Here is a 72,089-nt window from a genome sequence, read left to right as displayed (position 1 = left end):
TCAGACTACATGCATCACAAGAGAATTCTGGCATTACTCATTGTGGAAGTGAAAAAAAATCAACTTAGTCTTATTAAATTTCAGAGCTGCCTTAATGTACATTATCATTCAATGTTCTGGGTAAGAACTTTTTTCTCCTACTGAGCAAGGATGCATTATTAAATTGATCGAGAGTGAAATTGTGCTCTTTTTAACTTTCAGCAAATATTATATATATATATATATATATATATATATATATATATATATATATATATATATATATAATATATATATATATATATATATATATATATATATAAAATATGACACTAAAGACTGGTGTAATGGCTGCTGAAAATTCTGATTTGCCATCACAAATTATATTATAGTTATTTTAAATAGTAATAATATTTCACAATATTAACGTTTTACTAAATTTTTTGCTTAAATACATGTAGCCTTGTTGAGCATGAGACTTCTTTCAAAAATATTCCAACTAAATCTTACCGACCCTTTTTTATCTTTTGTGTGTATCTAATAAATAAATAAATAAAATCTGTATTGGAAATGAGGCACAAAAAAATGATGTTTATAAGTGGTATTAATCTTGATTTTATTTTAATTTCTTTACATACCACATCTCATTATTCATCTTATATCTGCTACACTGCTGTTACATCAGCACTAACATTAGTAGAAATTGTCAAGTGTACAAATTCTTCTCCTAAGTACTGTGTAAAAAAAAAAATACAATTTAAATGTCATATATTTCAAATATTATGAATTAATATGATCACCAATTGTGATGTGTTACAGTAACAGAAGGGAAGCAACAAAGGAAAGATGTATAAATGATTTAAATTTGAGTTTGCTCCTCACACAAAGCTATCATATGACTTCAGAAGAGCTGGAGTATTGCTCACGAGTTGCATGGTATGTTTTTTATGGAGCTTTTGCTCCTTTTTTAGTTTATTTTAATTACATGTGGAATAAAGCACAAATACAAGCACAGTGTTCAGAATCTATCCCTTATTGTTCAACAGAAGTCTAAATCGATAAGTAAATCATGACAGCGTATTCAGTTTGGTGTGAAGTATTCCTTTAAGGAGTATTGTCTGCAGCAGAGATGTGATGAAATGCAGACAGTCTGAGGAAAAATAGGCAAGACTGCTAATTCAGCAACACCATGATGACTCATAGAAAACCAGGCTTCAATAATTGATGTTCCTCTCCTCTATAATCAGCGAACTGTAGGGAATCAGATGCCTGAGAGTGGGAAACTAAATAAAAGTCTGTGTGTGTGTGTGTGTGTGTGTGTGTGTGTGTGTGTGTGTGTGTGTGTGTGTGTGTGTGTGTGTGTGTGTGTGTGTGTGTTGCATTAATGCAGAGAAGAAGAGAGAGACACTGCTGGTGTTAGTGTACCAACACTAACCAATAGTCTGACAAATGTCTACTACAAAGTGCTTAGAGGAAGATATATCCCTTTGATATCTCCACATCTAATAAAAGTTCAGCAAACTCCTACGACTCATACATCACGGGTCAAAATCGAAAGCGTGTCAGGATTTTTTGTGTCTGTGAAGCATGATACTTCATGACACCTTTGTAAAAGCATAAAAAAAGCATCAACCAAACATAGAGAATCAAGTTCAGAGCTTTTGTCTCTGAGATGTAAAACTCAGATTACAAAGGTTTTGCTTCCGTTCAGGGCCAAGCGTGCACTGAGGCATTAGATCCCTTAGTTAGAGGTTTAAAATTCAGGTGCAAGGGTAATGCCAACATAAGCCACTACCGCTGAGCGCCTGTCCATCAGCTTGCCAGGCAGCTGGCATCAGTATTCCGGGCAGAGGCCTGCCTGTCAAGCTTTATTAGGGAGCTTAACTGGGGCATCGCCACTCCAGCAATCTTACAGGTCTGTCACCTAGCAAACACGCGTGAACCACAAGCTACATTATCTCTGACCAAAAGTCTCAGGTCTTGCTGAGCAAAGCCACTGGAAAGCAAAGCAAGAACTGACGGATAGTGATGACAAAGATGCTCTTTAGTTTCGCCACAGACGCTGCATATCTTAATGGGGAAGAAACAATGTCTGCAAATTGCCCATTAACTTTGTCATAACCTTGGGATTTTCAGGAAGAGTCATCGTTTCCTGCTAATCATGCTACAAATGTTTCGCCTTGCACATAACACATTATCCACAAAAAGTTGCCATCTTGAGAGGAGGAATAGGGAATAGATATTTCACTGTTGCCAAGCAACTGCAATTCAGACTAACTGGGTGGCGGCAGAGCAGCAGTTCTATTAATGAGAACTCAAAGTGTAAACTTCATACAACACAAGGGTTCAGCAAAAAGGACACGGTCCTGTAATAACGTGGTTGGCATTTCCATCCGCCGTTTGTATCCCCAAAGGGAAAAAAAAAAATAAGTAGGAAAACAAATAACTGTAGGTTGTATTGTTTGTACAGCTTTGGTGTGTATGAGGTAGAGGGATGATGTTAGTGGGTGTTTGCATCCCCTCCTCCCGTTAGGGTATAGTCAAATACAAGGACTTTGCATTGTGACAATGTTTATGCATCGTTTACCCCATTTCTCTCTTCCATCTATATCTTTAGATTAAGGTCTCCACCTAGTGACAGTCCCTCAATGCAGCCGAGGCTTTTCAGCTCCTGTGATAGTGCAACGTGTTAATTATTCAGAGGAAAGCGGAAGCATGGGGAGAGAATATAACGGTGCTATATATTTAGGGGGAATACTAAAAGGTGCTTGTGTTATTATTAAAGGTGAAGTACATAATTTCTGTGCCACTTGTATCACCAAATAAATAAATAAGGGGATAATGGCATGCAGTGTCAGAGTGCGCACAATAAATACAAAAAAAAAAATGTATTGCAAAATTTGTGAAAATATATTTTTGCATTTTCTATACACACTACCATTAGACACACTACTGTTCACATATTTGGGGTCAGTCAATTTTTTTATGTTTTGGAAAATCTCACCAAGTCTGCATTTCTTTGATCAAAAATACAGTAAAACAGTAATCATGTGAAATATTATTACAAATTAAAATGTTAATGTTTCAAACTTTTCTTCCATTTTCAAGAAAAAAAAAATAAAATAAAATCTGCAGTATTAAATGTGTGTGTGTGTGTAGTGAATTCAAGTATTTTTTTTTTAAATACAGCTTTGCCAAAAAATACACAAACACAGTCCCACCCCAAACTGGAGCCATTGGTTAAGTCAATGTTGCTATGTTGGGCAGGTTAGAAAGCCTTGAGATGCTCAAACAAACAGTGTTCTGAAATCGGCACAAAGCCACAATATTAAAATTTTTCAGAGAAATCAATCTACAAATGGCTTACTCATAATTGTCTTTGTATATTAAGTAGGTAAAGTATTCTGACATGAAAAAATGATACACATCACCATTCAGATTGGATGAAAAGATAAGCTGAGCTAACAACTGGATGGAGGCCAGCCCCATTGATTTATTTGTTTTCAAGCATGGATGTTCGTTCCCTATGTGTGCCGTGTTTCTCTCTGCCTTGTCAAAACATCAATATGAAGGCACTTCATTATATTTCCTACTTGGGCAAGCTGTCTCTAAGACACCAACAGAGTGCTGTGCTGAATGCAAATTTGTGTTTTATCCTCAGAAGCTCATACGAGCCCTCTGTAGTCCTCTTGATCTCTAATGAAATTTAGAATATGCTATCTCTCCGTCACTCCTCCAAATCTTTTCCTTCATTGCAGGTGTTCCTGTTAACCAGCAGGTTTAATTACAAATTCACCCTGGCAGTCGTGGCTGAGCGTGCATCTGAAGTTTGTTAAAGTTGACTAGCATGTGGGAATTGCCCCTTCACTGACAGACAGCATGCTTCTGAAGGTAAATGCGATGAGGTGCTGAGAGTTTGTGAAAATAAATTTTGACATAGCCTCTAAAATTCCCTGTAAATATTGTTCTTGAAAGATACTTGTTTTCTTGCAAACAGATTTTTTCTCAGAAAGCCACAGATTCTAATTATTTTTGTTCACTATATGAACCTCATTCATAAAACATGAGCACAAGGCCCTATGATCTGAATATATTAAATGGCTTATCGTACGACACGGCGAAAACTGTACCCGAAATACCATATATTTAAGTAGGCCACATTTTATTCAAATTGATCAAAAGTAAAGACTTCTACATTGTTACAAAAAAAATCAACTTCAAATTCATGCTGTTTTATCAAAATTATCAAAATTCAGCTTTGCATCACAGAAATACATTATATTTTAAAGTATATTAAAAAAAAAACCATTATTTTAAATTGTAATACTGGTAATACTACACAATATTACTGTTTTGTTCTGTATTTTTGATCAAATAAATTAAGGCTTGATAAGCAGAAGATATGCAATGTGCAAAAAAAATAAAAAAATAGTAATGTGTCCAAACTTTTCAATAGTACTCAACTTCTGTATGATAACAGAAAACTGTCTAGCAGAAAGAGCATCACAGCTCAAGCTATATAAACACATACCTCATAGATTTTCAATTAAATAGTGCTAACTCGCTTAGATTTTTCATATCTTGATTTACTGGCTAGCTAGCTACTGTATAAACACTTTTACATATTTACTAAACTTGAATCCTAAAGATCAAATATGTTTAGAATATCAAAACTTAGATGTAGTCTTTGGGCTCAAATGCAGCAAATGTGGCTTCAGAGAAAATGGAGGGGAATCCCCCTAGGTAACTAGAGGGGATTGTGTGTGGGGTACATTTTTTGACTTTTTTATTATTATTTCACCTACATGTTTGTTCAGTCAGTGTGTTTGTTTTACTTATGGTAAAGCCTTATTTGGTTGTACAGTATATTACACACAGCACAAGGAATTTTTAAACGTTTTTTTTTGTTGTTGTTGTTGTAATATTCATGCAATTTACATAAATACTTACCAAGATGGACATTTTGATATTTTGTGTGCATGATTTAAGAAATGATGTTTATGTTATGGAGGAAAGCACAGTGCATGTAGGGGGTGTGGCCTCAATAACCCTGCAGTAAGCAGTGTGCTGTGTGCATGTGATTGAGCAATGTACAGAGTAGAAATTCAACTGAAATTGTATTAAATCTGGTTGTTTTAACCAAGATTATGCTGCAAGGTGTTTTTGTCAACTACATTTAAGTCCCCAGTTCCTGCAATTTAGCAAACTTCCACTTTATTCCCATTAATTCCCATGGAAGTTTTCAGTCTTGACAATTTTACGGAATTTTGCAACCCTAAAGCAGACAATGATCTTCTTCTGCGGAGACAGTGCTTAACCACACTATTCCATCATAAAGTGGCAACATATCTAACCTTTACAAAGGAGCCTTTTTTTAGACTAGCGAAAAAGTTTTGAGTTCTGAAACTTACAGGACATTTTTATAGTACGATGACCTCTTGTATGTAAAAAGATCAAGGGCATTATGATTTCTCAGTTCATGACAAACTGTGCAGGCCATTGAGTCACACGCAGCATAACATACAGTATGAGAACGTCTCCAAAATTCCATCAGTGAGAGTCTGACTATACATTAACAATTTGATTTAACTCATGTACTATTCTGATTTTTCTTAATAGAGCCACATACCTAATGGCGAGAAACCCGAAAACCTTCTCACATTTAGCACTTGCTGAGTGTTAAATTTGGACCCTGCAGTGGGCTGATGATTTCAGAATTTGTCAAAATGACCTTTACAAAGGAGGCAATAATAATCAAACTTACATTTTCACATATGACATCCGGCACAATGATAGATGCCTCTTGTGTCTTTAAGTCCTGTCCTATTAGTATGAGCAGTACATTGTAAAGTGATATGTGAATATGAGATGCCAGTTCTACTCGAGAGGCATGGGGTGATCATTTTAACAGAGGCGAGGCATAGAAGGGGTAATTTATTCTGCCGAGGAACTGCGTGGTGAGGCATTTTGGTGAGCTCTCTCCTTTAAGGTTCCTCTATTAGTATATATCAGGGTCATCTGTCTTTATCTGTAGGCTTCATTGAGAAAGAATCAAGGCTGGTGACCTTGAGAACACAGGAAATGTCATGTGCCTGATCTCCCCATAGGATTTACTTCTGCATGACTGCTCACACGAGCGTGTGAGAATATCGATTTAACACAGCGGGCTAGGTGTATGATGTAGAATTACAATGGCAACAAATGCAATTTTCATCCATCTCAGCATGCCATCCTTTTTATTTTACTGTTCAGGGATACAAAGCAAACAACCATAATGATAAACACATGCCCCAAACAATGTGGCTCAGTTGCATTATGGGTATTGATAACCCCTGTGCTGTAAAGACCCCTCTGAAGTTCAGCAGATCAGATATCAGCAGACAGCTAAAAAAGGATAACTGGTGTGCACCTGCTCAACCTTCAGGACTTGTACAACTTCAGAGTGAAGAAAGGGCCAGGTAACATTATCACAGACCCCTCTCACCCCGGCCACAACCTATTTGCACTTCTCCCCTCTGGCAGACGTTACAGATATCTGTGCACTAGTAAATCTAAGCATAAAAACCCCATGCCATCTCCAGTTTAAACAGCTAACACAGAAACTGCCACCTGCCTTCTGTAATTCATTCATATATAGAGAGCTTTATATACAGTAAATAATGCACAAATCTGTATATAAATATACTGTTCCAGATGCATACCACATTATTATTATTAGTATTATTATTTAAATTTTTTTCCCTTTAGTTTTACTTATTTAAATATTCTTTCTGTTCTCAGTGTACTATATGTATGATTGTACCAAGAGCTACTAAAAAACCCACAACAAATTCCTTGTGTTTGCACACATTTGGCGAATTTCTGATATGCTAAAATAACAGTCATAAATCTCATAAAACTTAAGAAGTTTATTCCACTGGATGTACTAAAGGCAACAGCTGTCATGTGTGTCTCATCTTCTTTGTCAATGCTGTACCAGGTGAGCTACTGAGCAAGTTTACTATGTCCGAGAAACCATACATAAGGAGCTGGTTGTGTGATTTAAACAACAAAATTTGTGGTTTAAGGTAAAAGGTCATTTTGAGGTTATAAGTACTGTGCAAGGAAGTTTGCAAAAATAAGTCTTTATCTGTCCCTATAATCAGCATTTATTTAAAATTGAAATCTTTTTGTAACATTATACAAGACTTTACTGTAACTTTTGATCAAATTATTAAATCTTTGATGAATAAAAGAATTGAAAGAAAGAAAGAAAGATTGATTGACCCAAAAATCCTATAATGCACCTGGTTATATGCTACTGACATTAGATTGCTATGTCTCTCAGAGGGCATTTAAACGGCACCTAAATTATTTTCATGATCAAATTGCTATCAGAAACAAAAACATGCACAAAGTGACCAAATGTAAAAGCCCCTCAATGTCTGGTCTTGTTTGCTTGTTTTAGTGATTTGTGAACTGGTCAGGCAAAGAGAGCATCTACCATCTTGATGAATGTCAATGAATGTCCTCCTACATGAGGAAGGAGGAACAGTTTAGTATTGACCCTTCAATTATACAACAACACTCTCAGCAAATAGATCACAATCTGTATTACAGAGAGAACAACAAAAACAATAACAAAAAGAAGATTCTTATTTAGAGAGAAGGAGAGATATGCGCGTGGGTACTGGTCAATCTGAATGCCATTTGCTTTCATATATGCACCTCTGGGTTCAATTAATGAACTGATCATCTATATTTATTGTTAGTTATATTGAACAACATTAAAGGAAAGAAGTAGTAGTGAAAGAAGGCTTCTAGCAAGAAGCAACAAGCATATATTATTTCTCGTTCTTTCATAATAATTTCAGAATTTCATTCTAATACAGTAAATGATTCAGTACTTGAAAGGATACAGAACGTCTACCCTGAAAAACTAAGAGACTAGTTCAGAAATGTGGATGCTGTTAACGATTATATTAAAAATGAGAATCTTGCAAAATGCACTGGATAAAATCCCACTCTACATTTTTTCTCACTAAATCTCCTGTTTCACTGAGAAATGCACCAGATTACAGAAGTAAAATCAGCTGTTTTTATGTTTATTATTAATCAGACTGTTTTGTACGACACATGCATAGCCTCAAAGAGACATGGCTAAAGAACTTTACCATTATACATTATTTTACTTTTTTAAATAAATAAATAAATAAATAAAATATAATATTCACAGATGGTGATCATATATTAAAATAAATTTATTGTCTGTGCAGATTTAAATTATATAAAATGTTTTGTCATCTGTGCAAATTTAATAAAATATTGAATTGTTATAAAATGTAAATACATTTGCACAGATAATAATAAATGTATTTTATTTGTTTCTTTATTTAAATTTGCACAGATGACAATAAATACAGTAAAATTTTTGCTATTGGTGCAAGTGTATTTATTTAATTATTGTAATCTGTGCAAATTTAAATAAAATGTAATGTCATGTGGGTAAATGTGTTTAAATATTTACATATTAATATATTTTAATATTATTATAAATTTGCCCAGGTGGCAAAAATGCTTTGATTGATTGATTGATTGATTGATTAATTGATTGAAAGAAATACATTTGCACAGATGACAATACATTTTGTATTTGTTTACTTATTTACTAAATGACTTCTATTGTAATGTATTTAGGCATTAAATGTATCTTTTTGTTTGGTTATTTAAAATAATTACATTTGTCATTGCAATTGAAATAATTAAATAAATATTGTCATTAGGGCTGCACGATTAATCGCATGCATTTGTCATGCGTGTCTCTTCAGTAAAGCCGGTGCCGTGATTAGCGGTAAATGTCTGTCACCTGTTTTCAAACGGGAGCGGCAGTTAATACACAGAGCCGTAGTTCACTGACAAGCTACGCAATATTCTGTCCATAATTGAGATTAATCGCATTCGATTATGAACACGATATTGCTTAGCTTGTCAGTGAACTACGGCTCTGTGTATTAACTGCCGCTCCCGTTTGAAAACAGGTGACAGACATTTACCGCTAATCACGGCACCGGCTTTACTGATGAGACACGCATGACAAATGCATGCGATTAATCGTGCAGCCCTTATTGTCATATGTGCAAATTCAACACAGCACCATTCACTACCAATTATTATCAAAGAATAGGCTTCATTGGGAAACAAAATACTATCAAATTTCCAACTGATCTACATTCACATGACCTTCCAAACCACAGAAATGTTTTAAATGTCAAATAACACTTACAATCAAGACCACCTTTGTTCCTTGAGCATTATGCAGATGTTAACGTAACCTCAGGAAGCATTTAAAATCTCCACAGCAATAAGCAGTCGACAGCAATAGCGAGATATGTTTCAGAGGGAAAATAAATGCTGCTGTTATGCAAGGAGAAATAGCAGACCAATGCAGTAATTGCAGGCGAAATAAGACTGAAATTAAATTCAGAGACATATTCATCTTTTGCAAGGGTGATGAGGTGTAGAACTGTTACCAGTTTATAACTTTTAAAGAAAGCGGGAGTGCTATTTAAACAGCCTTAATTTGCAGATATTTACATATTTACAAAAACACGTGAAAAGGAATAAGCCCCTCACCACAGGAATAATTTAAGCTCCCCTGTTTTTAGTCGTTTAGAGCTGAAAACAATTGTTGTTCTTTTTTTTCTTTTTTTTTGGTGCCTTCCAGATGGTACTTAGAAATATCAATTACAAGCTAGTTCAACAGTTTGCAAATGAATGCATGCATTAGGAGCGCTGCAGTTCATATTAAAGCAGTGTTTTGGGAAATCACATCTGTCATTTAGAGAGCATGCAACAATCTAAATCAATTAAACAACGAGACACAAAATAGCTATGTTTAGAAGCATCAAACAGCAGAATCACAAACCTACACTGGCCGGTGTGGCTAACAGGAAGTGGCAGAGGGGAGGAGTGGGTCAACAACCCAATCAATCACAGCAGAGAGAGCCATGCCAAGTGTGCCACATTTCTCACTAGTGTTTAATGACTCCAATACACCTTTGTCACTCTGTGGGTTTCTTTTTTTTTATCAAGCAAACAAAGAAAGGAACAACCAGTAGTTTGGGCCTAGATGGTTTTTAGCTTGGTCTCCGACCTCGTACATACATTTGTGGCACCTATTTTCTGTAAGACTAAACAGAAAGTGTGCATCTTCCATTGTGTGTTAACTTGAATCAAGCCCACAAATGTCTGTGGATGAGTAATTCACTCCTCGATTTGCTTAATAAAAGTCTTCGAGATCGTTTTGACAGACACTTTCATTTATTGTGCATTTTCAACGCGTTTATTGCTAAGTTTAGTGCTGCAAAATAGAAGCGCAGCTGTAATTCGCGTTCAATGTATGTGGTTGTATGTGTGTGTGAATTTGTAAATTTACTATAGCAAACCTAAAATGTGTTTAAAGGTATGACTGACCTAATCCACCGGCTCTGTTTGCCCGGTTTTTGCTAATTTTTATGAAATTCTGTGCAAAATGTTAGGTGCAGAGAGTGAAAAGAGAGTGGTATGTGATAAAAATTAATGTATATGAATAATCATGTATAATACTCATGTAGAACAAATCAAATGTCTCCTCTTTATATATTTATATATTTATTATAAGAAGAAAAGCTATACATACCTGTATATATTTTATGAAATAACATTTAGTGAATTTAATCAAATGTTTATATTTTATCCTGCAATGAAAAATATGAGTAATTGGTGCACAGTTTGCAGTTTTGCATATATATTCAAATAGGCACCTGAAAATATGACACTTTTAAATATGTAAGTAGGACAATAACATTAGACATCAGAATGAATTTAAACATTACAGCTTTAAAATATAGTTAAACTTACAAATACTACTAAATGTAGTCAGTCTGAATATACACTACCCTTCAAAAGTTTCCAAAAACAAAGCAGCACAACAACTTAAAACTGAAGACTGGAGTAATGGCTGTTTAATATCCAGCTTTGACATCACCGGTATAAATTACATTTTTAAATATATTAAAATGCAAACCATTCTTTTAAAATTCAATAATAGTAATAAATAAAAAAAAAAACAGTAATATAATTCACAATATTACTGTTTTTACTGTATTTTTGATCAAATAATAAAGACTTTTATTGACTCCCAACATTTGAACGGTCTATAGTTAACGTAAACTAGATTTGGTAAATATTATATTCCATATTAACTAATAAAACAAAACATTTTGCATAGAAAAAGGCACACTGTACTATACGTACAGTATACCTCTTTCTTTAAAGAGTTAATTCACTTGTGTGATTATTTAAAAAATTCAACATGTCACAAAGATCCATTATTTCATCCCCCTCACAAAAGACACAGAGTTAGGGCTTGGCTTTCGAGAACAGTGAAAGAAACTTCTGCAAACAGTTCTAGAGGTACATAAATGCATGCTTCCTCTTTTTTTTTGTTCGCAGATTTTTGCTTTGCATAGATTAAAACACTGTTTGAGCCAGACTTACGGTCTAAATTACTTCTGGTGTTGTAAATAAAATTTGTAAACCAAATCGCAAGCAGTGTTTGGTCTAGGTTATCACTGGAGAGAGTGTTCATATTTTGCACCCTTGGCCTAATTGGGTCTGTGATGCAAATGTTTTGATATTCAATGCAAATCTAACTTAAAAACCCTTGGCCCACATGACGTTTTTCTTACAAAAAAAGAAATTGATTTTTAAACAAAGAACACATAATATAGCCTTGACAGGACAGTGCTTGAGAAAATCTATTCTACAGACACTAGGGAAATCCAAGATGATGTATATTTATTCAGCAAATTTGTATTTAATTTAGGCTGTATTTAGCCTAATGCTATGATAATGCATTCATGATAAAAGCTGAAAAGTACAAAAAGAATAACAATTTCTGGTTGTCTAGAAAAAAAAGAAAATCATTTTGTGATGTACTTTGTAACTGGAATACACATAAACCCCTACTGGGCACAAATGGCAGGGCCTTTTCCATGTTTAAATTCAGCAAGTGAAAGTGAGGAGGACTATAGGGTAGGGGGTTATGCGACAAGTCGATTAGTTCAGCCGCTGGATCACTGTCAAGCCGAAATTCTCAGAAACTATTCTGAAACAAGTTTTGCTGACAGAAACCAACAAATGGAGTGTGACTGTTTTTTGCATTATTTATGACAATGCAAGCTGCATGATTCCAGGACTGGAGATATGCATTTCTTCATTCTCACCACAACATCTCAGCTGTGCAGACATTTTGTACACTCACACTCTGTAACATTGCAATGAACTTGTTAGGAACAGCAAAAACCCTGATGCTGCACACATATGTTGAGTAATTTACATAAGGTATAACAGCCCTCTACGAACGCCTTGGCGATAGAATCACCACTTTTACATTTTTTAGTTTACTCACCAGACTCACACACACACACACACACACATATACAGTATCTCACAAAAGTGAGTACACCCCTCATATTTCAGCAACCATTTTAGTATATTTTCTCAAGGGACAATACTATAGAAATGCAACTTGGATATATTTTAGAGTAGTCAATGTGCTGTATAGCAGTATAGATTTACTGTTCTCCGAAAATAACTTAACATACAGCCATTATTGTCAAAAGAGCTGGCAACAAAAGTGAGTACACCCTAAGTGACAACAAAGCCACATGTCCTATTCATCATGTTCATGTTTTTGTCTGCTTGACAGCACCATACAAATTTGTGTATCCTGTATTAGAGCAGTTAAAAGCAGTACAATTCTCTTATACTGACCACTAGATGTTTAACATGGCACTTAATAGCAAAAAACTCTCTGAGGATTTGAGAATTTAAATTATTGCTATCCACAAAGATGGTCTAGGCTATAAGAAGATCGATAACACCCTAAAACTGAGTTGCAGTACAGGTTTTCCAAGATGGGTTCCACTTGGAACAGGCCTTGCAAGGGTCGATCAAAGAAGTTGAGTCCTCGTGCTGTGCATCAGGTGCAGAAGCTGGCTTCAAAAAACAGACGCATGAGTGCTGCCGGCATTGCTTTAGAGGTTGGGGAAGAGGAAGGTCAGCTTGTCAGTGCTCAGACCATAGGCCACACACTGCAACAAGTCAGTCTGCATGGCCGTCGTCCCAGAAGGAAGCCTCTTCTGAAGCTGGCTCACAAGAAACACACAAACGGTTTGCAGAAGACAACCTGTCCAAGAGCAAGAATTACTGGAACCATGTCCTGTGGTCTGATGAGACTAAGATAAACTTGTTTGGCTCAGATGGTGTCCAGCATGTGTGGCGACACCCTGGTGAGGAGTACCAAGACAATTGTCAAACAGTCAAACATGCAGTGGCGATTTCTTTAAGACTGCAAGGGAAGCTCGGCTTCCCTTATAATGTCACAAAATTAATGGTCAAATATGTACTATTGTATTAACATTTTATTGACTAAAAATGCGTTAGAAAACGTTCATCTCAAGGACGAGTTCGTTCAGAATCAGTTACATATAGCAGGTCGGCTGACTCGATTTCCTTCTCATACATTCCCGCAGCGTCACAGTGCATTTCCCTATTGAAGCCCAGCGTCCATTGACTTCAATGGGGCTGCTTTGAACGGTTTTTTTCAGCGCTTCGAAACTAGATGGTCATTGGATAAACGCTACGATTATGTCCCGCCCACGGACGCTCAGCGTCTCTGGGGGTGAATGGGGAGTGGGCTGGCCCGGACTCCGAGCTTCTGCGTGATGATTTGAGGGTCTGTCGAAAGACTGCATCTCCTTTTGACTGACAGCGATTCTGTACTATAAGGAATCACTGAAGCTATTCGCACTCAGTCCCATCGCGGATTTCTCAAGTTCAGTTGAAATAAAAACTGCTGCAACCTATTTCTTTGATATTTGCTTGGCGAAATTGCTTGATTTTCATCATACATTTCACACAATTATACACCACATTCCTTGTTTCAGTTTTACAGAGTTTAATGCATTTTGCATTTGTCAAAGAGAAGAGGTCAGAGGGGGCTTTCCAAGCCATTTATGCCAAAACAGCAGATCTCATCAGACCCACGAGATGAGCCCATGAGAAAGCGCCGTCTGACCCAATTGCAGGATCCCCAAGTGCGATACAGAAATCTGTACATGGCCATCCTTGATAACATCTTGGAGCAGATTCCTCGACGTTTTTTCAAATTTGGAAAGCATGCTCTTCTTAGAATTAGTCAATCCAGGGAAATTTGATGACATGAGACAGGTATTTCCAGAGGAGGCCTTCCAAAGTGTCCTGAAAAGTTATGGCCATCACTTTGATTCAGGAAGACTGAGGTCAGAACTTCAAGTCCTGTATTCAGATCAGGACTTGCAGGGTAACAGGGGAAAGCTGTGTGATTACTTGGTGTTCCTTAAAGACATGGAGTTGGACAGTGCAATGCCTCAGCTTCACAAACTGTTCTCATTAGTGGCAACAATTGGAGCTACATCTGCAGGTGTAGAAAGGAGCTTCTCCTGTTTAAAGCGACTCAAGTCCTACACCGGGGAAACACAATTGGCCAAGGCCGTTTAAGCAGCCTAGCTCTGCTGGCCATTGAGAGGACACTGGTCAAGTCACTTGAAAAGACTCCTAGTTGGTACGACAGGGTCACAGACCATTTTCTTGAAAAGGAACGTAGGGCAGAATTTACTTTTAAATAAATAGACAATTTTATGATGTAGGCCGAAAATGAGCTTCCCCTCTCTGACAGACCAGAAGCCGCCACTGCAAACATGGTGGTGGTAGCATCATAGTCTGGTGCTGCATGAGTGCAGTTGGTGCCGGGGAGCTGCGCTTCATTGAGGGAAAAATGGATTCCAACATGCACTATACAGTGACATTCTGAAGCTGAACATGATGCCCTCCCTTCAGAAACTGGGAAGAATGGCAGTTTTGATGACCCCAAACACCGCCAAGATGACAACTGCCTTGGTGAGGAAGCTGAAGGTGAAGGTGATGGCGTGGCCAAGTATGTCTCCAGACCTGAACCCTATTGAGCGGAAGGTGGAGAAGCGCCATGTGTCTAACATCCAGCAGCTCTGTGATGTAATTATGGTGGTGTTGGAGTGGTTGTCTGGGGCAGCATGTGTGGATTTGGTGATTTGGATTCTTGGGAGGATTAAGGCACTGCTAGATAACAATGGTGCTCACACAAAATATTGACACTTTGGACACAGTTTTGACACGTTCACTTAGGGTGTACTCACTTTTGTTGCCAGCTATATTGACAATAATGGCTCTATGTTATTTTCAGAGGACAGTAAATCTATACTGCTATACAAGCAGCACATTGAATACTCTAAAATATATCCAAGTTTAATTTCTATAGTATTGTTCCTTGAGAAGATATACTAAATGGTTGCTGAAATGTTAGGGGTGTATTCACTTTTGTGAGATACTGTACATCTTATCTTATGTTTGTAAACTGGCACAAATATCTGAAAGTACACTCTTAACATCATTCAGTCAAGCATTAAAATATTATATTATGATAATGAAGCATTTAATGATAGAACTTTAGTAATTAGAATTAAAACTTGGTAACCATGTATGAATGCATATTTGTCATTTTTACTGAAATTTTTGTGGACTGGTGGTGGAGCTTAAGATATTGTTAGTCATTCAGTGTTTCTGTAATGTAAAAAAAAAAAAAAAACTGATAAAATAATAATAATACTAAAATTCTACTACTAATAACAATTTGAAAACGATCTAAACAATTTATATTGCAAATTGTTTAGATAAAACATTACTTAATTTTAAAACCAGCCATTTTCCATTTTATCACCCATAACATGAAAATAATGATCAGCCTGAACTGTTTAATTCATTTTCAGATTTCAATTATATATATATATATATATATATATATATATATATACGGTCTGATTATTTTTACTCTTAAAAATTATCATTAGCAAATTGTCAATATGCCTAATAGTAATGTTTGCTAATAATTTTTTATTCAAATTCATGATTCCTCAATAAAAAAAAAAAAAAAAATACAAATAATAATCATGGCAAAACATTACAATCGAATTGATCAATAAAATTGGGAAAATCACCCTGCCCTAATATAAGTTATACAATTTATCATTTATCATCTATATTCAATATAGCAGATATTGTACAGAACAACAAATAGTTGCAGGGAAGATTTGAAATGTTATGTGAAAATACACCTAGTAAAGACACTTCAAATGTATGTTTGCAGAAAAGAACCTTCAAAAACCTTTATCAAAAGGCCCACAATAATATTGGGGACACAAAAAAAAGGCCAGAGATAAATTGACCAAGTCCATGGGACTTTTCCATTTTACTTTGGCTTAAGCATTGCACTGGTGATTTATGAGATGGTCTCGGTTCAATACGGACAGAACCCTATAATACAAGGTCTTAAAATGCACTTCTCTCCTGCTTGCTCTTTTTCACTCTCTCTCTCTCTCTCAGTCTCTGTTTTACATCGCTACAGGCCCTGCATACTTTTAACCTTCGGTTCTTCTCCAGATGGCCACTCAGTGCCGGAGATATCCAGAAGTGTGACCTCTTACTGAGGGTCAGATTCGCTCGCTCAGTTGCTCTGTTGATAGAGCTCCAGCTTTAAATAACCTATAGCTGCAAAAATCATCTGGCTGGACTAGTGGAGACAGAGGTGTAGCTTTTGCGAATATTCCTAATGGCTGGTTTTATGGGAAGAGATTTGTGCCTTTCTTTCCAGCATTTTGTTTAATAGCAATAGGTTTTGAGAGATTGAGATGATAATGCCCAGGGATATAAATGGGAGCATTGAGAAATCTCATTTAAAAAGCAAGGGGAAGCGCAGCCTTGTAAACAAAATTCTATTTCACATTGTTAAAAGGTAATTTGTCTCCTTCATGGCAGGCAGGGCCTTTATAAATAAAACAGTGAGCATTTCAGGTGCTCCCCTCGTCTTCCATTTCTCCCGCACACTTCTCTTACCTAAACTTTTTGCTTTGCTTTTTCTTTTATCATCTCTGCACACAGAGAGGAAGTTGAGGGGATGAGAAAAGGTACGGGAACATGAGACGTGCTGAATGGATTTAAAGACTTCCAGGCAATACTTAAAGGAGAAACTTTTAACCCGATGACACGACTATCTGTTTGTAAAACCTGTTGGAGAGAGTGTGTTATTCTGTCCGTGTCGCACAGGGACTGCACTCCTGGAATGTGCTCAGGGTTAATGTGTGTATCCAGAGGAAAGTATAAACAAATGTGTTGAATTTAAATTCGGCATGATGCTCTCAGTACCTGAGGTGTCTTTTCTTGTTAATATACATTGGTAGTTATTAAAGAAAAGTCCAAGGTCGGTGCATGTATAGGAGCTTCATCATGAAGGAAACAGTTGAGAAGACACGTGCCATCAGCACAGAGATATCAAATATTATAATAAGGTCAATGACAAATAAGAGTATCCATGATAAGCAGGAAAAATGTTGTAGGATTCACTACATTGAAACTATTTTTTACTCAAGAATTGGTAGTAAATTTCATGAATATCATGAAAAAAAACTGTGAATCATGAAGTAGAAAGACTGTAATATTTTCTTGTAAATCTCCAATAATCTTTATTCGAAAAATAATATATATTTTTACAGTGCACATCCTGTTTCACAAAAATATCAGCTCCTATCAGACACTGCAGTTAAATTTTAGCTGCAGCTGTAGCAAGCTCCACAACACAACAGTAGTGATTTAACATCAGTAGAATTCCTAAAGAAGACAAAACAGGAACAGCAATGTTTTGAATGAAAGAAGGCTAGTGGCGAGAACACAGAAACTTGAGCAGACTGGAACTTTTTTTGGTATCTATGAGAAGGAGATGTATGGAGTAGACACGGCACAATGTAAAACATCTCCAACTCCCAGAGCGGCTGAATCATTAACTACTTTGCACAAGGTTACCCAAAAGGCCCAATGTATTTTACATGCCCTTCTGTACTGACATGGCAACCACTGTCTGTCTGCAGTGTGCTGATTTAAAGCACCGGGAGTTAATGTTGCATTCACAGCTGAATCTATTCCAATTTGCCCACCCCCAAAACAGGGCTCTAAATCAAGCTAGGCACCTACATGCAAATTCAATTAGTGAGATTTATGTCACTAACGTGCTCGTTATGGTCTTAGTGACAGAAGGGGATAGAAGACATCGCCAACCAACTTTCAAGCACAAGTTAAGATTCTCTAAGCACAAAGTTTTAGCTTACATAGTTTATTTGTTCTTTGTGTAAATATCTATTCAAAACAAAAATTAGCATGTGTTAGTTCAAACAAAAATGAAAATATGCTGAGAATGTACCATAAGTTTGCAGATAAATGCAGATAAGTTTGTTTTTTCATTGAAACAAATTTGGGGAAATGTAGCATTACATCACTTGCTCACCATTGGATCCTCTGCAGTGAATGGGTGCCGTCAGAATGAGAGTCCAAACAGCTGATCAAAACATCACAATAATCCACAAGTAATTAACACAACTCCAGTCCATTAATTTACATCTTGTAAAGTGAAATGTTGCAGCGTTTTAATAAATAAATCCATAATTTTACTTTAAAACATCTCTTCTGACCAAAATAAGAGTCCTTAAGTGATAATATTGTTTCCTCCAATAAAAATGCCTATCCCCAGTTGTGGTTTCAAATCAAAATCCACTCACATATTGATTATAATGGTTTTGCACTGTTTTCACTTACAAATGGTGCTTGATCTGTGCATATTCCTCTCCTGATTCAGATGGGACAACTATTTTACTGGAGAAAGCAATACAGATAGAGGACTTGTGTTTAGCCAGAAGCAAACATTTAAAAAAAGAGTCTTGATGAATTTGTTTGTTATAAACACGCAGCTTTCCACTTTACAAGATGTTAATTGATGGACAGGAGTCATGTAGATTACTTGTGGATTACTGTGATGTTTTTATCAGTTGTTTGGACTCTCATTCTGACGGCACCCATTCACTGCAGAGGACCCACTGATGAGCAAGTGATGTAATGCTAAATTTCTCTAAATTTGTTCTAATAAAGAAACAAACTGATCTTCTTCTTTGTTGTGTTGATGTTGGGTGAATTTTGGGAGAGTTTTTTTTTTTGGTTGAAAATTCCTCTGAGAATATTATTTGTGATCTTTACATTTTACTATACAATTAGAACATTAAGATTAATCTTTATATTACCATCTAGCGTTGTACATTTGTTGTCTAGTAAAACCAAAAAAGAAATTCAACACATAACCATCTTACATAATTAAGAATTTAATTTTGTTTTATACTGTAGTAGCTATACTTTAGATCCTTAAAGAAGATTAGTATTTATTGAGATTTCTAATCTACAACCAGTTTGAAGTGCTGAAGGTTGTTCCTACATCCTCAGAGTATAAGTACACATAACAGATTCATAACAGAGTAGAAATTGATACATTGAACAGTTTGAACACTAAGAAAGAACTGAGTGGAAACGGTTACCAGGCAACTTGTCAACTCAACAGGCCATGTCAACTCAATCTGTTTTTCAAATCCAACATACAGGACTGACTGTAAGCTCTGCAATTTGCAAATGATGAAGTCTCAGTGTGGAGTCATTTTCTGGCATATCTTCATTGCTTGGAATAGTTAAGAAAACAGACATCAGCATGGTGCCAACAAACTTTCTTCTTCAAAAATTGGCTGCAGGAAACTGGCAGTTATGAAGAGAAATCACAAATCAAAACTCAAATTCAGTGTATTCAACATAACATAACATAACATTTACACTTACAATCAAAAGGTTTGGTATTTTAAAATAAGTTTTTGAAAGAGGCCTGTTCACCAATGCTGCATTTAGACAAAGTACAGAAATTATAGCTTTATCATAAGTTCTACCAGGAAGACTCTAATCCCACGTCATCCATTCAAAACTATTTGCTCTGGCCAATCATTGCTTAACACCTGGAGTATATAAATGCTGAATTTTCTCTTTTGTGTTTGCAATTGATGACCACCATCACCACCAGGATTGTCCCTGTCCATCCAGGTGTGTCCCACCCTTCATCCTCAGGCAGGACCAGCCGAATCTGCATCCCCGGGATTTTAACAAAGGATGGGGCCTATGCCAAAGAACTTTTCCATACAACTAGACATGAATCATTGTAGCTTGCAGCCATCTGTTAATCCTTTATGGAATAAATACCATGTAAACGTTCACCTGCCTTCTGAGTATTTCTGGAAGAAATATTTTTGTATTTATAAGTATTGTAAGAAATTCTTCTTACAATATTCCAGCAGGTAAAGTTACAGCGGGAGTCCGTGTCATACTTAAATAAAATACACACAGGCATCCGATTATCGCTGTAACTAAGCTGAATAAAAAGCTGAAACATTTTGAATGAAATGTGATGACAATAAACACACCATTGCAACAATATATGGTTTATATGTGTTTTTCCACATCATCTCCAGGTAATAAATAAAATATATGAATAATGCAGTGTTAACTGACATTACAGTAGCCTTTAGAAGCTATAAAATATATTTTCTGCTTTATTCTGATAAATATGGCAAAAGTGCTTGTAGTCTATAAATCAATCATAAAATTGTCATTAGAAAAATATAGTAAAAACAATTATAGAATACACATTATTGCATATTGTCCAGCAGCAATTAAAAGTAAAAAGATAAGCAAAAAATTCTAATAATAATAAAATAAAACCTGTCAATCATTCTGATTTGGTGCTCAGAAAAAGAAAAAGAACAAAAATCAATGTTGCAAGTTGCTTGAAATTTTTGTGGATGATATTTTTTCACGATTTTATCGATGAATAGAAAGTTCAAAAGAACAGCATTTATTTGAAATTTACCCCAACTGACCCCCCTTTAAACCATAGTGCAGGGATAGGCAACTTCGGTCCTGGAGGGCCACTGTCCTGCAGAGTTTAGCTCCAACCCTAATTAAAAACACACCTGAACAACAAGGCAATCAGTGTTTTCAGGATTACTAGATAGATACAGGCAAGTGAGTTTTTATGAGGGCTGAAGCTAAACTCTGCAGGATAGTGGCCCTCCAGGACCGGAGTTGCCTATCCCTGCCATAGTGTTTGTTGTTTTCAGGATTGTTTGTTTGTGTGTGTGTGTGTGTGTGTGTGTGTGTGTGTGTGTGTGTGTGTGTGTGTGTGTGTGTGTGTGTGTGTGTGTGTGTGTGTGTGTGTGTGTGTGTGTGTGTGTGTGTGTGTGTGTGTGTGTGTGTGTGTGTGTGTGTGTGTGTGTGTGTGTGTGAGAGAGACACACAAGAAGGTCAAATGTTCCCCAGTTTAATAAGCAATTTAATAAAAAGTTCAGAACAACAGTCTTTATTAACTCACTTGATGTTGAGAAGGTAAAGTGTTTCTACTGAAATGATTTTCTAAGTCTAAGTTGTTAGAGAAGTAGTTCAGTGCAGCGGAAATATTTTATAGATCATATGAGATTTAAACCTTTGAGTGATAAGAACATATTTTATATGCTTGGGAATACAGTCATGTGTTCCTTATGTGCCATATAAATCTAGGGAACATAAGACCCGGGAAACACAGGAATGACCCCCATCTAGTGCCATGCTCACTATTATGTGCTTTTTAAATATGCAACAAACTTCAGTTACATTTACTGCTATTTTTAAGTCCATCATTCTTGTAGGCAATGTCAAGAAAAAGATAGATTTTGCAATCTCCAGACTGATTAAGCCAGAAGCAATTCCCTTTACGTTTTGTGGCCAACGCCTTTTCTTCTCTTTAGAAAAATGAATTTCCCACAAACCTACAAAACCTTGTTGAGTCACAGAATCAGAGTGCCATACCTGAGTGACAATCCTGCTTATACACTGCATTCGATTAGATCTTTCCAGACGTCAATCACAGAATGAACTGGAAGCACACCAGTATTCTCTGCAGGATTAAGCCTGTGTTAAATTGGCTGCTCTACGAATAAATGAGCCATGAAGCCGGTGAATAAAGCAAGTCCATAGAAAGGCAGGGATGTTTGAGAGGCAGAGAGAAAGGGATTGCAGGGGGTGAGGAAAAAAGTGAGGCAGCCCTGTGTTTAAATTAGAGAATTTCTTCTCTGGCTCTACAAAATGGTGGCAAACTTTAGGGAATTATTCACTGAAGAATAATTAAATGCTCTGTGAAACTTTAAATAAGCTAAATAAATTGCTTTTCTCAATTATGCTTCCTACCACCTTAATTTTTCCCCGAGTCCTCATGTGGGCCAGTGTATATGATGGCCTGGGAACGCAACACAATAGGAACAGAGAAAGAAGTGAAAGTGGCACCATAACAAAATGATGAATCCAAAAAAAAGTTGCATGTATACATACTGCAACATTAAAGAGGTAGTCCACCCAAAAATAAAAATACTGCCATAAGTTTCTAATCATTCCAATCCTGATTATTCAGCATAAAACAAAACATGATACTTTAAACAATGCTTCAAATGCTTTTGTCCAGACAATGAAAGTCTATTGAGTCCAACATTAATAAAAGACATTTAGAAAAACTGCATTTAAAGTTGTTTTAAAATTAATTGGACTAAAAGGGATTTCAACACTTCCAAAAGAAATAGAAATACACCTTTCTGACACTTTTTGCCCACAGCTGAATCCACATGGGGAATCTTCACCTGGTTTGCTTTGCCAACACAACTGTTCAATAAAACCATTCCAAAGTTATGGAGAACTTCTATCCCACGTTTTCAGCATTTTAAAGCATATACATTTTCCCCATTCTCATCTGGTTTGCTGAAGTAAATTCTTTCCCCAAATTAAAAATACAAAGGCCCAATACCCCGAGCTCTATGAAGGCTCTGGTTACTTTTCAGTCATACAGCAGTTCATATTCAGCAGTTCATTTAGACTTGCAAATCGGATCTGCAGAGACACTTAAGTTGGTTATTAACCCTTGGCCCTTCTATGAATTATACAACTTGCAGTTTAATATAAAAAAAGAGAGAGAAAAAGAAAAAGAAAAAAAGAAGATTGAATTATAAAACTCTCCAGCAAACCAAGGGACAGTCAAAAGGATAACTTTTGCATAATTTTACCATTCCCACCCCGTTCTTTCCCCTTAGTCTGAGATCTAATGGACATTTCCCTCTATTTCTCTCTGCTTTGTTTAATATGGAATATGCATATCTCATAACTGAACTTTCTGCCGTACTTACTAATCCTGCTTCCACACTCAGGTTAACAAAGTTGTGATTGCTATGCAACTCTTTCCTAAGGCAAATGTCAATGTCAGTATGAGCGGCTCAAGTCTTAATATATGGAGATCAGTGTGGTATGATGTCAGCTTGTGTAATATTGTGGGTATCATGTGCAAATAGTCTTTTTTTATTTTAATGTATTGGGTCAGTGATCCTGCATAAAAGTTAACTGAAAGAAACAGAATTGGAAAATGTGCATTAATTTATTTAGTGCAATTAATTATTTAAAAAAACAAGTGTTAAAAAATGCATTTAGCCAATGCTTCCTCAACCCACTGACAGTCAATGCACCTTGTGAAAATTATACAGATTTATGCTATAAAAATAGAGCTATATAAACACTGATCTAACAAATTAAATTAAATTAAATTAAATTAAATTAAATTAAATTAAATTAAATTAAATTAAATTAAATTAAATTAAATTAAATTAAATTAAATTGTAGTATTTGTTTTTATTTTATTTCTTAAACATCTCTGTTTGTGTTCCTCTGAAGAAAAGAAGTCATATGCATCTAGAACAGCATGAGGGAGAGTAAACAATGAGAAAATTTGGGGTTGAGTATCAGGATTGGATATCATGCCACCATAACTAGTGTATCTGACCAACTGCTAATAATCAAAAGCAGGACTTTCTTTGAGCCATTCAAGCCACAGTAAGGGAAGTGTCATCACAGACCACTAGAGCAATCGAGTGACATTCTGCACATTTTATAAACTAAACCCATGGTGACTGGTTTCTCTCCACCCCCATGTTTTGTGTCAGTCAGTGGCTAGTAATAACAGAGAAACATCTCAGCCTTTCTTCCCAACTCATTTTCTTCCTCAGCTAACACATCCAGTGATCTGAAGTTGGTGTGAAACAGTTCCCCTTCTCCTAGCCCTCATATGTTTTCCCGTCTTTCTTTCCTTCTCTGTACACCCACCACCCCTTCCCTCATTATTTTTTAAGAAGACGATTCAGCATCAAAACCGTCTCCAGCGGAAGAAGTTGTCACTTCAAAGTGCAGTACCTCCAATCCCTCAACCTGAACACTCATTCTAAACAAACAGTATCAAATAAAGTGTTAAAGATTACCCAAAAATGAAAAACAATGTCATCATGTACTCATGTTGTTAAAAATGTGTTACTTTCATTCCTCCAGAGACCACAGGAAGTTCATTCTGAAAGGGGTACTTCTCCCAAAAAGCCAAAAATGAAAATTTGACATCATTTACTCACCTTGACATTGTTTCAAACCTGTATGAGTTTCTTTCTTCTGTTAAACCCAAAAAGATATTTTGAAAAATGTGGGTAACCTTACCCGTTTCTGTTCCCATTGACTCCCCCTAGGTAAACTATCCCTGAGTAGACAATCTTTTCTTTCTGCTATAACTCTCTAATTTGTGTGATTGAATATGTGCATATGCAAATGTGCCATATTGTGAAAGGTTATAAGACATATGAGAACCAATGACATTTGGCATCATTGATGTTAAACCTGCTGTGACACAATTTGCTGTGCCATATCTGAATATTGTAACAACATGAGCAATTGATGACAGAACATTCCTTTAAGAATAGGAGGAGTAGGCAAGAAATAATAGCCATTAATACTCATTTCTTTCACACTAAAAGATATACATTTGTCAGGTTGTTAAATGTAATTTGCCTGTGGAAATGTAATTTCCCTTGAGAGACTTCAATGCTGTATATTGGTGCGGGCTCTTATCATGAGCAAATTATGGTCTTCAATCAGGTTGTGTGTGCCATATGGCTCAATACAATATCACATCTCTTTTATAGTGGCAATTTTTTTAGGGTAATGTGATAAAAATGTCATGTTAACATTCATCTGAAGACTTTGGTCTTTGGTACAAATATAAAATATATGGATATTATCACATGCTGTCCACACATAGCTGCACAAAAAATATCACTTCTAATCCAAGCTGAGAAAGATACAACACTTGATTTAATCTTAAATGTTTTCTTGTTTAAAGTATACAGTGCTACGAGTATGTTGTGGTTTGTGGCTTCTAATCCTGTAAGTGAAACTCATTAGTGAGGTTTAAAACTGAGTGAATAAATATCATTTGATTAAAATTATATATATATATATATATATATATATATATATATATATATATATATTATATATATATAATATATATATATATATATATATATATATATATATATTAATGTTTAATATGTTGTATTTCTAATATGTTTACCATGTTTCTCACACAACATAAATGTGTATTTATACATGAAAAATAGGGGTCCCTGGTAAGCAGATCATCACTACAATAAAAGTTTGAAAGCCTGCTGTTATTAATTTGATTGTGTGTTGCAACTTATATAAATGCAACCGAAAAACAAACAAGGACAATTTATGAGTCAGAAAACTAAAACCATTAAAGTTTGAAGACAATTATTATGTCCTGTTTTTATTTTCATTTAGCTCATGCTCTTTCTTGTCATTATTTTATGTTCATATGCCAACATGAGAGTCAGTCTACTGTAAAATGATTTATGATGTTGTGTGCCAAGTTGCTGTTTGCATGGGGGGACAAATTAATGATGTGAAGATACATTTTTTGATAAGCTCCTCCATTTGAAGCTTTAATGAGTGGCATGAGGACTCTAACGGTGCATTCTTCTTCTGAGATTACCAAAACATGTAGAACACATTTTAACTATATGCAAATAACATTTTAATTTAAAATATGCACACATTCACTGTTATTGTAAATGTAATATTCTAAAAATGGCTATGTAATGTTTTTTGCTGTCACATTTAGTTATGAATTACAGGAATCAAAATGATCGCCTACCTTCAATTCAATTCAACAGGTGTCAAATAAAAATGTCTTTCATACATATTTCCTGAAGCGTAGCACTGGAATTCATGTTTGTTTCAGTGAAGAGTAAAGTTTGCCTTCTTTGATTTGACTGGCCATCTCGATCATTTTGACATTTGCAAGCACTGTTAGAACAATGAGGTAGATCCGCTTAAAAATGCAACTTTTAAAACATTTTGTCACTCTAACAATAAACTAAACAGTAATGTTTAACAAAATTGCAATTAGTATAATAAGTATTAGAAAGTTTATATATGAAGTTATAGCTGGAATATTAAAGGGATAAATAATGTTATTAAAAGAAAGAAAATCTTAAATATATTAAAGAGGGATAAGATTCAAATTGCTTTGTTACAAGAGACTCCTCTTAATAAGTAGTATTACTTATTTATAATAGTTTTTTGCAGGGACTGGGTTGGCAGATCTAATATTCTTTTTTCTCTACAAAAAGTTGTGGTGTTTGTATACCGTTACATAAAAACCTTCTGTTTACATTAATAACACAAGATTCTGATGAAGAAGTTCAAATTATCCTAATAAAGGGTTTACTTTGTGGTAAGGAAATTGTTATTGGATGTATATATGCCCCTAATAATCTTAATGAGAATTCTTTTGCACAGGTATTCAGTATAGCTTATATTAGATAATTTATTATGCAAGCAAAAAGAATAAGGATAATTCACAAATGGAAGATATACTTACCCAAATAAAAAATAAAGCATTCTAAGATGTTATTAAATGACTTAATGACATCACAGGCTGAGAGAGACGTTCTTTTTGCCAGACAATGCTTTTTTGAGATGGGAAATAAATTAAAACGTTTATTGGCAAAACTTATAATGAACAGACCAGGTACAAATTTTATTTCAGTGGTGAGAGATAGAGAGGGGAGAAGATGTACTGATGATAAAGAATCAACAATGTCTTTAGACAGTTTTATGTTGCACTCTATTCATCTGAAGGTAATTCATATAGGCCTAGTCTTTTTTTAATGTAGTGGTAACAAGTATAACCACTAGACAGCACATTTTATTAAAAGCCCCTCTCTCTTTGCTAGAAGTTAAATCTGCCATTTCTTCTTTACAACTGGGGAAATCTCCAGGCCCTGACGGTTTTCCAGTTGAATTGTTTCAGATATTGCATGACAAGCTTGGAAAAGCATTTTGACAAGCATTTTGAAGGCCCTTTCTAAAGCATTTGAACAATCCTTTGTTTCTGATTATATGAATACAGCAGTAATTTCACTTATCTTAAAAAATAAGGAAAGACCCTGAACAACATGGCTCGTACAGGCCCATAAGATTACTAAATGTTAATATAAACATATTGGCTAAAATTATTGTTATTGCCAGTTTAATTAATGCTGATCAGACAGGCTTTATTAAAGGCCGCCAATCTTACTATAATACTCAACGTTTATTTCATATTATGAACTACCTTGAAAAAACTTCAGATTCAAGCCTTCTAGTGTCAATCCATGCAGAGAAAGCATCCGATAGGGTAATGTTGTTTCTGCCTAATTTGATTTTCACAATGGAACACGTCAAGGTTGCCCAATGTCACTCTTATTGTTTGCTATTGCTATAGAGCCTTTAGCATTGTATACAACAGAATGAGAAAATTCATGGTGTCTATTTGGGGAGAAACCAACAAAAATAATGCTTTATGCAGATGATGTCATTCTTACACTTAACCGGCCTGACAATTATTTGCCGGAAATTATTAAATGTATTGAAAAATGTGGGTCTGTTTCTGGCTATAAAGTTAATTTTCATAAATCTGAAATCATGCCAATTGGGATGCATAGTAAATCTAAATCTTTTAGATGGGTACCCCAAGGCTTAACATACCTGGGCATACATATACCACCAAAACTTTTAGCATTATATTCATCAAATATAAAACCATTGATAGCACATGTTAAGAATGATTTGATACGTTGGTCTACTCTTCCGGTCTCCTTTTTAGGAAGGATAATTTTAATTAAAACGATTACTCTACCTAGAATCCTATACCTTCTTTCTATGTCTTTTCTTTGTCTTCAAGGTATCTTAAAGTAATAAATTAATAGATATCTACAATTATATGGGCAGGCAGGAAGCCTAAGATTAAGCTGCATGTTCTACAACAACCAACAGGTAAAGGTGGCCTAATCTAAAGTTTTATGCTTGGGCAACACAAGCCAGAATAATTATGGGCTGGAGTCCCAAACCTCCTGATGCTTCTTGGGTTGAAACAGAAATGGATTTATGTGGTACCTCTGAATTAGTAAATCTCTTAGATGAAAAGATTCCAGTTCCTTCTGAATTGAAGAATTTACCTCTTTTATTTTCAAGCTTGGTCTGCTATTAAAAGATTTTATCATTATAAACAATCCTTATCTATTCTCTCCTTGCTGGTAGAAAATCCTGTCTGTGTCCTAAAATAGGACCATATTTTTCTCATGGAAACAAGCTCATATCTCTTCTATAAAGGTGAATTCATGACATTAAATCATGAATTCAATCATGTCCTTTTTTCATATTGCACATAAAGATTTCTATAAATATTTACATTATGTTAGTACTTGGAATGGTGGAGAAAATTTTCCTTTGTAGTGCAGACACTCAAACGTTTATATCTAAATTTTATTCAATGTTATATGAGCACTGGCAGAATAAGTTTACTGATCTACAGAGATCTTGGAGTAAAAACACTGGGGTTAATATTGATACTGTTTCATGGAAAAACATTATTAACCTCCCAGTTACCATTTCTGTCTGCAACAGATTTAGAGAAATGCAGTTTTACTGTATGAAGTGTAAAAATTATCTTGGTACACTTTTCCATTGTCCATGGAAATGTAATAAGGTGGAACATTTTTGGCTTTTAATTTGTAAGGTTTATTTGTAAGGTTTTGATCCTGGTTTGTAATATGGCTTGTGTGCTACTCACTGATTGATGTGTACATTAAAAAAAAAAAAAAAAAAAAAAAAAACTATAAACAAAGCTGTGGGAAATCAAGTGCAGCTGAACACCATTAAGAATATCAAAGGCTGTGGGGAGGACAATTTAACCATATCTAATTACTGCAGGGCACCTGTCCCAATCAAAGTCTGTGGTGGTTACAGCCCTGGATTATAGCATGAATATAAATGAGAGAACTATGCCATTACGAAACTGGCAAAAAGTTTGAGCTTTCACTGCCCAGTGTCTGTGTGTTTTTTTTTTTGTTTTTTTTTGAAAACCAGACTGATCTGCCGTGTAGTAGTCAGGGTCAGTTTCACATAAATAAAAAAAATATATATATAAATTATACAGCACATTACATAAATACAAATAACCTCGCAATGAATTCAAGAAACAAAACTAATGCAATTCTAACTCAATGTCAGTGACTTAACTAGATTGCTTTGTCATTCAACACAATATTCTTGTTTTTTATGTTATTCTAAGTGAGTTTCTTTGGTAAGAGTCCATCTGCAATGACATTAAATTCAGCTGATGCAGCAGAAGAACAAACAAAGACAAACATAAAAACTTGCACATCCATACACAGGCTTCTATTTTACCTTACTGAATACATTTTTGTATCAGTTATATAGTATATATTATTAGAATAATTTGAGAACAGCTGAATTTATTTATTTTAAAAGACTGAATCAAAGAGCATCTTGTGCTTATTTGATTGGTGACCTAAATATAGTGCAGTATCTATGCATTTTAGACCATAAAATCAAAATGATAAAACATTCTCTATCTTTCTAGGTTAAAAAATATATATATTTTCAATGTGGTCTCAAATGTTTGGACCCCTCTGTACATGCAGAGCTACTTTTAGAATCTATTCAGAGACATGAATGAGAAGAGAAAAAAAGAGATGAAGAGAGATACAGCAAGAGAGAGATAGAGAGAGAAAGAGTGAGAGAAAGAGAGAGAGGGAGAGAGAGAATGAATAAAAAGGACCACGGGGGACAGTCTGGCTGAGAAAAGAAAGGATCATCATGTTGATCACCAGCACATAGAGGGGGGACGCAAGAAGTGTGGCAAAGATGACACGCATGAGTACAGGGTCCACAGTGTGGGCTTTCACCATATATGAAAAAAATCACCTCAGGATCTTAGAAGAAAAAGAAAGAGAGAGGAGAAAGAGAAATCAAGAGAGAGAAGAACAGAGGGCCCTATCGATTTCAGATAGCACCCTGCGCCAGAGCGAGCAGCTTAGATCCAGATAGCCGCCATCATTAATGTCAGCCCAAAGTTCACGCAGATCAATTTTGGGACTAAATAAAAACTGGAGGTAATCTCCCTCAGTGCCCCACTGAACACAATCAACCTCTAGCTAGAAGGGCTGTATCAAGGTAACCTTTCATAAACTGTGCCCACAAGCATAAGCTGAAAATATAAAGAATTCATTTGACACCTCAGAAGGATCATGGTGTTAGGACTCTTTTGCGCATTTATTTTGGCATCTGTGATACTGATGTTAAGATAAATGCACAAAAGAGGCCTAATATCACATGATCACACAGAGGTTATTTTATTCAGGCTATTTTGTTGCACCTTGCACATTGAACTCAATACAAATGTATTGAAAATACACAGTAAACATTTTTTTGCAATATACTGTAGGCTAATATGAAGTAACACAAATACTGGCGTGAACTACTCCATCGTTTACACTGACAGACACGCAAACAGTAGGCCCTAGTTTCTATTCAGTAAACCTGAATAAATCCAGATGATTTAAAGGGATATTTCACAAAAAGATGAAAATTCTGTCCTTATTTCGTCACCACCGTTCAGCCAGCCACACAATTGTAGTCTTAGTTCCATTAATTATGAGCCATTCTGTCTAGTTTTTAGATGTAATGGATTTTATTCTATTTTTTTTTTTTTTTTTGCTTCCTGAACTTTTGTGTATTCCAGCATGAGTTGCATGCATACACTTCAGCCATAAAGTTTTATTTAATACAAGGGGTCATCTGAACTTACAGGTAACCCTCAGGACTCAGCCTTCAGAGAAACATAAGCAAGACTTTTAATAGCCTTAAAAAGAAATCAAAAACTTCAGGAAAACTTTTTACCTTATGTTATAAAGCACAGTTCCAAGTCTTCATATTTTATGGGTAAAATGTTTAAAACATGAAATTATATTATTTTCTTTCATAACAATTTCACAATTAAACAAACATAAGGGTAAATTAATTTAATTAAATCTAAATTATTTCACTACTTCGTTTTAAGTGGGTATTGTTATTTTTGCCATATAAAAGCCCTTTACATCTAAAAAGTTTTTTTTTTTGAAAATATTGTTTTAATTGATAATAATTAAGATCCCAATATCATCTTGTTAGTTGTAAATTAACAAAAAAACAGTATGATATTATTAATTTTTGATAACAAAATTATCTTTAATTCTAACTCTCAGTTACCTTTAGCTCTTCCATACTTCCATACTGTTAGGCATACTTGTTAATATTATGGCCATCGTGTAAAAAAAGTTACACATTTATGAAGTTTAACTGATTGAGCAAAGCATGCCTCACTCTTTTATAAAAATATAGAACTGCATAACAGTTCTATGTCATCATTAATTCAGCTAAACGTTTAAATTGAATGACTGGTCTGCTTGTTACATAAAAAGTTGTCGATTCTAATGAAAAGGAAGCTCTACATGTATATCTTTTTTGTCCTATTTTAAACTTGAGCTCGTAGAACTGATTTGACAACTTTGAAAACGTTTGGTTTTTAACTGCCATTTAATGTCATTATACGGCGGATGTGTTTAACAAGAAATTAGTTTTAAGACACACATTTTTATCAGTGAGACCCTGAAGGTGAGCCAAGCAAATATTAAGAGAACAAACTGTTTGACAGAGGCCCATCAGAACCATTACTGAGGCGATTACACAGCATGTAAATCATGCCGTGCATCGCACTCGGCAAAGAGGAGCCAGACAGACCAATGACCATTAAGCTGACAGAAATCAAATGAAGAGTAAAAACACCACTGAATTCCACTCATTTCTCCCCAAGCCAGGTGATTCATAGTCCTCCAATCATTCCATCCTCCCTGCATTTTTCCCACCTCCCTACATATGATTAAAGGGCACTTTTTAATATCTGTCTTAAAGCTGTGCCAGAGTCTTTAGAGCAGAAGCTTTAACAGTGAGACCAAACCATCATTAAAATCAGGAAAACCATAAAATACGGCAGGGAGTGAATGTGTTTAATTTCTTACCTAACAATTAATCTTAATAGAGTGCCATCGATTAATCAATGTCTAAATGACAACAAAAGTAGAGACTGATTAGGGCAGAGGAATGACCTGGACATATATTATGTGCCATCTGCACACAGGAAACATATCAGAGCAAGCCAAGGCATCTAGCTTTTGAATTTAATTTACTTTTCAATGATTGTGGCCAGAGTATTTAATTCCTGGCCAGCAAGGCCAAATTTTAAAATATTACCCAATTCTATAGGTTGTTGGAAAAAACACAATAAGAATTTATAAGATGGCAGACACCAACATTACTTCATTAAAGGAACATTTTACCCCAAAAATTAAAATGCCGTCCTCATTTTTGGAGTATCAATAAATAATGACTTATTTTCCACAGCAGCACTACTGCTTTCAACATAGATAAGAAGATATATTTAAAATACATTTAAAATACTTTTTTTTTTTTTTTTTTTTTTTTACATTTTATTGAATTGTTAAATTCATACATTACAAATATATTAAAACAGAAAACAATTATTTAACATTTTTATAATATTTCAAAATATTACTTTTTTTTTTTTTATCTTACAAACATCAAACTTTTGAAAGGTAGTATACATGCACTTCAAATTTCTGAATATATTCTTAATCCAGCTAGACCTGATGTTCATGCCTTAAACTTGTTGACTGCATTGATTTGTGTGGATAAAAAGTCAGCACAGACACTTCAGGGATTTTACAAACTCAAACTGTCACTAAGGCAATCTCTCAAAATATTTATGTACCAACCAGCACAAACTTAAAGCCGACATCTGGATTTGCGGTGCATAACCTTGGTGAAATAAATTAGATACTGTCTGCTTCAATATTGTTACTAAACGCTTGCTCAGTAAGAATTAATCTTAATTTGCAGAAAGGAAAGGTTTTCTGCATCAATATCGCTCACTCTCTGTGACCTGCATGTTGCTTTTAATTTTTTTTTTACACAAGCAAATACAAGTTTCTCTGTCAGCTACGCAGCTGTTTTCTGCACCAGATTGCTCATTCACATTTTGTCTGATTAGAAAATGTCTACCCTCATCTTCACCTTTAAAATTAGCAAAACTTTAAAAGTGGATGCCTTGTAGCAAGTTTGATGCTCACAACGTGTCTACTGATAATGAAGTGCATATTCATGCTGAACAGTGCATTAAAAATTACCCTAGACTTTTAACTTTTGAAAGTTCCAGGTTGAGTACAACTTAAGCTGTACAGCTCTCTATATAGAATGCATTTGTGGCAAAACTACAGAATATAATTTAAATTATTCACTTTTCTAACAATAAATTACAATGTATACAGAGTCAAGCAATAAACATTAAACTGCAAGCTGTTTTAAAAATACAAACATAGGATCTAAACATAAGAGTAGTTTCACTGAACAGTTTGTGCAATGTTTTAACCTGAATCTGCCTATACAAATATTAAAAGTATTATTATTAGTACTGGATAACTCATGAAGAGCTTTGACATCATCTAACAAAATGATTTCATGTGACTAGATGGAAACCATGTCATGTGACTGCAGTTTTACCCATTTCTAAGAGATCAAATAAGACATCAAGACCAAGTAAATATATGTTATAAATATTTACAAGTTTTTAAAAAGATATCACTTAGGTATGAGCATCAAAATTCTCAGCAGCTTACTCACTAAAACAGAATCTTTAAATGACTGGACTATAAACAATATATATAATACAAGATCGATGTTAATAATTAAACATATTTAGATAAGGTAACAAATTTGATGACTTAGATTTAAGCATGTAAAAATAAAACATAAAACAAGCTTTGTTTTGCCAGAAATTATCATGCAATGAGTTTGTTCCTAGACATTATTAGTTATATTACACATTATTTACATTAGCTACAGGTAGTCCAAAATGCAGCAGCTAGAGTCCTTACCAGGTCAAGAAAATATGATCATATTACCCCAATACTACAGTCTCTGCACTGGCTACCTATTAAGTTCCGTATCAGTTACAAAATATTATTACTTACTTATAAGGCCCTTAATGGCTTAGCTCCTGCGTACCTAACTAGTCTTCTACCACGCTACAACCCATCACGCTCCCTAAGGTCACAAAACGCTGGACTTTTGATAGTACCTAGGATAGCAAAGTCCACTAAAGGAGGTAGAGCTTTTTCGCATTTGGCTCCCAAACTCTGGAATAGCCTTCCTGATAATCTTCGGGGCTCAGACACAATCTCTCTGTTTAAATCTAGATTAAAAACACACCTCTTTGGCCAAGCATTCAAATAATGCATCTCATAATTTTGGACTGCAGTTATATCTGATCAAATGTGCATTATTATTCTTTAGCTTGGGTTAAACAAATAAATTTTACTTGGCTGGAACAGCAGCTACGCTAATTATGTCTCTATTTGTTTCTCTGCTTTGCCACGGGATTTACATCCCGTGGTAACTAGGATTTACACAAGCTCCAGTCTGGATCCAGACACACCTGAGAAGAGATGATGCCAGCCCCTCAGAGGACCTCAGATGATGCTAACCCAGAGACAACATACAGAACTACCACATTTTGCTATAAGTTTGATTGCATAATTGCTGTTAATAGTGTTAATCGTCTGTTTGTTTACGTCTTTTTATTGATTTTTCTGAAAATTTCTGCTATATGCACATGAAATGACAGTCACCACTGATAAGCTACTACTAAATATTGTAGAAACTTAATTTTCTGTAAAGTTGCTTTGTAATGATTTGTATCGTAAAAAGCGCTATACAAATAAAATAAACTTGAATTACTAAAAGCATGCAATACCATTAGCACTTCAGAAACATTAAAAATGTAAGAGGTTTTTATACTGATAACTGTCTCTCACACAACTGAGAAGTGGTAAGACTCGCTCACTGAGATAATACTAAGACATACTAAGCTTTTGAGACACAAAGGTCATTTATTGTGGATTTAGAATTAAGGATGGACATTGAAATCCATAATTTCAGCATGAGGTCTGGTCATTTGATAGATTCAAAATAAGAGAAAAAAAATATTCTACCACAGAGCTGATTCAAAGCAATTAAAATACAAAACAGAAGCAAGTATGGATATAATTACTCTTTTAACAACTTCATTTGTGATAGCAAAGGTTAAGATCCCCCTCAAAACTTAGACTCACTCTTTTCAGGTTATGACTTGCTTTGAGTTAGAAACCGTGCCATAGCTAATGTTTTGCTTGTCTCTTTCACTCCATAGCCAGCTATTTCAGGATGTCAGCTCAGTGAGCTGAGAATTCAACTTGGCAGCCCTAAAATTTTACTTTATTTACAAGCAGCCTTTCACTGGCAGTCAAATAAAGGTTCAATTTCACACAAAAGACAAAGTGCCAAGTACGACGAGACTGTCATACATCAGTATGGATCTCTGTCAGACATCAGTGGAGCTACAGACAGACAAGATCAAAAAGTTCAAGAGATGGAAGAAGCATTAACCATCTCTCTGATAAAATGTCCAAAGAGTATGAAAGTGAAAATTCTGAAATTGTTTTAGTCCGTCACTGGGGTGACATAATCGATCTGAGGCATCACCAAAAAATATATTTTTGTAAACCATCTGACATACACAAACTTCAGTGACAAACTACTTGAGAACACAAGGGCAGGAATCAAAACCTGCCTATTTGCTCCTCTGGACAGAAAAAAAGAATCTGGATGCTTGAAAACCTAATGGGCAAGACTGACAAATAACTTCCTCTGACCATGATAAAAATGGAATTATGGAAATTTAGATATCATTTACTCACTGTCATGACGTTCCAAACACATACTGCTGGGTTTCTTTTCTGGAAAACAAATAGATAAACAGACTTGGAGTAGAAGAATACATTATTTTCCAGATGATAAAAGTGACACAAAAAGGTGGAGCCTTTTGTGCTCACGTGCCATATTTTAATGGATTATCACTGAGTAACAACTTAAAGGAGTAGTTTACTTTCAGAATGAAAATTCTGTCATTATTTACTCACCCTCCACTTGTTCCAAACCTAGACCAGTTTCTTTCTTCTGCGGAACAAAAAAGAAGATAATCTGAAAAATGTTAGTATCCGATCAGTTGATGGGGCACCATTGACTTCCAGAATATATATATATATATATATATATAGTCCTACTATGGAAGTCAATGGTGCCCATCAACTGTTCGCATACTAACATTTTTCAGATTATCTTCTTTTGTGCTCAACAGAAGAAAAAAACTCTTGCAGGTTTGGAACAAGTGGAGGGTGAGTAAATGATGGCAGAATTTTCATTCTGAAAGTGAACTTTTCCTTTAAATGTTGGTCTTTTCCTCACACAAAAGCTCACAATGATATTTTCCTCACACATACAGTATAATGAGTCATATGGAATGTTTTTATGACACCTCTGTGGTGCTTTTTTTTTTTTTTTTTTTAGTTTCTACTCATTCCTTAAGAGAAATCTTCATACAAACATATCTGTTTTATGTCATTTTATTTACGGCTGCTAGAGTGAAAACTTTGAAAATACCTGCTTGGTTTCATAAAAGGCATTTTGCAAAAAAAAAAAAAAAAAAAAAAAAAAAAAAAAACCTTGTGCCTGCTCTGCTATAGATTCACTTTCATGCCTCCATTATATGCAGTTTTTCTTCAATTCTTCAGCTTTATTATTTTATTTATTATTTTTTTATTTCTGCTGAGGAGTGCTTATATACCACTGTGTGGCTGCTTGTAATAACAGTGTGACTTATATTATTTCATGACTGTGACAGTTTCTTTGACATGAAAGGCACCAATTTCTCTCTATTAAAGTAAATGCACTCTGTCTCACCTCCCAAATCTCTCTAGATATATTCCTCCTCTCTAAACTTTTCTCTTTCAATATTTTGCTGGCTGAACCTTGTCTGCATCAGCTTGCACAAGAAAATATTTTGCTGGCTGAAAGTTGTGTGAAAAAAACCTTGTCAATGCACGTTTGCCTTGTAGCTGAGTTGAAGAAGAGGTGATTAAAGGACAAAAATACATTCAAAAAAATTGAAAAAAATCGTGGTTCATGACTTTTATGTTTTGGTTTAGAATAAGGTGGTGCCAATATTTTGTAGTTGACAGTGCAGAGAAATAACAAAAAAATATTATAAACCTTATTATAATTTTTGGTAGCCTGAAATTAGTTCAGCTGTTTTCAAAATATCCATCAGATCTATTTCCAAACAGTCGACGTTTGCTCACAATCTCTAAAAGCACCTGATCCGAAATACCTGTCGTTCGCGAGCAGCACGTTTCTTCATCGGTCGGTGGCAAATACGACGTTTATTCCAATCGTTTGTAAACATCCATTTCTTCTATCACTTAATCTTTTCTCATCTGTGCTCAACAATATACCGATTGGGTTTTGCTATGACAAACAGCTCCGAACAATCCAACGCGTGAGTGCAAATGCTCGAATGATTCAAACTGAATCGCGATTTGAATCAGATAGATATGATAAAGCGATTGACCGATTCATTAAACTAAATCGGCTCCTAAGAGTGATTCACTTGTGAATGGGCTATCGCTGGTTCTGATTCTAAACAGAAGACAAACATTGGGGATATATGATTTGCTTTGGTAACGTAGAGTTTGTAAATAGATAAAGCATTTGCACTTCAAAGATGAAAAAGTTTCTGATTAAAACTAAAGAAATGGTGTCCAGTTGCCCAAGGAAAATTCTGCCATTATTTACTCACCCTGTTGGTAACCAAACAGTTGATTTTAGGTGAACTATACCTTTAAAGGACCTAAAGCGTAACATTTTCCCTAATAAATGCATGGCCTATACATTTTACCCAAAAGTCTGTAGACATGTTGTGCGTCAACGGCCCATACAAATAATTATACCCCTAATTAAAAGGCCTGCAATGCATAAAAAAAGAGAAAATAATTTAAAAAACACACAATGGTCAGAAAAAGAATCTTAAAAAGAAACTCCTAAGATACTTAGACCCAGTTCTTTTTTCTCTCCAGGGGTTAAAACACAAAAATAAGACATGCATGAAGAAGGAGCCCCTGTGGAGTAAACTTCATTTAAAATCAACACAGTCTGCACAGCATAATAAGTCCAAAAAACAAATCTATTGTGGCTGGAACTGTTTCAAACAACAAAGCAAAACACAACCACCACCAAGAAACAACACATCATATTCAAGATTCCAAATATTAAATGTAAACGTTTCCTCCACAGCACTAATGGAAGCATCATTTCATTTGATGGAAAATGCACGAAAGATACCGATGCATTCATTTTTAGATAATGACAAAACTTGCAAACTTAATTGAAAGTGTCTCTCTTGTTTCAACAGTGTTAAAAGCATCGCACTTTTAATAGCTCTCCAAGCGAAGAGCTCTTCATTTGACTTTCTCAATCAAAAAGATATATTTGCGTTTATTTTGACACTGTGGTTGTATTGTTTTTTTTTTTTTTACAGGGTGGGAAGTTGGCAAGGAAATGGTGCTAATCTAATTTCATGAAGTGATGGGATCTGCCTCCCTGCCACATGACTGACGAGCTCATCATGTGGATGGATAAGTGATGTTAAGTAAACTGTTTATAATGAAAAACTGTCACCGTGATGCAATGCTATCGCTTTCTTTTCAAAGGCGAACAACAAGCCTTGGGAACGCTTACCAGAACCATGATGAATGGAGATGCCTTAATCAGTGACTAGACTGCAAAATGCACCATCAAATTAGCTCAGGATATCACAGGCTCAAAAAGTGAGAGGGTGAGACAAAGATGAATGATATCCTTGAGGCGAGATGATGGAAGCCCTCTCACTATTTAATGTTTTCAGAAGTGTCGCCTTTGAGAGACAAACCTGAGTTCTCTTTGCATTGTTATTAAATTGCATACAGGGCTGCTTGATGAAATCAGCATGGATGTGTGTTGAGGTTAAATTGCATTAGCATGCAGCTGTGCGGGGAACAAGGCGCTTTGAAACAGGATGTGATCAGGCTCTGATGCTTTGAAACGTTCAGACTTTTGCCGTCGATGTAAGCGCACACTTGTATAATCACAGACTGAACTTAAAAACCAACCGGGGAGCTCAAGTATTGCCCACAGTGTTTTGAAGTGCAAAAATAGAAAGTATTTAATCTTATTCCAGTGCTAAGTGGGCAGCCAAGGCCACGTGCTTTATAGCTGTCTTATACGAGCACTTTACCTTTTTTCCGATTTCATGAATTCCAAAAGCTTTGAAATAAAAATGGCTGGGGACTTGGGGTAGGAGACTTTAGAAGCCAGTGCCAGGAGCTGAGCAATGCTTAATGTGAGTAGTTGAAGCATTTTGGCTTTAAAAAAAGATGTCAGGCTGACTGCTTGACCAGGCTGCAGAGGGGAAGACTGTATTTCTCCAGCTCACTGAGGTGAGCACAGCTAAGAAGAGACTAGATGAAGCACTGGATCACAGCACGGCTTGTTGTGGCCTGCAGCATCTGGTCTATGGTGGAATAAATAATACAATGTAAATGTAACTAATTTCATTAGTGTCTTTAGAGTTTTGTTTGAGGCACAAGTATGCTAGATTTTGTCATGCATGGCTGTTTATTCCATTTCGTTTCCAAAGTTATGCTTGTAAAATATAATCTACTCTTAAAACTTGTTGAAAGACAGACATTATGATCACAAAGTCAATACATATTTTCTGATTTGTAGGGTTTAATCAACCATTCACTACAGCAGGCAAGCAAAGGTCTAACTATGAGAGAGTAGGAGAAAAAATATACATTTTTGTTTCAAAATGCAGTAATCTACAAGTCAGCAGAAATGTTTATAGTAGAAGTAGAGATATTCAGTACAGTAACAAACGGTGGAAGAAGGTACTTACCACAATGTAAAAGTAAAAATCACTCACTAAAATGCATTAAAACTTAAAAAATAGAAAACAAAGGTTTTTACCAGGTTTTAAAAGTACTAAATTCAGATCCATGCATCACATAAAAAACAACCCATCTATACTTTTACCTTATAAATGAGTCTCAGACTGCATCAAGTAAAAAAAAAAAGAAAAAACCATAAGGGAAAAATGGACATTCAGAGAGAAGCTATAGTTCATCCGGCTGAATATGATCATGGTATGAAATATAATACTGAAACTAGGTTTGAGGTCACTTTTATTCCTAAAGGATTATTTAAATTTGAAAATAAAGCATTTTACATTATTCCAGTATTTATATCAGCACATTCAAGGCATAAAGAATTCTTCCCTCATGCCTTGGATTCTCCAGAGTGTACTGAAGAACAAATAAGAGCATCTTTTCACTGGATACTGAGAGCTCTGAGCAGGGAGATGCAACCTTAAAAACTGCACCCAAGAAAAATGAGATGCTTAGAATCAACCCACATCAGGTACAAATTATCTCTGGTTATTGTTGTTTAAGAGGTAGAGATATCATTTCACTGAACAAAAATATATATATATATATATAATTTTATCGTAAATGTTGACAGTACATAAAGCATTGAAATTAACAAAAGTATTTTCTTTACTATAACAATGTGAAAGTGCTATTAGCCATTTCACTAAATTCTGCCAGTCTGAATTAGACTGCCCCCTCTATCCAAAAAACTCTGGCTTCCATAGACGTCAGCAACACTCAAAATGAACCTGAACACTTAAAATAACTGACAGGCAGCAAACACCTCAATGTCTTCTGATTGGTCAAACGACTGCGCCCTGTGGTCAGATTTATTTTTACTGTTTGCAAAGCCTGTAGGGCTGTCAGAGGCAAGTAGGGATATCTCAGGACACATATTCCATTGATAACTGTCAAGAAACACTTTCTGTGTGGTACCCTGTAAAAAATCACTTACTATTTTTGAAGCTCAAAGTGTAGAGCATGGCACTAGCAACACCAAAGTCATTGGTCTAACTCCCCTGAAATGCATGAACTGATCAAATGCTTAGCACTTAAGAAATATAAGTTGCTTTGAATGAAAGTGTCTGCCAAATGCATAAAAGTGATGTAAATGTTATTTTAGCAACATTGTGAGATGTCAAACCTTTCGTTTCAATAGATGGAACTGACAATTACTTTGAAACACTCTTGTAGATGTACTGCTAGATTTGTCAATACAAATTTGAAAATGAAAATGAGAGTAACGCTTTTGATGAATAATGAATGAAAGACAAACATTTTGTAAGAAAACAGATGAACCAAAAGATTAAACTCAAAGTAATTGAACACCACTGAACATGCAGAACAGATCCAAAATAATTATTTTGGTAAATAAATATTCAGATTCATAGTCTGTTTTGTTTTGTGAGTTATTAATAAATATTTACAATTAATTGTGGATAATAATCATTTTCCGTGTGCAGAGGATCTATTGGTTGAGCAAGTGATGTAGCTCTCCAAAACTGTTCCTATAATAATAAAAAAATAAAATAAAAATAAAACTCAGGCCGCCCAAGATGTAGATGAGTTTGTGAGTAAATTTTCAGCAACATTTCATTTTTGGTTGAACTATTCTGCTCTCTGGATATTATTTTAGTCTAATACCAGACCTCAATGGCTGATTAAAAGTTGGTGGCAACATCTATTTGAGTTACCCTGGTTCACTACAGTAGAACAGAGTAATACAGTGCCTTATTATGTCCTTTCAGCTAGCAAATAGTACTGTCGCACAGATAGCAGTAGTACAAATGATAATAATACAGAGGCTCATCAGCACAATAGTACTGTCCCTTTGCATATGAAATGAAGTTTCATGAAATTTCATTTATATGAAATGAAGGTATAATGGAGTTTCAAAAGCGCTAGTTAAAGCTGTGTTCGCAACAATAGGTGATGTAGTCGTTTAGTGGTAGATTTGAAGTCGATTCTGTTTAAATGAATAAAGAACTTCAGTGAAGCTATCACAGCCTCTTCAGAAATGCATTAGGGACTTATTTCCATTTAAGCCATGATCACATTTCTCAAGCGAACTGTCACAGTGGAAAAACAATAGCTTATTCCTACAGAACTGTCTCGCTTGGTACTCATCAGCTTTGCAAGTGTGAAAAATGAAACCTTATTTTCTGCACGGAGCAAAAATCATCTCCAACTGGCTTCAGTAGGAGCAATTGTTTATTTTTTCCCACCCCTCCTCTTCAAGGTTTTTTTTTTTTTTTTTTTTTTTTGAAGCGCTGCGGTAAGTCTGAGTCACTGCTATTCACATACAGCAAATACCTCATGCAAATTACATTTTTTATCAGATTTGATCACTTATCTCTCTCACACAGATATGTTCATTTAAAAGGATTGTGATAAAGAACCATTGAGGCGCCCAAGATGAATCATATGGCCTGTACTGTATATCACTCCATGTTTACTTCTAGAACAAGCGGCAGAATCTAATTACAGGATATACATGGATAAACACCCAAGAATGTTAACTACACAAACTTAGATTGATAATAACACTTAATGGGTTAGTTCACCCAAAAATGAAAATTATGTCATCATTTACTCACCTTCAAGTAGTTCCAAACCTGTATGAGTACAAAGGAAGATATTCTGACAGTAGTTGACAGTAGACAATGGTTGATGGTAAGCCATTGATTTTCATATGGATACTATGGAAGTCAATGGCTACTGTCAACTGCTTGGTTACGAACTTTCTTCATAATAACTTTTATGAAGATTGCTGTGTTTTTGCTTGCTTAATTACTTTTTTTTGGTATAGAATTTTATGTGGTATTGTTACTTGTCAAAAAAAGATACTGCATGTCTGTTTGTCCTGATTTTATTAGCAACTAATAAACAATATAGTGTCTTAATAGTGTTAAATGCTGGTTTGACATTACAAACACACTTTAAGATTAAAAATAAATGTACTTACCTGCATTGTACTTAACTGCATGGCAAAATGCTCATTAATATTGTATCTTTCAGTAGAAGATATTTTTTGAAAAACAGTAGCATGTTTAAAATAATTTACAAAACAGTCCAATGTGGAATGTGAACAGCAAAGCGAAAACTTTATCTTTCAGTCGCTCAAGCGCTGCATTAGAAATAGACTTTGGCCATGCATTTCTAATGCTCAGATCTTTAAAGGGCTATGCAAAGTTGCTTGAGGTGCAGTTTCTTAACATCCACTGACAGAATTACACATCTGAGTTTGACAGTCTTACTCGACATCTTTATCCAACTGCACAAGTATTACACTTGTGGTTTATGGACAGACATGAGTTGTCCAAAACACACCTCTTAGATTAAATATGACAATGATGAATGTTAACGGTCTTGTAAAGGAGAAATGTGATGCCAATTTCAAATCCAGGCATTTCAGAAGGCTAGAAAATAATAATTCATATTTTAAAAATGGGCAGTTAGTTTTAAGTTCTGAAAACTTGCAGTATGTATTTATTCGTTTGAGTATCCTCAATATCAAGAATATTTTGATTCTCCATTTTGTGACCCCTTTAAGACATGTGCTTAATTTTTTTCTGCTTATTTTCACTTTGGTGCATTTGCTGTAATGTTTTCTCATTCTTAAGGTAATGGTTAATGTCTTTCTCATGCACTTCAGAAACCGAGGCCCATTGCTTGCACACAGCAGCAGCAGGGCTCAGAGTGACAGACTTAACAACCATTTGAGAGACACTGAAACAAGAACCCACACTGACTTATCACAGAGTGAACAGCACTTACCAATGCCCTAAAGCCTTTTGGGACTGGAGAGGAGGTGGGAAATCAAAACTTTCTTGTGCCTTTAGACCCATAATGAATAGCTTGTAGCAGTTTGCATGCATGCCCAAAATCGTTCTAAATACAGTACATTAGTAATTTCATCTACTAGGCCTACATGTGCACAAATTTAGCTTGCCGGAAGGTCTCTGGTGTCTGGCTTTTGTTAAAGAACAATTTTGGTTGATTAATTACTGAAAAACTTGTTATAAGCGCATTTGTGATTCTAAATTACAGAACTATTAAGTCTTCTTTTCTAAACACATACAGCTGATTTCCCTGTAGAAATGAGGGGTGGTGGTGTTAAAAGATCTATGGGATTTCTTACTAAAAATGAATGTTTGGTTTGTAGTGGCAGCCGCAAATATTTTCAATAAGTATTACTGTATTAATGTAATGCAAATGACATGAGCACTGAGGATTCAGGTCAGAATCTAGATGAATAATTATTAATTTAGCTAATGTTTTTATACAAAGCAATAAAGCAGTAAATAAAAATTTAAAAAGTGACTTAATTATGGAGCACAATTGCAATCATTAATCAACTGATTGATAAAATCTATAAATATATAAAAAATATATACACAAGCGGTTTAAAAGTATAATAATAATAATAAAATATAAAAATTTTGAATTAGAGCGCCAAAATTAAATACAAAATTATTAATTCTGGGCTAAATTATATTCTGAATAACTAATATATTAAAATATAACCAATAAATTCATATAAATACATACACTTTTTCATTTTAACACATTTTTAAGTGTGTCAGCTAAAACTTGTCGTGCAGGAAGAAGAAGAAAACTATTTATTTTTGTTCGTGTTATCGCTCGTCACACTGCCAATGCACAGCACTCATAGCCAAATCGAAGGCACTGCGGTATGAATTTTTAAAAAAAAAACCACAGTTGCATGGCTTCTTAGACTATGCAGCAAAGAAACGAGTTGCCACGGCAAGCCATTGCTTTGGCCCATGCTGTAAAATTCTGGGAGAGCAGATACCCTAAGCCCCCAAACAAATAAAGCCAATTCGACTTCCAATCTTTATTATGGTAATTTCTCTAATGCAGATTGGAACGTAATTGTGTAACAATATGTACACAGCATAATCTTTTCTTAGGCCGACAGTGACAGAAATGGTGTATAAGCGTACCAAAGAAGTCTGGTGAAAGAAGACATTTAATAGAGCTCCATTAGCATCTATGTTTTGGTTTCTACAAAATGTTGGTTACTTTACGGCCATTGGTAATGGAAGCTAAAGGAATGTTTCCCGAAAGCATAAAAATTCTATGTCATTTACTCACCCACATGCCTTCCCAAGTCGCAGCGGCTATATGGAACCGCAAAAAAAAATAAGAAAAAATAATAAATTTTTTCCTTGTCAGTCTCTTCCATGAATTATATAAAATGGTGGGTCTAATCACCATAGAAGTCCACATAATAGTTTTCCATATAGCAACGAACAACATTTGAATTGTTAGTTTATCTTATATTTTAATAGCATTGCAGTTAGTGCCCTGCTCACTTTTTCATCAGCACTGGTTCTAAATATATATTGTTTTTTTTCCATAGAGTTTTTATATAAAAAAAACAAAAAAAAGTTGAACTAAGGTTAATCCAATTATGAAGTGAAATCACAAAAATATAAAACTGTGATGTGAAGCCAAAATAAATAAATAATCGGAACAAAAGACAAAACGTTCAAGAAATGGTGTAACTTATTAGCTTAAGTGAAGAAACAGTTACTGCAATCTCAATTTAAGGCAAAATAATGAATATATTTATACAAATATTTAAGTATTTGAGAGTGGTAGGCGAGGGACCCGACTTGATTACTTAATTTGCGGTGCTTCATGGCAGCGGGAGTTCCCTTCAGAGTCTTTTTCTTTGACAGTTGGGTCTCGCCAGGACTCTGCCGATTAGTGGAAGTTTCGTGTACAGTATTTTGGTTAATGTAAGTTTTTTTCATGAATTCCACTCTTTAACATGATTATCTTTCAAAATAAGTTTGAAATCATGATGCTACAGATGTACTGTAAACAAAGCACATACACCATCGATCAATAACCACAAAACAGTGTCTGTCTTTAAAGGTTTCCTAAGTTGTTAAAATCAATTTCTCTATGTCAGTAAATGAACAAAGTTTTAACTTCCAGAACCTGACTGCTGCGGCTATTTACAACTGTTCCTGATATTAGTTTGATATATATAGTTTACTTGTATTCTTATGATTATATGGTTTGCACATTAACACCAGAGGAAATGTAATTTGTTTATGGTTAAGAGTTCAAAGAGGACAAAAGAAGCATGAAACATTCCCCATAGATCAGACATACGGAGTACAGAGTTATTTCACCAAACTAAACTAGTTACTATGCCATATAGTGTGAACTTTCTGTCCCAGTTTAAGAAAAGCTCATGAATAACTGGTATAACCGTCTACCATGGCGAGCACTAATAAGCTGAAGTCTTATTTCTAAGAATAAAAGACGCACTCCCATCCACAAAAAGTTTGCGCCGCTGTAGGCATTAGATATCACAAACAGTCAGCAAATCTTTGATCATTTTCCTCAAAGTATGTGTCCCCAATTCTGTTCGCCAAAAAGGCAGATAAAGAGATTTGATGCGTGGTTAGTTCACGAGCTCCTCCTCAGGTGTTTTTGAGCGCCCTATTCTTCCCATTACAGTTTCCGCCTGGAGGGAAACTGTAACAATACAGTCAGTGTATGATCTCTCATTCGGTGACATTTTTCCAATGGGTGACCTCCTCCCACTCATAATCCACACAAATTGGTGTTTTTTTGAAATTCGGAGGCAAAGTTGCACATTTTCTACGATACAGACAACCTGTGCAACATCTGACATAATTGAGGCTGATAAAGTATGTGATGATTCCAACTAAGAAATATTCATCAGCACTGAGCAATTCTGAAAGGCACCTGGCAAGGAGAAACAAATTAGCATTTTCATTCTTTAATCGGAATAAAATGTGAATGCCAGTCATTAGGCAGGAGAGATGCAATTACAGGGCGAAAAGGAGAAAAGTCCTCCCACACAACATTTTACCTTCCAGTGAGGCCATGCCAGAATTAATAAACCTGAACTGAAAATGAAATCCTTGCTAAAAGCCTGGGACAGGTGACTGTAGTTTCCGCTGTTTTCAGTGCAATCTAGATTTCAGTAATTCGTTCCATTTAGGTCTCCCAATTTTTTTCGTCATGCCAAAAGTAAAAGTTGTGGCAGGGGAAAAAAAGACTAAATAGTCCATCGTGTGTTAGATTCTGAGCGACTGTGTTAAGAAAACTGTGGATGGACATCTTTTTACCGACAAAGATGTCTTTGTGTGACAGCTTTCTAAATCTGTTGTAGACCATCCTTCAAATCTATAAATTATGCCTGCCATATGAAGTAAAAGGAGAAATGTACCTGTATATGCTCACGCTGTAGCTAGAGTGAACTGCAAAGGGAAACTCTGAAAAGAAATGTGAAAAGGGAATTTTTCAATTCCAGTCGCAAAGGAGAACAGCATTGTGCAAAATTCACACATTGCAGCACAATGTCAGCAATGCAATCATAATGTTAAATGTAAAAAGAAATCAATACCCAAGGTACAGCATAAGAGATATATTTTCTGTTTAAGAAGGAGAGAAAACATTACGACATTAAGCAACAGCCATGGCTGACAATTGCTCCGACTGTGGCTGGATTAGAAGGTGGCTATGTTCCCGGTGCTGTACACTTCTAAAGACCGAAGGCGGTGATAGACTTTTTTAGTTATTGTTGTTTCTTCTGTGTGCAAAAATATGGAATATGTACTCAATGATTCAGTTGAAAACACAAAGTTTTGCACACTGTTGAGCCTGGAGAAAGGTGGTGGGCTCCAGCAGGGATGAAGGTCCTAAGTTTTGTTTCTCACACACTCCGTCTAACAAGTTACAACATTTTCCTCTTCTCAAACTCCTGCAGAGAACAGGGAAGAATAAACAGGGTAAAAACAAACATGTCCGGCAGGGGCTGCCTTCACTGTGTCCATAGCAGGGGTCTGTTTACAGTTAGTTTGCCTCAGGGTCAACAAAGTTACCTGCCATAATTTGTTAACATTTACTATATTGATAATGAGTTAAATACGTGTGCTTAAAAGTGCTGAAATACAATAAAAAGTCTGAAGGAAATGGAGGGAACCATAAAAAAAAACAAAAAAAAAGCTAAATTTGTGAAGCAGAGTCAATTGATATTTTTAATCTTATCTTTTTCTTAAATAATTCATGTGCTGTTTAATAATTTTCATTTTGTTGCTGTTACCTTTTAAAATGTAATTTTCATGTTATTGATTGTACTTTTTTGTAAAAAAAAACTGAATTATGTAAATTAAGTTGTTTTTAATAAGTGGTAATCACTTTGAGAAGCTTCTTTTAAATGCACTATATAAATTAAAGACTACTTTTATTATTAAAACAAAACAAACATGGGGAAAAGGATTTATTTAAACTTGAAAAGGTTGTTTTTAAAAGCTAGTTTCACATTAAAAATGAAAAAATGCAGGTCATTTTATTGGGCCTTGTCTTGTTCTAAAATGGTTTAACTTTACTTCTTCAATGGAACACAAAAAGAATGTCCATGTTGCTCTTTCCTTAAAATAAAAGAGGATGAGGATCAGAGACACAACCAGGACATAAAGACTACTTCTGTGTTCCAAACAAGAAAGGAAACTCATGCAGATTAATAACAACTTATTAAATGATGATAGGATTTTCATTTTGGTGTAAATTATTCCTTGAAATGCAAAATATGATTATCATATTTAAAATGTAAAATTATTTGGTGTTGCTTATATTTTATGTTACCCACAAAATATAAGTTTTCCCTTCAACCAGAATGATTTTTATTTGTCATAAAGCTTGGAAAACCATTCTTTGGAAATGTGGTTTGTACAGTATGTCTCAGATGTTTTGATATTTTGGGAGAAAATGCCACTCAGTTTCTGACCTTACCTGATGCACAAAATCTTCATTGCTAGGTTTTCTGGAGTTGTGGGTTGTGTGTGTGTGTGTGTGTGGTGGGTGTGTCATTTTTTTTCAAATGGTTAGACTGCTCAAAATAGTTTTATTTCAGCTTGGTTTCACTAATAGTCTAATAGGAATCTTTATATTCAATATACATGTATTTAAGTATACATATTTGATTTTTGAAATGTGGAAGTTCCAACAGCTGGAAAGCTTTCTGCATTAAACAAAAGATGGCTCTGTGAATCTCAGGATCTGAGGCTGTATTACTGGTTAAATGCAAAGAAAAATCATTTACAGAATCATGTGGGTAAACACACAAAGCTGTGAGAAATGCACTGTATGACACAAAGACAATGTAGATTGTTCCAGTCAAGGAATAGCTATTTACATAGTTAATTACAAAGGCTTACAGCTACAGGGTGATGCAACTGTGCTTTTGAAAAACGCAATTTTTCCTCAACTAAGGGTGACGGAATGGGCGCATTCAGAGGAGAGAATTCCCTAAATTGCTAATGTCATGTTTCAAAAAATGAAGATGCACTGTAAAAAAACTTGAAGCTCTATTGCCCTCTAATGGTCAAGAGATGCCTTTTCCGCTGCGGACTGCAAATAATATGGTATTGCAGGAAATGGTCTTTAGTAACAAGAAATTAAGTATTTGCTGTTGTTACAATCATTAGTAAAAGAGAAGGGGTAAAGAACGGAGTGTGATGTAGTGATTAGGCAGAGTGTTTTACTAAGTAGTCCCACAAAGAATTTGTCATTATAAATTAATGCATCATTGGGAATATTGATTTATGTGAAGTTTTTGGTCATTAATGCTTCTAAAAACTGTGAAGAGTTAAGACAGAGACTCCAGATAGCGAATAAATAAATGTCTGTTTAAATGGGAAGATTAAAAACACTGATGCAAAGGTTGTGGTTTGTATCATGACTCAAAAAAAAAAAAAAAAACACAAACAACTGTGTCCCAGTGTGGCATTTTACATTCTTTACAACAGAAATATTACTGTAAATGTACTCTGCGCTGCTATTTTAAAAATACACTACCGTAGCTAAAGCTTGTGAAAACTGTGGAAAAAAAACGTTTTTTCATCAAATACATGAGTAAAATAATTAACAGTATAGTATGAAATAAGTATATATTAATATATTGTAAATGTAATTTTATTCTTCTTTGATTTTCAGCATCATTTACTCCAGTCTTCGAGAGTCACATGATCCTTCATAAATCATTCTAAAATGCTTGATTTGCTGCTAAATATTAAAAAGGTTTAAAACATTTGTGCTGCTTTTTATGTTTTGTGAAAAAAAAGCGTGATCTTCAGGATTTCAGGATTTGTTTTTCCCACGTTCAAAATAAAGTTTTGTTTGAAAAAGAACTCTTTCAAATGTCTGTACTGTCCCCTCTTTTTGATCAATTATAAATGTGTCTTAGCTGAATAAAACCATTTAAAGATCTTTTAAGACAAAAAAAAAAAAAAATAACATCTATCGGTTGTTCTATCTGAGAGTTTCAGTACAGAAAAAAAAAAAAAAAAAAAAAAAAAACCATGAGTGGAAAATGTTGAAATGTTTTTTGTCTATATCATCAAGGCATACCCACAAAGAATACTGGGAGATCAAAGGGGGTTAACATTCAGGTTGGACTGGGGCAGGTACAGCTGTGAGTGAGTTGCCTCTGTATGTGTGAGTGTTAACATTGAGGAAAAGCGTGGAAACACACAATCAACTTTGAGGCGTGTGTATGTGCCATCATTATTAAATCGACCAATGAGATAAACACAGATGTATGAAACACAATGGACTGCAAAATTAACAACCAGCCAGAGTGTTTTTTCATCATTACTTCCAATGATTACAAATTAGAATCCAGGGGTGTGGTGGAAGAGGAGAGAAAACGGTATTGATGCAGAGGAAGCAGTGTTTTGCTAGCGCTGATAATGAAAGGCTAAAATGATGAATGAGTGTAATACACGCTTTCACTTTTTATACATCTTGTTAAAACTCCTGGCTGTGTTATATTGAGATAAAGAGGCAGAGCTGCTAACTCACCAATATAAATGGAGCTTTGTTCATTTTCCTCTCTTGCAGTTTAGCTTTCTATTGAGTATCATATGGTTAAAATTGCTGTGATTGTCTAAGGGGGCCCTTTATATTAAGTCACTGGTTTGGCCCACAGAACACTGACTTTTCCAGAGCTGTTACAGCCACACAGACCAATAAATGTACTTTAAAAAGAGTTATCAGCAAACTGACATCATTTTTTTTTTTTTTAGTTTCTTTAATGCTTGCTCTAAGCATGTCTGAGTTTGCAGAACGAGAAACAGCGTTTAGCAGTTAGTGAGGTAAAACACGAGGTGTCATCTCTGTGGTGACTCTGCCTCTGTGTTACAACTCACACTGAGAAAAAACGGTCTCACCTTGTACCATGGTGCTGCCAGCTGAGCCGGAGACATGCTGACGACGACTCCAGCTGACTGCAGGGCGGCGATCTTCTCTTTGGCACCCCCTTTGCCTCCGGCAATGATGGCTCCTGCGTGCCCCATTCTCCTTCCAGGAGGGGCTGTCAAGCCAGCAATGAATGATACCACAGGCTTAGCATTGGCACCCTAAAGAGTAAAAAACAATGACACAAGGACTTTGAAACACATACACACTTTTTTGTTCTGAATTAAATTAATACTCATACGCAGCAAGGATGCACTTACAATGTGTCAAGTGACAACTTTGACAAGTGACACTGATAGTAAAGTGACAGCAATGACATTACTGTTACAAAATGCTTCTATTACAAATGATTGTTTGTGAACCTTCAATTCAAAGAATCTTGTAAAAGGATGTTGCACGTGCATATTAAGCAGCACAACTATTTTCTATGGAGCCCCTAAAGGGACAGGGTGACGGTTTAAAAATAAAAATCAGAAGGAGGAAAAAACCTAATATTTCAGTGCTTTTGCTTTTACTTGTACAACTTTTTCAGTTTCACTGAGAAATGTTTTCATTTGTTCGCAAAACGTATGCATTCCTGAGATACTTTGCATTCACTCACAAAACTATGCATTCCTCTGAAATACTTATTTTCAAACCATTTAAAAAAATACATTTTCGACCCTCAAACTTCTGTATGGTCTGTGTGTGTTTATAGTTAAAATCTTTAGTGAAAAATTTCTGCTTTTGTTTGACCCGTGCATTATGGATCTCCATAAAAATAAGCATGGTCACAGTGACGCTAAGTAAGGCCTACAAGAATAATATTTTTGTTTCCTCAAACTGCAGCTCACAGACTTGTAAATAAGAGGTAAAGATAAGTGCAAGGGCTTTTAGACAGTGCATACTGTTCAAAATTGGCATTTAAAATGGAGGCAGTCATGTAATAGCTTGTGTGGGAGTAAGCAGATGGCAGACAGTGGCTCGAGTATGTCATTTAATACAATCTCACTTTCATGGAAGGCAATTTGTCATGTCCAAGCCAATTAACTGTCACTGAACGTCTCATGGACCATCATGCTCAGGTCTGTCTTTTTTTTTCCCTCATTTCCCACTACATTCTGTCCTCATGAATGACATCCTAATTCCAGAGCAGGATGTGGGTTGTCATAATCGCAAATGCAGCCGCCAACAGATGGGCGAACAGAATAAAATGGCAGCCTAACATTTTGGATGTTTTTAGGGACATCTGGACAGCCTTTCTTAGAAGGCTGAAGCTACTGTGCGTACCTTTGAACTCCGATGAGGCTCAAACAAAAAGTCAAGGGTTGGCTGGTTAGCATGAGCCAGCCCCATCATTTGGGGGGTTAAAATCATCTTTCTTCATTGACAGTCACTCAAAAAATCTGTGCATTCAGATTTTTTTCCCCAAGCAAACATTTAACATCTTATGAATATCATATTATAGTAGATATTTTTAAGTTGCATACCTTTGGGGATTCCTGCATCAACCAGCTACTGCCATCAAGATCAATAAAAATGCTAATAGATAGTTTTCTCCAGTATTATAGACCTCCTCGGGCTCAAATGGAGCCAGCACTAATTCAGACGTGCTCATTAGCATCTCACAGGAGAGTAGGTTCATAAACTTCACTGGCAATTTTTGATTTCACTGAAAACTTTAAATTGGAATGCAAACTTTAGGTAGAGGAGATGAAATGAATGTGACTGCCGGTCAAAGACAGTCTGACTTAATACTTGATGATCTTCAACTATCAGCTAACATTATAATGCCCCACAGGAGCCGTCTTCGGTTCAAAGCTCAAGCTGTTCATGCTCAGCGCAGGCCGACTACAGACTAAAACCCTAATCTGAGAAGATTACGATAATGAAACTGAGGTAATTATATTTTGCTCATGCACAAAACCTCGGGACAGTATTGGAGTGGAATGCCATCCATTCATTTTGTGCTCCCTCTTTTTGCTGAACGACACTCTCAAGTCCAACCCTTTTTTGAGCTCATTTAGCAATTACATGAGTCAAAAAAAAAAGGAATCGTTAACCCAAAAATGCAAATGCTGTCCTCACCTTGTTTTTGTGTGAAAATTCTTTAAAAATGTATTCCAGAGTAAAACAAAACAGCACAAAATTGTCACTTTTGAGTAAACTATCCCTTTAAAAGTGTATAAATGTAATTTATTTTGCAGAACAAACACCAGAAAAATAGTTGATAGGTTTGCAACAGACGTTTTGCGGAAAACACAATCTATCAGGTTTTCCATGTTAACAGTTGGAAAGCTTCCATCTTGATCATTCAGCAGCTCCCAATAGTGTTGCGGTGACTGTGCACTGCAAGTGGATCTTAATGGACAACATTCCCTAGGTGATAAATGCTAGCAATAAGCAAAAACAAGCGTGAAGCTGACAAGCACTTGAGAGGAATATTCATATCAATATGCTAATTTGGCTGAAAAGCATTTTTGCAGTTTGCCTTGGCAATTCTGACACAAGGACTTACTGGTGTATGCGTGTTGGGAGTTGATAAATTAGAAGAAAAGGGGAAAAAGGGGTGCTCACACCATTATTTGCACAATGCCACTACAGATAATGGAAAGCAAGCATCTTGATATGGACCAACAGGAAGTGAGGGGGGTTAATAAATGTGCTGTGAAGTTATGGTATTGGACCATGAGCCCTTTGTCACTACTATTATTCCAAATGAAAAACAGACATTCTTCCTAGGCCAGTCTGAAATGGTTCATACAGCAACATAAATCTGACATGACTTTTTCTAGAGCTAATAGTTTACAAGCTCCTGTATGGATCGCCACTTCCATTACCGCCTGGAACTGATGTATCATCCCTGCCCGCATTTCTTAATGAGACCGGCATGCATTTAACAGTCTGATCAATTCAGGTCTTGTTAACAGTGGCACAGACAGAAAATTTCATAACTGCCAAATATTTCTCCCAAGGCTAAATCTACTGCATGAAATGTAGCATGACCATGTATTGATCTCCATTATTCATAGCCAAGGCCATCTTTGGTGCATTCACTTAAAAAACTACCTTGTTGAGGTAATGAGAAAAGTTCACCTGAAAGAAGCAATTTCATACAATTTGCAACTAGTCTCAAGGAATAATTTCCGCCAAATCAATTCTCCAATTTAACTGAGAGGCCGGGAAAAGAAGCAAGTTTCACAGTGCTAATGTGTGTTCAAAATGCTACACGCTCGCTTATCTCCCAAGTACACAAAGGTGCTTAACGGCTTCTGCAACTGTGAAACTCCTCAATAATTCTGAAAATTGCAGGTTTCGCTATTTTGGTTCAGTTCAAATGTGGCCACAATAAAAATGAGCTCTTTATCATGGTCTGATTCACAGAATGGAGGAGAGTTTTCTTTGTACCCTCCAAGAACTCACTTCAGAATGAGGCACTTGTTTCATGCTCTGAACATATTCGGAGCGATTTGCTGCTGATTTTCTGTGGTTACTGTGCCTCACCGCTACCACGCTCTCAGACTGAATCAGTCCTCTTGAGAAAATGGACATTCATGCATCAGTTTGCCACAATCAGAAATGCTGAAAAACTATTCCATGAGTACTCATTGTGCCAATTCTTGTTCTATTTTATATCACAGACAGAACAATTCTCCCAATGCAAGACACTTGTTAATGCATCAGCTCTCTCTATGATTCTCAGACGGGAGGAATAAATATGCCATGCTTATGATGACACAAACTGAGGTGCTGTTAGGATGTGGAGGAGGACTTTGTGATGTTTGGGGACCAGCCAGGCTGGATTTCAGCCCTGTAGACTATCCTTCACAGCCAAAACAGATCAAAGAGCAGCTGGAGGCTGTTTTCTCATTTCACAGAAACAATGTGAGCCCCAGGGGTGAGTCAGCTCCTGCTAGCAAGGAAAGAGGAGCTCCATGTGTGGTGAGTTGATCCTGTTTGTTGGAGAAAGCTGCCGATATCCAGATGATGAAAAATAATGTGTACTTCCCAAGGGCTATGAAAAAACGAAGCGATTTCATGAATGAATAACAGTGATTTTTTGAGTGGGGGTGTGTGTAGAAGATCTTAGATACACAGTTCACCGAAAATAAAATCATAAAACCTGCATAAAATATGCATATGACTTGTGCAAGTCTGTGCATATTGCAAGCCTTTCGAATCCATAAAATAGTTGTGCTTGATCAAGAGACAGAGATATCAATCTCACTTGCATGTGTTCAAATATGACACGTCATTAATGCCAAACGTCATCAGTTCTCATTCTCATAAAAGATCTTAACATACTAAATTTGAGCATGTGCACATTTTAATTGCACTACCATGGAGAAGTTTTTTTTTAGTGAATAATGACTTAATTTTTTATGATTCTCACAGTAAATTGTTTATGTGACTTCAAAAGACTTGGAATATAGTCCTAAAGTCATATGGATTACTTTTATAATACTTTTATTGTGTTTTTTATCATTTTTGGAGCATGACAGCACCTACTCACCATTCAAAATTTAGGGAAAAGATATGGAAATTGTATAGAAAATAGCATTGTGACCATCTCCTGAGATTGACTGAAGACAGAAGAAATTATATGTGTTTGGATGGAACAACATTTTGGGGTGAACTAGTTGCTAAAAATTTTCCTGTAGACAGCTAAAAATAGGGCATAATTTTTTTTTTTTTTTACTTATCTATTTAAGATCTTTAACAAATCTGGTCCCAAATTTAAATAAGTAAAAAATAAATAAATTTTGTTGTTGTAAGAAAATCTTGGAGATAGCAAATCAAAGACTAATCAGTTTTTTTTTCTCGTCTTAGGTGGGCGGAGATAGTTAAAAGATTGAGCTAATATCATTAGGCACATTCAACTTTTTCATTTAAAAAGCATTTTTCTTTTTAGATGTGAACCATATGAGAAGCAGCTTACCGGAGTTTGCTGTTTCAGGTTACTCTGCCCGCATTCTCTTCGCATCTCCTCCCAATCTCTCCAATCAAAATGATGCCCTCAGTTTTTGGGTCCGCAGGAAACACCTCCAGGCAGTCAATGAAGTTAGTGCCATTAAAAGGGTCTCCACCAATACCTGAAAGAAAATAAACATTGTTCAAAGATCTTTCTGTACTAAACACTCTGTAGACTTATAATAAACGGATAACTGATTACTAGTTTTCCATACCAACACACAGTGACTGGCCCAGACCCACTTGTGTCGTCTGATGCACAGCTTCATATGTAAGAGTGCCCGATCTAGATACAATGCCTGAAAAAAGGAAAAGAATATAGCAAGATAAAGATAAACTGCAATATTATAATTTCATTTGGATTGTTAATTGAACATTAATTTAGTGCAATTAACTATTACATTAAAAAGACGGCCAACAAGTTAAATTTATCCACTTGAGTACTTAATTGGCAATTGTTCATACATGTGATTACTTAATAGGTTATAAGTGTGATTAAAAATGTAATTTTTAATCAGTGGACATCCATAAATTTAATACATAGCAAACCACAAGCACAAGCTTTGCTTTTCCTCCATTGATTATATGTTCTGCAGATCATTAATTTCCTGTCTTGACCATTTTTCTAGAAAGCAAAAAATCTAAACTTTCTAGACACTTTTCCACATATAAATGCACTTTTCCTGCCATTTCTGTTCCTTAACCCCAATACAACCAGGCAGTATTTAATAATTTATTTATGGATATATACAGTCGTGGCCCAAAAGTTTTGAGAATTACATAATATTGCGAAATTGGAAAAAGTTGCTGCTTAAGTTTTTATAATAGGCAAGTAATTTGCATATACTCCAGAATGTTATGAAGAGTGATCAGATGAATTGCATAGTCCTTCTTTTGCCATGAAAAGTGACACTTAATCCCAAAAAAAAACCTTCCACTGCATTCAATTTGCTGTCATTAAAGGACCTGCGAGATCATTTCAGTATCATCTTGTTACTCAGGTGAGAATGTTTGACGGCACAAGGCTGGAGATCATTATGTCAGGCTGATTGGGTTAGAATGGCAGACTTGACTTGTTAAAAGAAGGGTGATGCTTGAAATCATTGTTCTTCCATTGTTAACCATGGTGACCTGCAAAGAAACGCGTGCCAGCCATCATTGCGTTGCATAAAAAATGGCTTCAGCGCAGGCAAGGATATTGTGTCTACTAGAGATTGTCACCAAAATCAACAATTTATAGGTGCATCAAGAACTTCAAGGAAAGAGGTTCAGTTCTTGTAAAGCAAGGCTTCAGGGCGTCCAAGAAAGTCCAGCAAGCGCCAGGATCGTCTCCTAAAGAGGATTCAGCTGCGGTATCGGAGTGTCACCAGTGCAGAGCTTGCTCAGGGTGGATGGCAGCAGCAGGCAGGTGTGAGCGCATCTGCAACGCACAGTGAGGCGAAGGACTTTTGGAAGATGGGCCTGGTGTCAAGAAGGGCAGCAAAGAAGCCACTTCTCTCTTCTCATAAAAAAAGCATCAGGGACAGATTGATCTTGTCTGAAGAAAGTATAGTGAATGGACTGCTGACTGCGAGCCGATTGGGGCAAAGTCATATTCTCCGATGAAGCCCCTTTCCGATTGTTTGGAGCATCTGGAAAAAGGGTTGTCCGGAGAAGAAAAAGGTGAGCGCTACCATCAGTCCTGTGTCATGCCAACAGTAAAGCATCCTGACACCATTCATGTGTGGGGTTGCTTCTCATCCAAGGGAGTGGGCTCACTCACAATTCTGCCCAAAAACACAGCCATGAATAAAGCTGGTACCAAAACACACCTCCAACAGCAACTTTTCTGCAACGAACCCAAACAACAGTTTGGTAAAGAACAATGCATTTTCCAGCACGATGGACCACCGAAAAAAGTGATAACTAAAGTGGCTCGGGGACCAGAATGTTGAAATTTTGGGTCCATGGCCTGGAAATTTCCCAGATCTTAATCCCATTGCGAACTTGTGGTCAATCCTCAAGAGGCGGGTAGACAAACTAAAACCCACTAATTCTGAAAACTCCAAGAAGTTATTATGAAAGAAGTGGGTTGCTATCAGTCAGGATTTGGCCCAGAAGTTAATTGAGAGCATGCCCAGTCGAATTGCAGAGGTCCTGAAAAAGATGGGCCAACACTGCAAATACTGACTCTTTGCATAAATGTCATGTAATTTGTCGATAAAAGCCATTTGGAAACGTATGAAGTGCTTGAATTATATTTCAGTACAGTCACAGAAAACAACTGAAACAAAGATCTAAAAGCAGTTTAGCAGCAAACTTTTTGAAAACTAATATTTATGTAATTCTTAAGCACTTTTGGCCACTTCTGTGTGTGTGGGTGTGTGTGTGTGTGTGTTGTGTGTGTGTGTGTGTGGTGTGTGTGGTGGTATGTGTGTGTGTTGATATGTGTTGTGTATATATATATATACACACCGTATATTATTTTGCTAATGTCAAATGTAACTCATTGAAAAAAAAACTCTCTTAGAAAAGGGCCAACCATGGGCTGAACCTTTCCAGACACAGAACATTTCATGAGATCACAACTTTAATCACAGATACAAGCACAGAGTTCAAGTCTGAGTACTGTTCTTTCAGAACACTTCAGAAAAAAACCTGTGCCATGTTTAGTGAAGTGACTTGAAACGGAACAGCCCTGCAATTTTTTTTCAAATTCCCTGACAGATGGAGTGATGAGTAAAACAGTCTAGCAGTCTGAACACTGTGCTATGGTCTACATCTGAGTTCATGTTTTAAGCAGAGACATCTCATTATCCATGACATGGTGAGGACATTCTAACAAATCCAATGTATTAAAAAGTGTCCCATCTCAAATCGAGGGACTCCCTCTAGCTCTGGCTTTGATGCTTCTTTATGACACGAGAAGTCACATGACGAGGTACGCTACACTTTTCAAGGATCTTTTAAAGTTATACTCGATTCAGCATGTTATGCTCTGCACTGTCAAAATCTTCTGGAAGGATGACTGAGTTTTCTTTGCCATAACAATGAAAGGTTGTCATTCTGTGGAGCTCTTACCAATTCTTCCTTTCTTGTGGATGTGCCCAGGCATGATCCAATTTTACACTCACCAGGCTGTAAATAAAAAAAACCCTTACAGTTCAGTTAAATTATACATTTTTCTACAGTCAATAAAGCTACAAGCAGTAAGGGTTTAGAGTCAACATGAATTCAAAACTGACTAAATGTAACACATTCCGGGTATTACCATGAGTAACTTTTTGGTGCACATTGTTCCAAAGGAAAAAAAGTTGTGTTTTATCCAAATGCACTGACCATTCAAAATTTTAAGGTCAGTTGTTTGTTTTTAATTTTTAGGCTGCATTTATATTGATAGAAAAAAAAAATACAGTAAAGCAGTAATATTCTGAAATATTTTTACAATATAAAAAAAAATATTTTTGGCCTATTTAATATTTTATTTGTGTTTTTTTCTACATGTATTTTTATTAGTCTGTGATGGCAAAAACTGAATTTTTGTCTTCAGTGTCTCATGATCCTTTTGAAATTCATTCTAATGTTCTGATTTTGTGCTTAATAATCATGTTATTATTATCAATGATGAAACAAGAAGGAAGTTTAGTAGAACAGCATTCATTTGAAAGAACAGTATTTATTTGAAACAAAACATTTTGCAAACATTAAACTGTGTCTTTTACTGACACTTTTGATCAATTGAATGTGTCTTTGCTGAGTTAAATTATTCATTTATTTTACAATTTCAAAAAAAAAAAAAAAAAAATTCTTACTGTTCTCCAAACTTTTTTTAATGGTATAGTATAAGTGGTGTATAGCCATCACTTTTCACAATCCATACAATTCAGATGTCCCAACCTACAAGGTTTTCCTGTTAAATATGCTATTTTACTTCTGACACATAACAGAAGTAAAATGCATACTACAATAAGTTTAATGTTTGACCTTATACTGGATTGATTTAAAAACATGTTTTTAATTTTGAGAGAGAGACAATAGGCATCACCTAGTGGGCTTTCCAAAAACAAAGCTTGTGTGGGTACAAATGTGTAAAAAAAAAAAAAAAAAAAAAATAAGCAACACTTACGTTGATGACACCGGGACAGTTTGGGGCCGACGAGGCGGGTCTTGGTTTTGGTGTGAGAAGCTTGTGTTTGACCCGCACCATGTCCTGCTGAGGGATTCCCTCTGTGATACAGTGACGGCGAGTGGTATCTCTGCTTCAATCGCTTGCGATGATGGCCGCTGCCGCCGAAAAGGAGTGCGGGGCGGCACGTAGATCACGGTGGCATCCGCCGCTGTGCCATCCTTAGCCTAAAAAAAAATTAAAGAATCATGCACAGAACCAAAATACAAATTAGGTCCAAGTCCAATTTTTTTGGGATTTCAGTATGTGAAGTGTTTTTAAACTGATAAAGACTACACACAACCAGCCTCTGGCCTTTAACACTTCTGTTACGTGTTGGTGTCACTGCTCTAATAAAGTCCGTGTAAAGGCCCCTAATAGCCTGAGAGAATCAGAGCAGCTGTCCAATGAGTAACTGTGGCTCGCAGGAGACTGTCAGCAGTCACACAGGCCATTACCCTCCTTCACAGAGTTGAAGACTGGCAGACCCAGGTGTGTTTTTTTTTTGCCCCCCCCCTTGCCTGGAGACACTCCTCCTACTAACTGAGAGCCATAGGTCCAAAGACTGCTGACTGTGAAAGGTGCCCTAGAGACAGAGAGAGGAAACAGAGTTCTTTCAACCAAGGACAGAGAAGAATTAGTCTAATGTTCAGCACAGACAGCATCTATTAACATTAAAGGGGATATATAACAAAGAACCAATCTTAATTTTGAGTGAAAAACCTTTACGTACTATGAAAACGTACTGTAACTGAAACTGAAAACTCCTAGCCGTTCAATCATTCCTAAACACCAAAGGAATGTGTGAAAGCTCACTAAACCTTGAACCACTGCTGGTTTGTGAAGCATCTTCTATTCTACAATTCTTAGCGTTAGAAGGAATGGCTAAAGTCTTACTTTTAAAGGTCCCTGTTTATTTTATGCAAATTGAGCTTAACCTTAATGCAGCACATTTTCATTGTTTGTGACCTGCGCCACATCCGATGTAATGCAGAAAGTAGTTGCTAATAAAGGATGTTAAAATGTGTATGAACCTAAAAAGCAAAACTGGTGCAAAGTATGAGCAAACCAGAGTGTAAAAGGAGGCACTTCTCAAAACGGCACAGCAGGAAGAAAAAAAAAAGAAAAAAACTACACAGTTTTTACTTTTAAATGTCAGGAAGATGGTGGGTGGAGAAAATGGCTTTTTGAACACATAAATTATAACAAAAAAGTACACAAATATAATGACACCTAAAGTAAATGGGCCTTAATTTTTTTTTTTTTTTAATAAACCAGTAGTGTGCGTAAAGGCATAAGGCAAGAACCTGGACCCAAATGAGGACTCTATAACACAACAAAAATACAGTTTACTAAAGGAAAATGCAACATTAAAGAGGGACCGTCACTTTGACTGTAGATCCAGTAACATTTGTGGCTATAAAATTCTAAAATTGCATCTGTCTATAACGACCTATGGACACTGTGGTGTGGAATTCAGAGCCCAAACCACTACCCAAAGGTAAATCATAGGTTTCAATAATATGAACGAATATCTCAAAGGAAAACCAGTCTAAAAAGTCATGCATAGCATATCATAGGCACAATTACATGCTTTGCTGTGGCTAAAGAATTTTTTTTTTTAGTGCATAGAATAAATCAACTCCATTTAAAGAGACTAATGCAGAACATGACATACAGTATATAATTTACCTGCATGCAGGCCCAGAACATAGACTTACAAATGCAATTTCATTATGTGACGCACTTAAAATCAATGAAGATGAAAATTACTATTTCTCTATGATTAGGGATTTGAACAGTCAGTGAAATTGTACATTATGAACTTTAACCTTCATTTCCACTACATCCATGTTAATTTATTACAAATTATTTTGAAAACATCGCAAAGTCCAAAAGGCAAGGTTCACCAGTACCACGTCAATATCTACACTGTAATGTCACAAATATAATTAGAACGAATGTGAAATTCTGGCACGTTTTCCAATCTATTTTCCCTCAGACCGTCCTCTTGCCAACTTTTCTACCATCATTTGTTCTTATGCTTTCATTAACACTGAAGTGCTGTGCTAACTTTGCGTTTTTCCTGCACGCTGCCTCCGTAACAGTGCTTCGAAACGTTGTGGGCGATTAATTTGAGGTATGGTTTGGCTTATGTAGCCGAACAGCAAAGTTAATATGCCGCAATGACACTCTAGTCATTCCTCATCCCCTTCTAATTATAATGAGTGGTTCATTAAAACTTAATCTTAATAACCCTTTATTACAGTTAAGAGTCGTTTTGGAAAAAGGGGTGAAGGAGAGCGCGAGAAATACAATAAGAGACAGGACATAAATCACAGGGGTAAGAAAAGCAAGGGTATTGGATACTGGAGCCCAGCTAATTTTAGCGTAAAAGGCCTATGGGCAGACATCTAGAACCATCTAGAAACAATCCTCATCTAATAAAATAAACCAAGAATAGATTGTAAACATCTAAACTCAACTCATGTATGAGTTGTATGCTTTAAACTTAGTCATAACAAATTTTATAGAATCATATATTTATATATAAAAAATAAGTAATAAATTTCTTAATTTCATAAATGTAACTTATAATCTGTCTTTATTTAATAAATAATATAATATAAATTTAATAATTATTTTCACTGATGGTTTTTGGCACCAAAAACCACTTTGCTTTTAAAATGACATGAGCCATATAATTATTTCAAACCGGTGTACCCTACAGATCTTTAAAATTATGTCAAAATTATACAGAGGTGTGAAAAATTGTTAGCCCCCTTCCTGATTTCTTATTTTTTGCATGTTTGTCACACTTTAATGTTTCCAAGATCAATCAAACAAATTTAAATATTAGTTAAAGATAGGGATGGGGCGATATATCGCATGGTCACCGCATTTCATCAGTAAAGCTGGTTCCCTTATTAGCACTAAATCGCCATCACCTGCTTTCAAATGGAGCGGCATTTAATAGACAGAGCCGTAGTTCACTGACAAGGTACGCAATATCGCATTCATTATTGCAGATGAATCGCCTTCGATAATGAACGCGATATTGTGTAGCTTGTCAGTGATCTACGGCTCTGTCTATTAAATGCCGCTCCATTTGAAGCAGGTGATGGCGATATTTAGATCTTTTGGTCTACTTTACTTTGTCAGGCAGGTCTTATTTAAGAGATTTCTTGATTGTGAACAGGTGTGGCAGTAATCAGGTCTGGGTGTGGCTAGAGAAACTGAACTCAGGTGTGATAAACCACAGTTTTAACAGGGGGGCAAACACTTCTTCACACAGGGCCATGTAGTTTTGGATTTTGTTTTCCCTTCATAATAAAAACCTTTATTTAAAAACTGCATGTTGTGTTTACTTGTTATCTTTGACTAATATTTAAATTAGTTGATGATTAATATATATATATAGGTGTGTATATATTTTATTTATTCATTTATATTCTTTTTTTTTTTCTTTTTTGTGGGTTTCAGAAGCACGCAGGCTTTACATCATATTCATCTGCATTCTGTGACTCACTGTTTGCAAAAACTGGATTTATCCACTTTTAAATATTTTGGGTTAAATAAAATGTTGGCTTTGTCAGCAGCATCTGTGGCATGATCTAAATTACCACAGAAATATTATTTGATCCCTCAAATAAAAAAAAAAAAAAATAAAAAAACACCAAAATGACAGAATTTGAAAATTTAAGAAAATGTAAAAAAAAAGCAAAAAGCTTATTGTGATTATTTGATGTCATGTGCGCAGCAAATAAGCTTTTTTTAGTGAAGTCTTGACAATACATAAACTAAAAACATCATAGACAACCTTGATTCATCAATTAAAACGAGGAAAAAAATATTGCCAACCCAGCACTACCATCCACACAGCTGACACGTTTACCTGTCATTTGTCATTTAACCCCATGTTGTGTTGTGTAAGAAACAGACACTGACACAGTCCAAACACACCATCGGAGAAAAGCCACCATTTCGGGTCAATGAGTTTTTGCCCCAAAACAGAAAATTCATTTCTGGCTGATTATATTGTTTATATTTTGATTGCCGAAATTTCAGTGCATCACTACTTTTATAACCCATTATGGTCCGTTATGGGTGAGCAGCTGATCAAGTTTAAATACAGTGAGATTTACTGTTGTTGCTCAGCCAGTTCACTCTATCACTCAGGCAGGCCACAACCAACACGACTGAGTTCCAACGTTAGTAACCAAATGAAAAAGAGGTAAATCCAGGACCTTTTAATTTGGGCTGAAAATGCAGCGGGGTGCCGTGGGGAACGCAGGGACTGTGGCTACACACCTGTTTTCCTGTGAAGCCCTGACAGATGACTTTAGGGTTCCTGTTGATGTAAAGGGTTCTTCCTGTTACCAGTGTAACAGTGTCTCACCCCAGCCTGCTGCACTGTGAATACAAACACAAAAAGCAGTGGAATAAGAACCAAGAATCAAAAATACAGCTAAAATTTTAATAACGATTTAAGATGATTTTTTTTTTTTTTATTCATAGTGAAGCCTGCATGACCAAATGTTTCACATTACTCTACATCTGTTCCCAACAGGGTCTGATGTCCAAAGGTTTTATGACCTCAAATAGTTTGGAAATAAGACAGGGGTCAAACACACAACATCAGCTGCACTATACAGTCCAATATGTTCATAAGTGATCAGCGAAGAGATTAGCTCCTGAATTATTTATAATAGAAGAGAAAGCAGAGAATATGACCTTCAAAGAGAAACAGCTATTGACCACAACTGGATTAGATGGTCCGTCCACATTTCTCTAGGTTAAAAGTTCACTTAAAAACAACTCATAGACAACCCAATTGCTTATCTACTGCACTCAATAGCAAAGCTATTTTGTGTGAACACCTACAGATGTGAGATAAATGCAACAATAGATTCCATAACACTGTCATTTCAGCTAAGTATATGGCTGGTTCTAAAAAGGTATAGTATGCAGTGTATTGCACTGAGAGAGAAGTTAGTCAACACTACTATCTGTGAGTGAAAATTCCCTTATTGACAGACACTTAAATTGCGCAAGACTGGAAGAGTTAACAGAGAACCAAAAGTTTCAAATATGGAAATACTCACAGATTACAGTAAAAAAAAAAAGAGAGCATTTTAGCAACCACACAGCTTGACACATTAGTCATCAATGCATTAATACCTGTCAACATGCGTTCAGCAGAATTATAAATAACACTGTCATCCTAGTTAAAGATATGAGTAAAATATTGATCATAACTGTAGCAAAAGACATAGACTCTGAAATTTCCAACAAATGAATAAGCACTTAACGTACATCAAAAGATACTGCTGTCAGTCTGCAACTTTTCAAGTTCATTAACACTGGTCTTTTACATGATTTATAATAGTTAACCTCGCGATGAGTTTTGAAATGAAGCATATTTACCAGTAAAGGTCACGGGTTTCAGAAGTTCACTGTTAAATATGTTAAACTTGGTTGCTGGTAACACCACTGCAGCAGCATTAGCATTAGCTAACTGGGTGTGTGTGTGTGTGTTTAATGAAAATAATAAGAGAGATAAATGACTCTCTCGTGAACAGAAGCTGATGGAGCAATATTAAAAACAAAGACAGCGATGTGTTTCAAATGGAACAACACTCGTGTCAGTTTTTTACTTACAGAGCAACCGAGCAAACAACCTGCTATGAGACATCTTCGGTCATTCACCAATGACACGGGACAGACAGACACGGACCTAAACGTCAGCAGCACATAGTAGTCCTGCTAGATTGCCTGAAGATAAATAAACGCCTTAATAGGGCGTAAAAAAACACAGAAATAAATTCAGCTCTGTGTTTTAAATTAATTTATTAAAAACAGGCATTATTTGCTCAAAAGCGCAAGGAATGCTGGGAAAATGTGGTTCTTGCATGACTGCCTTGAATATTATAATATAATATAATATAATATAATATAATATAATATAATATAATATAATATAATAAATAATGGATAATCTTACATTATTACTTATGAAATATTAATTTGTTATTGTCCAGACTCGTTTTCTGTACAACAGAACGTAAAGATAAAGAGCCATTAAAACTAAAAGCAAGTGGCGCGGTGAAGCAGCCAATCGGGCGCAAACCAACTCTGCAGATGCTGATTGGTTGACGCTTTCACTGCGCGTCGTGCGCTTACGCTTATTCACGGTCACAGCTACGCATATTCTTCCAGCCTTGAGGAGCCCCGCTTCATCGACCAAACGAAAACGACTACGCAAGTGACATAGAATGTCCCAGGAAATATCCTGTTGTCTCTCAATTAGAAGCGCTGAAAGTCATTCAAGATGGTGTTAGAAAGTATCTCCAAAGATGATCAAAACGCAACTCCCAACCTACCTCAAGAAACTACCCCATTCCAGAGATACAATCAGCGGCTTTGCGAGACTTACAGGTATGTGTTTTAGCGTACAGTTTATCACAAGCGTAGGTGGAAAACTCAGTTAATCGAGCATGCCTGCATAGAAAGAGTGATGTAATTGTCTCTGTTTTCCGTCTGTTAAACGCTAACTAATTAACTGGGTGGGAAAAAAAAAAATGCAAACTTCCATGCAAATTATTGAGAAGATACTCAAGATGCAGTGCCTCAGTGCACAAGTGGTTCTACTTTCATATATCAAATATCCACACCAGTGAGTTTCTGTTTTAGAAATGTGAAGAACAAAATACGCAGAGCATCTGACAGCATTCTTTGCTTTATTATAGTATTATAAAAGATGGCACAATAACTATTTGCATCTGTAAATGTGTTAAAGTAACCCCTAAATTATCCCACCATCAATAGTTCATGACAGGTTATTTATCACTAAGGCACATGTGTGCAAGTAAATGTGTTAATCATTGGATATTACTTTATCTGACACTTATCACACTTATTTGTGAGTCATTGTGATAATTAAAGGGATACTCCACCCCAAAATGAAAATTTTGTTATTAATCACTTACCCCCATGTCGTTTCAAACCCATAAAAGATTGATCAACTTCGTAACCTAATTTAAGATTTTTTTGGATGAAAACCGGGAGGCTTGTGTCTGTCCCATAGAGTACCAAATAAATAGCAGTGTCAAGGTCCATAAAAGGTATGAAAGTTGTCGTCAGAATACTCCATCTGTCATCAGACGTGCAATCTGGGTTATATGAGGTGACGGGAACACTTTTTAAGCAAAGAAAACAAAAACTAATGACTTTATTCAATAATTCCTTTGTCAGCAGTCTCCTCTGTGTCTCTCCGCATCACCGTATGCTGCGTGTGCTCTTCTGTATCATCTGGGCCACAAGGATGCGCTGTTTCTAATGTGTATTTAGCTTTGATTTGAAAAAGAAAACAGCGTTGAATAAATTGTTGAAATAAAGTCGTAATTTTTGTTTTCTTCGCTCGTTACAAAAAGTGTTCCCGTCGCTTCATATAACCCAGACTGCAAGTCTGATGGCAGATGGAGTATTCTGATGATGTCTTTCATACTTTTCTGGACCTTGACAGTGTAATTTATTTGGCAGTCTATGGGACAGTCACAGGGCCTCCCGGTTTTCATCCAAAATATCTTGAATTGTGTTCCGAAGACGAACACAACGCTTTTATGGGTTTGAAACGACATGGGTGTAAGTGATAAATGACAAAATTTTCATTTGGGGTGGAAAATCCCTTAAGTTTAAGTGTACAAACTAAACACCATGATGACTGTTGACTGTGTCTTAGTTTCAGAGTGGTTGCGGCTCCTACCCTTATTGGGGATTTTGGCTCTGTTGGGTTGATCTGACCATTCCGGCCCTTCCTGCCCAAAAAGCAAAAGCAAAGAGACAGTCTAATAAATCTGAAGATCCAAAAAGAAACCCTAAAGTGGTGAATGAGATCGACATAGAGGACCTGAGGACTCCAAATGTTTGTTACTGCCGATGCTGGCGATCTAAAACGGTAGGAGGTTTGATTCCTGAGGAAAGAAATAGAGAATACATTTTTGTAGAAAACATTTTTAAATGAATTTAAATGGGTCATATCATGAGAAACTGTAAAGTAGATCAATGTACTATGAAACATATACTATAGCAGCATCAAAGATCAAAGTCAAATTATGTACAGTATAGTGCTTTTCACAATACACAATGTTTTTGAGCAGCTTTACAGATTACAGAGCATATATATATATATATGCATTAGTCGCATTTAGTAGATTGGAGCTGGACAATGATTCAAGCAATCAAACAGTAATGAAAATGGACAAGGAAAAACTAAATTATGATTATTATGGGGACAAAAAAAAAAGATTGATTAACATTATAAATGGATCAAACAGGGAAAAAAATATGAAAAAATATATGTCCCCTTAAAAAAAACAAGTGAAACTATTACTGTACATGTGGAAAATGAAAAAAAAGTGTGATTTTCTACTTCCTCTTTGTATGTGTCATTTTTGTCAAAAGCCTCAGGGTGCCTAAGAACCACTCTATATCAGCACTTAATTTGTTCTTTCTTATCTTGCAGTTTCCTGTTTGCGATAAGTCACACATAAAGCATAACGAGCTGACAGGAGACAACGTTGGTCCACTTATTCTTAAGAAGAAGACTCTGTAGCCTTCCTGCTTTGGCCCACATTAAAAACATATTTTCTCCACTGAAAAACCTACTGTGATTTAGTTTGTTGTACTTACCCAAAACTATTTCCAACTTTTTATTGTGGTATAGAGACGCATAGAGCTGTACATTTTGACTTTAATGCTCAAGATATCATGGTTGATCTGAGAGATTAATTGGTGACACTTTACAATAAGGTTCCATTAGTTAATGTAATAACTAACATGAACAAACAATGAACAATACATTTATTCCATTGACAAAGATTAATAAACTGTTACTAAAATGTTAATTAAAATACAGTTGTTCACTGTAAGTTCATGTTAATTCTCAGTTTATTAACTAATGTTAACAAGCACAACTTTTGATTTTAATAATGCATTAGTAAATGTTGGAATTAACATTAAGATTAATAAATGGCATCAAAGTATTCTTCATTCTTAGTTCATGCTAACTAAAGTAGTTAACTAATGAACCTTATTGTAAAGTGTCACTGATTAATTATATTGATTACTTTTTGTTACATTGCTCTGTTGTGTTTACTTTTTATACTTGGCAAATGTAGTAGATTTTTGTGTGCAATATAACTTGGCTGTAGGGAAAAATGGCGATTATCATCACCAATCAGTCTTTGTGGCCATTATGTGTCTTTTCTATTCTTAATCTGTATCTAGATTCAGTTTTAACGTTAAGTTGCCTTTTACTTTTCCTGTTGTATTGTCATGTGATAAAACTTGTGTTTGACATTTTATGAGACAACATAAAAAATCAAATACTTTTTTAACTTTTCGAAGTGAAGTGCATTATCAGCATTAGTTTTTGTTGTTTTTACTTATTTGTCATTTTATGCAGAATTATACCTAAAATGAAAAGAGTTCTACAATGTTTGCTAAATTATTTTAAAGGTTTCAAATGCAGGATACTAAGCTTGACCGGTGTTTTTGCATACATAGACATCTGGATACTAAACTTGACTAGTGTTTGCGTACGTAGCCATTTCACATTGCATTTGATTATAACAAAAGCTTTGGTCATCATAGCTTTTTTTATAAGTTATTTGTATTTTTTTCACGTCCACCTGAATCAACATGCAGCAACAATTACAATTCATAATACCTGTGCATTTCATTCCTATTCAAAATAGTTTGACAATCCCTTTTTTTTTTTTTTTTTTTTTTGCCATGCTTCATATTTGATGGCTCCGGTTCATAAGTGTTTTCATAAAAATTACATTTGTATGGTAACTGGAATGTGCCTAATGACTTCTGTAAAATAAAAGGTAACCAACCTATTTTACATCCCAGATTTTTTTAAAACTCAAAATGCTTTTTTTTTTTTTTGCTTATCTGTTGTTTTAATAAATAAGTGTGAGTGACGGATATGTGATGCCATGCCAACAGTCTTGTTTTTTCTAAGTTTGTTTCTTTTGTGTACTTTTTCTAAACCACACAATGGTGTAACTCTACCACACCGATGCTTGAAATGTCTTCTCAGAAAGTAACAGTGCTGCCTATTTACATCTGATTTGCTTTAGATAACAAGATATGCTTTTAAATATGAACAGGGGGTTTTGCCTTTCATTTACTAAAAGGGCAAATGTCATTCATTTTCTGCAGCCATACATCTACAAATAAACTACACATACACCATAGAAATTAAGTTATTATATAAAGATGACAATGTAAAAATAAGGTCTTAAAAGTAGTCATTTTAATTGCTTAAAATTAACAGTGACTGCGTGTATCATTACAATACTGTAAGTCACAACACAAAACTTTGTAAATTTCAAGCAGTAACATAAAACCACTAATAGTATTCACAAAATAGTTTATATCACAATGTGCTTTCTCATGATTCCATATAACATTCAAATACACATTTCATGCAAACAATCACATAAAAAAAAAAATACTTAAATATGGTTTCATGGGAAAGTAACATGATGAACTGTGCAATGCTGAGGCAAATGTATGCTTTTGTCATTCTACTACTACTAATAAAAAAAATCCTTTAGGTTATAAAAATTACTTCCACTGTAAACACAAAATGTAACCATTTTTACAGCAGTATTTGATTGCATGTGTAACAGGGCTTACAAGATGCCTCCAAAAACACTGGTCAGTCTCAGAATGCAGCTCCATGACTGTATTTGGAATACAATTACTACCATACTATTCCTACTATAACTGCAGTATATAGAATTCTTGGGGGGGAGAATTCTTGGATAAACTACATGTAACTCTTGAATGAATTGTTCTTATCCTGTTTCAATGCTGATGTATGAATTAAAAGAAACCTATTTTTTCTAGTCTCATTATTTGATCAGAATGTTAAATGTTATAAAAAAAATAGCAATTGCCATCCATTGACAATAGCAAAATAAATAGGCATGTATTATACTGAACATTTTCCACTGTCCAATTCTTTGTTTTGGGGCTATTAAAACCATGAAATTAACTACTAATTATGCCTTTTTAATATATTTTATTTCACAGCTATGGTCACAGCTCAAGATTGTCACTTTGTAAAGGCTTTTGAAACAATTATTTTGTTTGCAACCAGCCATTATGCTGTCATAATGTAATTTTCAATTATTTGCATTAATGATATAGTTGTCTTTTTTTTATGCCACTTACAGTGTAAGCCTAATATCTATATACTTTAAGAATGCATTTACACATTATATAAGGAATCATATAAAATTACATATGTGGTTTCTCTAAAGGCTTTGAGGACTTATATTATGTTATATTATATAACATATTTTTATGATATAAGACAAGCTGTGCATATAAATATAGTATATACTGAACAGTGCTCAGTAAGTAGTAAGCTAGTATTCCATTATGAACATAGTCATGACAGCACTGACCACTACATGACTTTCAGTAACGCTGACATGCAGTCACTGCAG

The 72,089-nt window shown here is 35.4% G+C and overlaps 1 long non-coding RNA gene and 2 pseudogenes across 1 annotated transcript; 1 reads left to right on the top strand and 2 right to left on the bottom strand.

Annotated features, from left to right (window-relative positions):
* Positions 1 to 19,113: 19,113 nt before the first annotated feature.
* LOC122145636 lies at positions 19,114 to 38,166 on the bottom strand. Its single transcript, XR_006160447.1, has 3 exons — positions 37,562 to 38,166; positions 36,093 to 36,131; positions 19,114 to 19,695 (listed from the first exon to the last, which is right to left on the bottom strand). It is a non-coding gene; the product is annotated as an uncharacterized LOC122145636 (long non-coding RNA).
* Positions 38,167 to 47,943: 9,777 nt separating this feature from the next.
* On the bottom strand, positions 47,944 to 66,305 carry LOC122145343 (annotated as a pseudogene).
* Positions 66,306 to 66,694: 389 nt separating this feature from the next.
* Positions 66,695 to 69,478, top strand: LOC122145629 (annotated as a pseudogene).
* Positions 69,479 to 72,089: the final 2,611 nt, after the last annotated feature.

The sequence above is a fragment of the Cyprinus carpio genome, chromosome A1, assembly GCF_018340385.1.
Source record: "Cyprinus carpio isolate SPL01 chromosome A1, ASM1834038v1, whole genome shotgun sequence".
In the NCBI taxonomy this organism is placed as follows: Eukaryota; Metazoa; Chordata; class Actinopteri; order Cypriniformes; family Cyprinidae; genus Cyprinus; species Cyprinus carpio.
The sequence above is the reverse complement of the archived record's forward strand: the minus strand, read 5'-3'. Positions and strand labels throughout refer to the sequence as shown.